Source organism: Perognathus longimembris, chromosome 1, assembly GCF_023159225.1.
Source record: "Perognathus longimembris pacificus isolate PPM17 chromosome 1, ASM2315922v1, whole genome shotgun sequence".
NCBI lineage: Eukaryota > Metazoa > Chordata > Mammalia > Rodentia > Heteromyidae > Perognathus > Perognathus longimembris.
In genome coordinates this window covers 104,742,380-104,795,903 of record NC_063161.1, presented here as the reverse complement: position 1 = coordinate 104,795,903, position 53,524 = coordinate 104,742,380, and the positions used below count along the sequence as shown (strand labels likewise).

At 44.6% G+C, this 53,524-nt stretch overlaps 1 pseudogene; it reads left to right on the top strand.

Annotated features, from left to right (window-relative positions):
* Positions 1 to 33,585: 33,585 nt before the first annotated feature.
* LOC125352548 lies at positions 33,586 to 53,158 on the top strand (annotated as a pseudogene).
* The last annotated feature ends 366 nt before the right edge of the window (positions 53,159 to 53,524 follow it).

Here is a 53,524-nt window from a genome sequence, read left to right as displayed (position 1 = left end):
ACTTTCATTGTTTTGAAGATGCCAACATCTTCCCAAGGCTTTTATCTTTCAGCTAATGCCATTGAATGGAGTGCCAAGGACTCAATTTTAAGTATATGTGGAGAATATGAAGAAAATTTGGAGAGGAAAAGCTGCAGTTCCCTTTCTAGTCCTCTGGCCTAGATGCACCTCAGGACCATTGTCATAGGCACACACATTGACATCTGGACACTAAGGGTATGGGTGATTCACAAGAACTCAGTTTTAGTGTGGGAAGACAGAGGGAGTAGGTCTGTTTCCCTGACCGTGTGGTACCTTAGCCCTGTAGGGGGACAGCCTGATCCAGAATGCTGCCAACAGCCACCTGGACATAACGTTTTCCTCTCAAGGCCTGGACACATCTTGATGGGAAAAAAATGGCTCACCTCCAAAACAAGACTTAAGATGGAGTCTTATTAATAAAAAGAAACTTTAATCAAATTTAGAGGTCAGAATTAGGTGGAAAACCTCTAGAGAAGTCAGAACAGAGAAGCAGCTTCTATACCCAGCTGCATTCCACTTAGTGTACCAATTGACTATGATTTCAGTCCTGAGACCGTATCCAAGTTACTTGGAAAGTTAAGAAAACTGACTGTGTCTTGGAAAGGCTGAAAGAAGACTGTTCTTTCCTCCCCAAATCTTCATCTATCACTGCCACTCCCTTAAATGGCCAGGCTAGGAGAAAATACAGAAACTTCCACCATGGCTAACAAATTTAGGGAAAGAGAAGCTCCAGACTAACATGCTTCCTGTACATTATGAGACCCAACATCCATCTGGCCTTCCAGTTTCTGTCACTGGAGGATGGATAAGGACTTCTCTCAGCTTCCCAGTTTCTCTACAAAATCACAAGCTCTTATGACCATGAAAAGCATTTCAAGGTATGTTACAAAAGGCAGTCTCACAGGGTAAAAGTTTTAGCAAGGAGGCTAGGAATATAGCCTAGGAGGGGTAGAGTGCTTGCCTAGCATGCATGAAGCTCTGGGTTTGATTCCTCAGCACCACATATATAGAAAAAGCTGGAAGTGGTGCTGTGGCTCAAGAAGCAGAGTGCTAGCCTTGAGCAAAAGAAAACGGGGGACAGTGCTCAGGTCCTGAGTTCAAGCCCTAAGACTGGCAACAACAACAAAAGTTTTAGCAAGGATTTAGGAGAAAGTAGAAGGACATGGGGAAAGGAAAGAAACATTGCTTAATCGCCATAGAGAAAATGGGAGCTAAAGACTCATCAAGGTGGGTTTTCATCTGTAGCTTTTATCCTTTCTGAGGTGGGGGAATACACACGGTTGTATGATTCAGCAACCGGCTGGTAGACGTTGGTTCTAGATGATTGGTACAACTTATTATTCTACAATATGGAGATATTTCTGGGCCTATCCAAAACATAGGGTCATGAGGTAAGTCTTAGGACCTACTTTTCCCAGATATGCTTCTCATTTTTCTATCTCGATCCACTCATGAAGAGTTGGCAGGGTTTTTACCATTTCAGAGGAGAGGGCAGATTTAGACAGTCTCTCTTAAGCCTCCCAGTTCTAATAACTTACCATCTAAAAGAAAGTAGTATGGTGAGAGGAAGAATCTTAGCTGATTTTATAGCTTATTTCCTGGTTTTAACTTCCAAGTCTGGCCTTTCTGATATATGTTAAATATAATGCAATTTCTCCGCCTCCTTAGCTACCTATTCTGCCACAAGAAGACCAGAGTAGATAAATTGAATCAAGCAAATCATGAAAAGTAGTGAAATAATAGCCAAACTTATTAAAACTGGTAAGAGTTACATGGAAAGGCATTTTCAGAGGTGAAAATGTGTTGTCTCAGAAACAGAGGAACTTGGTGTATCAAGTTACTCTGCAAGACAGGCCTACAGGGTGATTGACATGGAAGTGGGAAAGAATCACATGTCTCAATGGTTACTCTATATGCTTAGTTACCAATGACCACCTAAGAAAACTCCCAGAGGAGAAAAGCTGAAAACACAAATGAGATTATAATAACAAAGTAATTAGCGAATTCACCACTGGTCAGAGTAGCCCATCTCTACCTGATTAGACCAGAAGCTATATATTACTTGAAACCAGGTGACACAGTAATGACTAACATTCCAGAGCAAAGTTAATCTTGAGGAAGATCTTTCTGCACCAAGCCTCCTCCTTATCAGTCCACATCAGGCCTTCACTCCAGGCATAACCCTACAGCTTGCAGCATGTAGCCAAGCAGGCCTCTCCTGCTGAAAGAGGGAACTCAGCACAAAGGAATACACTGAACTAAGGATTCTGCTTTTCAGGTTCCTCTTGTGTAACCCCATGGCTCATGCTTAACTGCTTCCTGTCATGCTTATGAAGGGAAACCAACACCTTGCTTTTAGACAGAAAAGTGAAGCTCAGAGAGCCCTGTGTCTGCTGGCTCTCACTTGGCTTCAGCCCACACTGAAAGCAGCCTCACGCCAAAGCAGCCTACCTGCTATGGCATACACAGCTCCCACCCTCTGCTCTCACATGGAGGAAGAGACCAGATGCCAAAGAATGTAGGTGGCCTGGAGAAGATGCAACAGAAAAAAGAAGGTATTTGTACATGTACCAAGAGGTACATGGCTAACTCCTGGGTCTTAGTCCTCTACCAAAGTCGTACATTCTACATAGTACACTTGTATTGCTTGAAGTAACTAAGTTTGTTTCTTATAGCTGCCCTGGGAAATCAGTGCTTCTCACTAAGACCTAACCCTGCAAAAGGAACACCATTGCCAGCAGTAAGATATGAAATCTGGTGCAAAGTCTATTGTGCACCAGTCATGTTCAGATCACAGTATATGTACAAGTCTCCTGGAGGTCTTGGCATGAATATACCTATATGCACTACTGCTGAGGGCCAAGGTAGTCTTTGTGTGGCACTGTGTGTACTGCAATGTATGACCTAGACAAAGAGCAGCTGAGGAGAGCTGGGAATCCCTTAACCAGTAAAGAATGGGGCGGGGGTAAGGACAGGGGACTGTGGGGACATGCATGTTTAGGGGTATTAATGGGAGAGGCAGGGTCCAGGGAGATTTATAGTATCTGATCCATTATGGGTGACCCCTGTGTGGGGGTAGGTATGGTCAAATATGGCTAAGACAGGACCTCAGTGAAGTGGCCTCCAACCTGACATCCTATCTACTTAGGAGACGGGAAGGAGGGTCACCTGAGCACCTGAGGAGTTTATGGCAAGCCTGGGCAACATAAGAATCAATTTCCCCTCCTCTCTGAACTGGTAGGCCACAGTGGTCAGATGAAGAAGGACCTCAGGCAGAGTTTGTCTCCACCTTTGTCCAGCACCATCTATTCTCAAGGTCTGTCTGGGGCATGCACTGAGCATGGTTGTCTGTGCTTCCAGGGTCAGGCAAGCAGACATATAGGTTTTGCCTATAGAGAATGGTGAGGTCAGCATGAATAGAAAATAAGAGAAAACCTTTACCTAGAGCTGTGTTGGGCTTTTCCATGAGGTAGAGGAAGACAGTGAATGTTTCCCCAATCCAATGTATCCACAACCTGGCCATTTGTTAATGCTGGGGGACTGGAGCATTTCAAGTGCAGCATACTTTAGGTGCTATGGCTTGGTACTGGTAGACACAGGCAGGAGTGATATTTCCTTGGGCCTCTTTTAAAGACCTGTAAGAGAAAGGAGACCAAATCCTGTCTGTCTTCATCCACTTGCATGAACATTTCCTGTTTGCTGAAACTTAGATCCTGGGAACTGATGCTGAGACCCAAAAGATCACTGTTTTGCCACTTGGCTGCTGTTGCAATTGCTTGCTACCGTCGGCCTATCACACCCCAGAACCTCAGGGAAACAGCCTCATCCATCTCTTATGCCTCTTCGAATCCTCTACAAACGACATAACCAGTGCTCAATCCCTTGTCCTAGTACACAAGGAATCCAAGTCCACCCCCTCTGTGTTTCTAGAAGGCCACAGAATAGAGGAGCAGCATGAGTTTTGGCTGCAGCAGATTTGCTCTCTCTGTGGAGGCAGAAGGTCTCCATGAATGGCTTCAGCTTGTGTGAGACACTTCCTGGAACCACAATGCTGTGTGCTGGATACTGTCCTTGAATCTGGGACCTAGGTTTCCACACAGTCAGTCTGTGGTGGGATCCTGCTGTGCACACAGGGAGGGGAGGGCTAATGGAAGAACAAGCCTGAAGAAGAGTGATTGGTGCTATGAAGAAGCCATTGGCCATGGCTATGCTGAGCATTTGCCCTGCCTGCAGCCATGAAGGCCACCAAGGCTGGGCTACTTTCTACACCACATGGTCAGAACCATGTCCAGAAGTTGCCCTAGGGTGGTCCATGTGCTCATCCCTCTGTATATGACAGCACCCATGTGCATGCATGCACATGGACACATTTTTGTTCGCCCTCTTCAGGAATCTGTGGCAGTACATAGGCATTGGCGGTTGATGTGTCCTGGTACAAAGAATCAGTGTTGGTGGGTGCTGGTGGCTTATGCCTGTAATCCTAGCTACATAGGAGGCTGAGATCTGAGGAATGCACTTTGAAGCCAGCTCAGGCAGGAAAGTCAGTGAGACTTATCTCCAATTAATCACAGGGAAAAAAAAACGGAAGTGGAGCTGTGGTTCAACTGGTAAAGCACTAGCCTTGAGCAAAAGGAGTTCAGGAATAGCCACCCAGACCCAGAGCTTGAGCTTCAGGATGGGAGAAAAAAAAAGAGATGACCAACACCCTTCCTCAATATCCTTTTTCCCAGGAGTTTTGTCCTGGACTATATCTGTCCTCCATTCACTTCTTTCCTATTTTTTTTTAAAACTAGGATCAGACTGTTTGGGTCTAGAACCAAGAGGCCACAATACCTGGCTGGTTCTGGGTGATCTTGGTCTTCTTTCCTGCTGCCTGCTCTGGCAACAGACTGATTCTGAAGCATGAGCACAAGTAGACAAGTTAGATCCATGGCCACAGACAATCCCATCATCACCATGATCTGAGCTCACCATCCCATAATTATGTACTTCCCATGGTGCTGGGCCCCATGAAAGGGTGGACAGAATGGTCAGGCCCATGGGAAGGTAGGAGCTTTCATGAATATAGAATGTTGTATTTAAATTATTAATTGTATTTAAATTGCCCCATGGCCTATGGGGCGCTGTGTCTATTCTCCAGATCTCCTGTGCCCTGGGCTTCATCTGGAGATTGAGAGGATGGCCATATTCCCAAACTTGCACTGTCATACAACAAGTCTCACCATGACCCCTGTGGGGAAGGCCTCCAGGAAGCCCTACAGGCACAGGACAAGTCTCCTCACAGGTAGGACTGTGAGTCACATCCTGGAGAAAAAAAGTGGCTGCCCCTGGTAAGGTGAGTCTCAGGGCAGGCAGAGGTTATGCAAGTGAGGGTTGGGTAGGGTAGGGTAGGGTAGAGTAGGGAAGGCTGCTGGCTGTGCAGTATAATCCTTGTGGGCACTGTATGACACAATGGCTCCAGACCCCAGGCAGAAGCTCTGTGCTTTACAACCAGAGTATTGGGTCCCATGTTTTCTCAGTGGGAATGGGAGAGAAGAACTGAATGAGGGCTACAGCCCTGTGGAATCTATTGCTGATGCTTTCCCAGGCTGGATGCAGTGGTGAGCCCACCAGAGCATCCCCTTCCCTCTCCTCTCCTCTCCCCTCATTCCTCCCTCCCTTCCCTTTCCCTCCTCTCTTGTCCTGTACTCTCCTCTCGCCTCCTTTTCTGTTCCCTCTTCTTTTCCCTCTTCTCTTGCTATCTGAAGGTATGCTAGATTATTGCACTTGGTTATAGGTATTTTGTGTCTATTTTTTGTCTATCAAGCTTTAGACTAAGTTTTGTTTGCCCATGAAATTTCAGAAAACAATTGACTAATTATTACTATTGATTCTCATTTTTTTGAGCTCATGTTTTATGGATACCTAGGTCTTGGCATGCCTAAACTAAAACTGTGTATGTGTTTGTGCATGTGTATGAACATCTTTAGGAAGGTCCTTAAACAAGTGCATGAAAGTTAATATGTAAAAACTGTGCTACTCTTGAAAAAGAATGGTTATCTTTTTGCAGACCTTCAGGAATTAACTCAGGCCTAAGCCAAAGGAAAAAGGGACCATTTTAAACACAAATGGCAAATGGAATCTTGGTATTTGGTTACTTGGACAAATGATTGTAATCTGTTTTGAAGTCAAGTCTCTTTTATAACAAATAAACCTATTATCAAATGTGCTTCTTAAATTACTGTTGCATAGTAAGACAGTATAGTATTTCTTTTTTTCCTGGATAGTAAGATATAATTTTATTGTTATTATAAGGTGCTGTACAGAGGGGTTACCATTTTATAAATCAGGCAATGAGTGTATATATATATATATGTATACACACACACACACACACACACATATATATGACAATGTCAACCTGTCAAGATCTTTTGAATGGCCACATTACATAAGCCTCCAAGATACAAAGGTAAGGAAAACATACTACCAAGCAGGTGTTCTTTCAATTAATTAATTAATTAATTAGATTGCCCTTTGCAGATTTTGATGTTATAAATCATAATTACTATCCTAAAATTCTATATGCAATGGAAATAGGCTGTTCAACTGATTGCTGTTTCAAACTTTTAACCATGGTTTATCCTGTCTTTTGCCACTGTGGATTTGGAGTCATGCCCATTGGATATGACTCTTTTTGCAAAAGGGAGTTAGCAAAAACTTAATGGGTTCCAGGTAAGCCCTACTTGGGAGCTATTGCTCCTAATGTCTTTGTTGATTGAATTTGGCCAAAAAGGGCTTTTCTGTCTATTGCTGTCCCTTTTACAATGGAGGATCCAACTAATGGGGACCATCTGATCTTGGCAACCAAGACAGACTGACTGGGACAAAGCTTATCTCAATGAGGAGGGATCATACAGAAACTAACAGTTTGGAGAAAACTATTTAGCATGCATGAATATTATAAAAATCCACATGGAGGCAGTTGTGCCAAACTTTCCAAAGTAACTAAAGCTGAAAAGTTGAGGAGAAATGGTTCATTACCATGGTTACCAGATGCCCACTGAGCAAGAATTTGTACCCTTGTCTTTCTATAACCCACTATTTCTATACCTCCAGGAGAAAATACAGATGTTCCTCCTTGTTATTGGATTTGTATTATTTTTATTTTTATTTTTTTTGGCCAGTCCTGGGCCTTGGACTCAGGGCCTGAGCACTGTCCCTGGCTTCTTCCCGCTCAAGACTAGCACTCTGCCACTTGAGCCACAGCGCCGCTTCTGGCCGTTTTCTGTGTATGTGGTGCTGGGGAATCGAACCTAGGGCCTCGTGTATCCGAGGCAGGCACTCTTGCCACTAGGGTATATCCCCAGCCCCGAGGATTTGTATTATTAATGTTTTAACCAAGCTTGTTTCCTTTCATCTCAGGCCAAAAATTTATAAATGATAAAGCTCAAGGGGTAACTCTACTTAAGTCTGAGATATAGATGACAAGACAAGCAATTCTTTGAAACTGGATGGCCCTTGATATGCTAATCACAGCACAGAGTAACACACATGCTCTGATTAAGATTAAATGCTGTGTTTATTTTCCAGGCAATTCAGCTAATATAGCTGAGCTCAAATCAGTGCAATGGCTGACTCTGCCATGAACTTGGGAGTTTCCTGTCTTTGTTTCCTGGATTCACATAATAATAACAACACAAACACAATAATATTTTACTGTTGCTCCCAGTTATAGTCATCTATGAGGGAATTTTACTCTGTTTATTATTGTATCTTACTGGCCCTAATCTGTTGCTCTCTATGTCTCTGTAGCATGGCTCCCTGTCCTTAAGCACAGCTACTATTGATTATGATCATCAAAGGATGTACCCCATTCTACAGGGGTCCTCTGGGTTATCCATGACCTGGGATCCCAGGGTCCCAGCTGTTTTTATCAGCAGAGTAGCCAGAGACTGACTTTGAATTCATGTTCCCTAAAAGATTTCAGGGTTTCAAGACCTCAACTGAGGTCTTGCAAGACCTCAAGTGAGGGGAATAATAGGTAGCAGTTTGTCACGAGTGATAGGAAATGCAAAGACAACACAAAATACAGTAAAACTCAGCTGGTGCTGGTAAGTAACACCTATAATCTTAGCTACTCAGGAGACTGAGATCTGAGGATTGAGGTTCAAAGCCAGCCAGTGAAGAAAAATTCATGAGACTCTTATCTTCAGCTAACTACCAGAAAACCAGAAGTGGAGCTGTGGCTCAAAGTGGTACGATGCTAGCCTTGCTCAAAAGAGCTCAAGGACAGCGCCCAGGTCCTGAGTTCAAACCCATGACAAAAAACAAACAAACAACCCAAAACAAAAACAAAAATGAAAAACAAAACTTTACACTCTCAGGTAATAACAGCCCTGGGCCGAGGGATAGATATTTCTCCCAGGCAATCTCAGTAAGTATACAAATCCCAAAGGCTTGTGCTATTCGCCCAGGAGCTTGGCCCTCCTGTGCTTTGTAGGTACTGGCCTGGGTGTGTGTAAGCTAGTGCTTCTTTGACCTAAGACTGACTCTGAGTCTTTTCCTAGGTTGTAAGTAATTCAGTCCACTGACACATATCCCAGTACATGTGGATATTAGGCAGCTGGCTTTATTCCTTTATTATTTGAATTCATTTGTCTCTTTCCTGCTCTGCATGTGTGATGAGTCAGGAAGAGGCAGTGGGCCTAAGGGCCTAGCCTTCCATCTGTGGTCAGGGACCTGGCATGGGTTTGTCCAGATCAGAAAGCCCTGAGGCATGGTGTAGGGCTAATGAAATCTGTGGGACGTGCAACTAGGGAGTTGCACGATCTTGTTGTGGGGATGGGGGGTGGGGGGCTGTTGTGCAGGGGGTGCGGGGGGCAGGAGGGCAACCAGAAACAAGCCAGAAAGGGCAAGGCTTGCTCTGGAGACTGGTGGACAGAAATCCCAGGGCCCTTGGGAAAGCTAGAAGCTGGAGGCATGAAAAATTTATATAGAAATGGTGTGTCTAAATGGGAATCAGATTTGTATCAGAATAATACAAAATGGGGGTTAGATTTGTATCAGAATGACTCTTCAATCAGGATTCCCTAGTAATATGTGAATCCTTATAATTTCCCAGTACTCTCTGGGTGCTATGGTGACTGCCTAGGAACAATACTTCCAGGATGGACCCATCGCCCCTTCTCCCAGGACCCTCAGGAAATGTGGCTGTGTAAAAACAGTGCTCATTACTGGGCACCCAATCCTCTGAGAGCCAAGGGGTCTATGAGCACTTAGGAGACCAACTCAGACTGGTTTGGTTGTAAAAATTAGCCTATCCTTAGCCCGGCCCTAGTGGCTCATGTCTGTAATCCTAGCTATGCAGAAGGCTAAGATCTGAGAGGATCTTAGCTAGAAATCCAGAAGTAAAGCTGTGGCTCAAGAGGTAGAGTGTTAGCACCTAGACCCTAGGATCAGCAATAAACAAAACAAATGAACAAATTGACCTAGCCTTTACTTCCCAGCATGAAGTACCTCAATTCTAGTTTTTGGGTGTTTTTTTTTTTTTTTTAAATCATGGAGCTTGAACTTAGAGCATGATGCTGTCCCTGAACATTTTTCTTTTTAAAAAAAAATGTTGTTATAAAAATGATATACAGAGGGGTTACAGTTACATATTGGGTACATTCCTTTTTTGGACAATGCCACTCTTTCCCTTGCTTTCTCCATTTTCCCCTCCCATCCTCATATCCCTGAACTGTTGTGCTCAAGGCTACTTAGTGCTGTACCACCTGAACCACAGCTCTACTTTTGGCTTTTTGGTGTTTAATTGGAGATAAGAGTGTCATGTACTTTCTTATCCGAGCTGGCCTTGAACCATGATTGTCAGAATTCAGCCTCCTAAGTAGCTAGGATTACAGGTATGAGCCACCTACACCCAGCTTCTGGTGCTTTTTTTTTTTTTTTGAAACAAAAATCAGGTGTTGTGCCCATACTAGGCACATTTCCTATGGCTAGAGAGGCTGCAGAGAAGTGACTGGACAAAGAAAAGGGTGGAAAATTGTGTGAGGTAACTAGGAAACATGCCCGATGCGTGTTATTTAGGAGAGTTTATGCACTGACTCACATAGAAGCCATCTCCAGTCTTCCTGATGTATGAACAGGGAAATTGATGCCACATGTGTTACCAGAAGATCAGCGCAAACTGGAAGAGATCCAGGGAGGGGATGACATTGTCCAAAAAGAAATGTACTATTTAACTGACTTTAACTATAACCTCTCTGTACATCACCTTTATAATAACAGTAAAAAAAGAGCAATACAGCCATCTTCATTCTTGTTTCCTGTAAGAGATGAGTTCAGACAAGATTGGGAAACATAGTGGGAACATCAAAGTTTATTAAGAATAGAAGGTTTATTAGAAAAGAAAGGAGCTTTTCAGAGGCGAAAGTGGGTTGTCTGAGAAAGAGATTGATAATAACTATTATGTCTACCCTGGCACAGGCTGTTATTGAAGTCTATGGGCATCGAATGTCAAGTCCCTCCACAGGACCAGCCTACAGGGAGTGAATGACATGTGCCATGGAAAGAATTATGACACAACTCAGGAATCGCTCTGCACATGTGATTATCCATGGCCACGTAAGGAAAACACCAGGGGAGAAAAGTGAACAATATAATGAGGTTATAATGACATTTTAATGGGCAAAGGTATCTCTGCTCATTAGATAAGAACTTGTTGGGTTTTTTTTTCACTTGGAACCAGGTACAGAACATAATGAGAATCAACATTCCAGAGAAAAGTTCCCATAGTTCCCTCCTTTCAGTCCAAATAAATATGGCCTATAGCATAGAGGAGGAGAGGAGAGGAAAGGAAGAGGGAAAGAGAAAATGGGACTCTCATCATATCCTGGCTCTCATCTAACTCCTATCACTTTTATTTATTTTTATTTTTTTTAGTATGCATATATTTTAAATTTATTGGAGCACATTTGAACTGTGGAGAGCCTACAATATATATTTTAAGATTGGGCTTATCTTTTCAAACCAGTTATCTCTCATACACACACACACACTTATACAACACGAATATTACTATTATGCTCATAAGGCCATCACAGAAATGCTGATTATATACTCTAGGGTTACTTCAGCCTGAAAATTTTCCAATCAGTACTCAGATAAGATCAGATCCATACCCTTAAAAAACTTTTTGAGTTGTATTAAGATGCACAAACCTGCTGTGTGAACAAATGGAAGGAAGACATTCTCTATTTAAAATCCACACCTTACAGACTGTTTCTGATGCTAGCATTCTGTTGCATTGGAAGTTAGGAACAAGATACCTCCTCTGGGTGAGTCCTCCCCTGCCTACAAGCAACCCCTCCTGAAGAACTGTATCAACCCACAGTGACCCCTCCGTTCCTCCTCAGTCTCATCTCTGGCCTTTCCAAGGGTCTCCATTTTGTTTCTCAACAGCCTAACTCCTATGAATGAAAAGGCAACAGCTAGCCTCACGGTTAGGGAAAACCAGCAGTTGTCAAGCTCCTGGGGGAGCCAGGCCCATTCTTTTCTCACGGGGTAGAATGAGCTGACACTGTCAGGCAAAGAGTCAGTGGGTCTGTTAATTTATTAATTTATTATTTATTAATTTATTAACATTCAGTTCGAGAATGTAGACAGCTGGGTTGTCTTAGAAGTCACATAGGTGTGCAGTGTAATACGAGCATATCCCTAAGTCATTTTGACAAATGCCCAGTGTCCTTTAGCTGGAGATGGGCTTGGCAGAGGTATTGTCCATCCTTGCATCACTGGCGCCATTTCCATTCATTAGACTCAAATGAAGGGTTCTCTGACCTTAGTGAAGCCGAAGTTCTGAGTGTCTCATTGGGCCATCATGCACATATTCACACATAATATGGAAATTGGCGCACACTCCTTTGCTGTAGTAAACCAGTGATAAACTTCTGCCGCTATTTACCTTTATATTTTTTTTGTTTTTTTTTTTATCATTTATTAATTAATTAAACAAATTTTTTTGACAAGGTGTTGTGCAAAAGGGGTACAGTTACATAGTAGGGCAGTATGTACATTTCTTGTGCTATCTTACACCCTGTTTTTCTTTCCCTTCCCTAGGTCAGGTAGACATATATACAATACACAATGTACCAAGGACATATACAGTAGCCACGTGGCCTACGCCAAAGAAAATTTGCCTAGGGCTTTAAATGTAATGTCTACAATAGACAACATGTCGACAATAGTCTTATATGAACATACATACATAGCTTTTGAGCTATTGTGATCCACTGAGAGGTCAATTTTTGACCTTTATATGTTGAGTACTTGTTTGGTTTTAGTTACATAATGTAGGGTCGCTGACCCAAACCTGTGGGAAATACCATTTGACAAGAGGGTTTTGGTTTCACAGACATGGTCTCTACTGTCTCCCCCTCCCCCCACCTTAACAGTCATATATCAGGGAGATCATGCCCCTTTGTTTTCTGTGTTCTAGGCTTGTCTCGCTCAACATTATTTGTTCAAGTTCTGACCATTTCCCTGCGAATAACAATATTTCACCATTTCTAATCTAATGTAGTATTCCATTGTGTATAAGTACCATATTTTTTGGATCCATTCATCTGTGGAGGAGAATCTGGGTTGTTTCCATATTTTGGCTATTGTGAATTGTGCAGCGATAAACATGGAAGTGCAGATGTCTTTTTGCTATCTTGGGACCTGTTGTTCAAGATAGATGCCTAGGAGTGGTATGGCTGGGTAGGGTAGGTCTATGTTGAGCTTTTTGAGGAACCTCCATACTGTTCTCCAAAGTGGTTGTACTAATTTGCACTCCCACCAACAATGGAGGAGGGTTCCTCTTTCCTCGCACCCCCTCCAGCATTTGTTGTTGCCTGAGTTCAGAGTATAGGCCATTCTAACTGGAGTGAGGTGGTATCTCAGGGTTGTTTTTATTTGCATTTCTCTTACTGCCAGGTATGTTGATCATTTCCTCATATGTTTCTTTGCCATTTTTATCTCTTCTCTTGTGAAGTCTCTGTTTAGCTCCTTTGCCCATTTCCTAATTGGTTTACTGGGCTTGGGGGGGTGGGCTTAGTTTTTTGAGTTCTCTATAGATGACAGATATGAGGCCTTTGTCTGTTGCTGTGCTGGTAAAGATCCTTTCCCATATGGTTGGCTGTCTTTTTAGTTTGGTGGCTATGTCCTTAGCTGTGCAGAAACTTTTTAATTTGTAGTAGTCCCATTTGTCGAGTCTCTCCCCTATCTGTTGTGCCCCTGGGACTGTATTCAGGAAGTTCCTTCCTGTGCCTATAAGTTCTAGCATCTTTCCTACTCTGTCCTTTAGTAGTTTCAAGGATTCGGGTCTGATGTTGAGATCCTTGATCCATTTTGAGTTGATCTTGGTGCATGGTGATAGGCTTGGGTCTACTTTGAGTTTTCTGCATATGGCTGCCCAGTTTTCTTAACACCAGTAGTTGAAGAGGCTCTGCTTATTCCATTGTATGTCTTTAGCTCCTTTGTCAAATATCACTTGACTGTAAGAGTGCGATTTTATTTCTGGATCTTCAATTCTAATCCATTGGTCTTCAGGTCTGTTTTTATGCCAATAACAGGCTGTTTTTGTTATGATGGCTCTATAGTAGAGCTTGAAGTCTGGCATTGTGACACCTCTTGCACTGCTTTTTTTGCCTAGAATTGCTTTGGCTATTCTAGGTCTTTTGCTGTTTCATATGAATTTATGGGTTGCTTTCTCTATTTCAGTGAAAAATGTAGCTGGGATTTTGATGGGGATTGCATTGAATTTGTATAACAATTTGGGCAATATGGCCATTTTCACTATATTGATTCTGCCTACCCATGAGCATGGGAGGTCTTTCCATCTCCTTGTGTCTTCTTTGATTTCCCTTATTAGATTTTTATAGTTCTCATTAAATAGGTCATTCACGTCTTTAGTTAGCTTGATCCCTAGATACTTTATTCTTTTTTGGCTACTGTAAATTGAATTATTTCCATAATTTCCTTTTCTGCTTGAACATTACTGGTGTACAGAAAAGCTGCTGACTTTTGTGGATTGATTTTGTATCCCGCTACTTTGCCAAAATGGTTTATTAGGTGTAGGAGTTTGGGGACTGAGCTTTTTGGGTCCTTCAGATATAAGATCATGTCATCTGCGAATAGGGATATTTTGATTTCTTCTTTGCCAATGTGGATCCCTTTGATGTCCTCCTCTTGCCTTATTGCTATGGCTAGGGATTCCAGCACTATGTTGAAAAGAAGTGGGGAGAGTGGGCATCCTTGTCTTGTTCCTGAGTTTAGGGGGAATGATTTTAGTTTCTCCCCATTTAATATGATATTAGCAGTTGTTCTGTTTTATATGGCTTTTATTGTTTTGAGGAATGTTCCATCTAGTCCTGTTCTCTCCAGAGCTTTTTTTTTTTTTTTTTTTTGGCCAGTCCTGGGGCTTGGACTCAGGTCCTGAGCACTTCCCTGGCTTCTTTTTGCTCAAGGTTAGCACTCTGCCACTTGAGCCACAGCGCCACTTCTGGCCATTTTCTGTATATGTGGTGCTGGGGAATTGAACCCAGGGCCTCAGGTATACGAGGCAAGCACTCTTGCCACTAGACCATATCCCCAGCCCTCTCCAGAGCTTTTGATAAGTATGGATGTTGTATTTTGTCAAAGGCTTTTTGGGCATTGACTGAGATAACAATGTGATTCTTGATTTTAGTTCTGTTGATGTGGTGAATTATACTGATTGATTTACTGATGTTGAACCATCCTTGTGTCTGTGGGATGAAGCCTACTTGGTCATGATGTATAATTTTCTTGATCAGTTTCTGGATCCTGTTAGCTAATATTTTATTGAGGAGCTTTGCCTCTGTGTTCATTAGTGATATTGGTCTGTAGTTCTCTTTTTTTGTTGGGTCTTTGCCTGGTTTGGGGATGAGTATAATATTAGCTTCATAGAATGAGTTTGGGATTTCTCCCTCTGTTTCTATTTCGTGGAAGAGTTTGAGGAGTATTGGAATTAGCTCCTCACTAAAGGTTTTATAGAATTCGTTGGTGAATCCATCTGGGCCTGGGCTTTTCTTTGTTGGGAGGCTCTTGATTACCCCCTGTATCTCTCTGTAAGTGACTGGTTTATTTAGTTGATTTATTTCTTCTTGGTTCAGTTTGGGCAGTTTATACTTCTCTAGGAATTGATCCATTTCTGTAAAATTATTGTTTTTTAGTGAGTAGAGGTTCTGGAAATAGTTCCTTATGATTGTTTGAATATCGTGTGTATTTGTTGTAATTTTTCTAGTGGAGTCCCTGATTCTACGTATGAGTCTCTTCTCTTCTTTTTTTTGTAAGTCTTGCGAGGGGTCTGTCAATTTTATTTATTTTCTTGAAGAACCAGCTTTTAGTCTTATTTATTTGTGGAATGGTCTTTCTATTTTCAATCAGATTTATCTCTTCTTTGATCTTTGTGATCTCTCTCCTCCTAGTCATTTTAGATTCTATCGTTTCTTGTCTCTCCAGTTGTTTTAGTTTCATTGTGAGGTTATTCACCTGCTCTGATTCCTTTCTTTTAATGTGAGTGCTGAGGGCAATGATCTTGCACCTCAGTACTGCCTTAGCTGTATCCCATAGGTTTCTTTGTGATGTATTTTCATTGTCATTGTGGCTTATGAATTCATTGATTTAATCTTTAATTTGGTCTGTGGTCCACGTGTTAGATAACAGTGAGGAGTTTAACCTCCAAGAGTGTGTATAGCCTCTGTGGTAACCATTGTTATTGAGGGTTACCTTTATTCCACTGTGGTCAGATATAATACATGGAATGATGTCAATACTTTTGTATTTGCTGAGGTTCTTCGTGTGGGCTATGACATGGTCTCTTTTGGAGTATGATCCATGGGATGCTGAGAAGAAGGTGTATTGGGTCTCTGTAGGGTGAAAGAGTCTGTATAGATCTGTCATATCCATTTGGGATATGGTATTACTTAGGTCCTCAGCTCCCTTGCTAATCCTCTGGGTGTTGGATCTGTCTCTTGGAGAGAGTGGGGTATTAAAGTCACCCACTATGATTGTGTTTGGGTCTATCTTGTTCTGTAGTTCTGTGAGAATTTGCTTGACATATGTAGGGCCTCTTTTGTTCGGTGAGTATACATTTATCACCATGATGTCTTGATTCTGGGTTTTTCCTTATATTAAAATGTAGTGTCCTTCTTTGTCTTTTTGAGTTTATTTTAATGAGAAGTCCAGCTTGTCTGAGATCAGGATGGCTACTCCTGCCGTTTTGGTAGGTGCATTTGCTTGGAAGATCTTGCTCCATCCTTTCATTCGGAGCCTGTTTTTATCCCTTGCTGTAAGGTGGGTCTCTTGTAGACAACAGATGGCAACTTTCTGTTTGCGGATCCACTCTGCCAGTCTGCTCCTCTTTATCGGAGAGTTTATACCGTTTATATTCAAAGAGATCAAGGATAAGAGTGTTTTTTCCCTTTCCATTTTCCTGTTAGGCTGTTTTTCCTCTTTTTTTTTTTCTTGTCTTTAATGAGCTGCTCTTTCTGTTGGGCTCTGGCTATTATAGTTTCTTTCTGTTTCTGTCTCTGTGTCCTGCACGATTTCTGTTGGGTTGGATTCCCCTCTTAGAATTCGCTATAAGGCTGTTTTTTTATTCACATACTCCTTTAGATCCTTTTTGCTGTGGAAAGATCTGGTTTTTCCCTCGAATATCAACTCTAGCTTCGCTGGGTATCTGATTCTAGGTTGGCAATTGTTGGCCTGTAGGACTTGGGATTGTGTTCTTCCATTCTCTTCACTCGTGGTAGGTTTGTGTGGAGAGGTCTGCTGTTATTCGAATCCTTTTCCCGTCGTAAAATCTCTTTCTTCGCTTTGGCTGCATTCAAAATTTGCTGTTTATTCTTAAGATCTGAAGTCTTGATTATTATATGCCTGGGCGAGGATTTTGTAGGGTCTGGTTTGCCAGGCGTCCTATAGGCTTCAGTTACCTGGGTGAGGTCCCTTGTGAGACTGGGGAAATTTTCTGCAATAATTTTATTGAAAATATGTTGAAGCCCTCTGCTCTGGTATTCGGCTCCTTCTTCTATTCCAATTATGCGCAGATTATATCTCTTGTCTTTGTCCACTAGCTCCTGGATTAGTTTTCCCTGGAGCTTTACCATTTCTTGGAGTGTGGTAATTTTCTGGTCCTTATTGGCTGCATCATCGTCCAAGAGAGAGATTCGGGATTCAACATGGTCAATTCTTTGTGCTGTGGATTCAAGTGCGGAGTTTATGGATGTCAGAGAGCTATTTATGGTTGGCAGATCAGCTCTGATCGTGGAAATTTCTTCCTTTAAAGAGTTGTATTTTAAATCTATTTTTTCATGCATTTCGCTTCTCAGGATGTTAAGGTCTTCTTTAACAGAGGTTTGCCCTGTATCCATTTTTGCTTCCATTTCTTTCTTGATTTCCTGGAGGTCCTTTGAGAATTCCATTCTAAACTCCTGGAATTGTTCTCTGAATTCGTTCCTGAGGCTTTCCATCATTTCTGCTATCATAGCCTCATTTGTGTTTTTATTCTCCATCTCCTCTTCGGTCGTACTGCTTTTTGGAGCTGGCGAGTTGGCTTGCCCTTTGATGTAATTTGTAATATTTCTTTGTGATTTGGACATCTGGAGATCTTCCTCAGGTTGGCTTTGTGCTGGTTCCCACTCATCCATCAGTGGGAGACTTGTTTGTGACCTGGCTCTGGGTTTGAGTTGGCTGTTGAATCTTACTGCCCAATAGGTGAGCGTGACCGTCTCGGTTGTGGCCGAGTTGGTCCCCCTCCCTGCGCTTGGGGGTCGGTTTGTTCTGTGTCTTTCTCTGCAGGATAGTGACTTGCTGCTGTGTGTGCTGACCCTAGAGTGCCCCTGGTGGGGGTTTGCAGGTTGCTGATTCAGCGTGGTGTGTAGGGTTTTCTCTTCTTTGGTTCTTTTTTCCACTCAGTACCTTGGTCAGAGGACCTCACCTCTCAGATTGAGATTTACCTCTGAGAGGCGGCTTGCCCCCCCTGTGCAGAGTGCGCCTACCGTAGGCGCTGCCGCTGGGGGGGCCCTGCCCAACTGTGCGGCCCGCGCCTATCAGAGCAGGTGCTGCCGTTGAGGGGCCCTGCCAACCTGTGTGGGGTACACCTATCAGAGTGGGTGTTGCAGCTTGTCTGCTTGTGCGCTCCCACAGGGGGTTGGGTAGACGATCCTCCTGCTGGAGGACTAGCACGCTGGCCCACGCTGGCCCTCTGGGGGCACGTGTGTGTGCACTGTAGTGCTTCCTTTGGGGACGTGTTGTCCTTAGTTGTTGGAGAGTGCTTGTGCCCTCTCGCGAGTTTGCTGTGGGGGGCAGTATAGGTGGGCCCCGGTAGGATCAAGTTTCCAGGCGTGGGTTGGTGCCCACAGACTCGGTGCCTCCGCTGTGAGGGGGGCGTGTGATCGGGCCCAGGTGTCCCTGCTGGGCTGGTATTGTACACCCGGAGCCTGTGACTGTTGTTCAAAAAGACCGCGAGACAAGGGTAAATTAAGAGAAACAACAACAAAAGCAATACTTGCAAAACTGTATGGTGTAAGCGAACTAAACACCTCGGGGGGGTAAGGGGGAGGTGGGAGGGGGTATGAGGGACAAGGTAACAAACAGTACAATAAATGTATCCAATGCGTAATGTATGAAACTGTAACCTCTCTGTACATCAGTTTTACAATAAAAACTTAATAAAAAAAAAAGAAAGGCTACAAATCAAAGAAAGGTTGGACAAATGGGACTGCATCAAACTGCAGAGCTTCTGCAGGGCAAAGGACATAGCTCGCAAGATAAACAGAAAGCCCATAGACTGGGAGAAGATCTTTACCGGCCATTCAATGGACAAAGGCCTCATATCTCAAATATATGCAGATCTAAAAAAATTACCTTCCTCCAAAACAAAACCACAAAGAACCAATAGCCCCCTCATCAAGTGGGCTAAAGACTTAAAAAGAGACTTCTCTGATGAGGAAATGAGAATGGCCAAGAGACATATAAAAAAGTGCTCTACATCACTGGCCATAAAAGAAATGAAAATCAAAACAACATTGAGATTCCATCTCACCCCAGTAAGAATGTCACATATCAAGAAAACTAACAATAACAATTGTTGGAGGGGATGTGGTCAAAAGGGAACCCTATTTCTTTGTTGGTGGGAATGTAAACTGGTTCAGTCACTCTGGCAAGCAGTATGGAGATTCCTCAAAGGCTAAACATAGAACTCCCCTATGACCCAGCAACACCACTTTTGGGTATCTATCCAAAAGACCACAAACAAAATCACACTAAAGCCACCAGCACAACAATGTTCATCGCAGCACAATTTGTCATAGCTAGAATATGGAACCAACCCAGATGCCCCTCAGTAGACAAATGGCTCAGAAAAATGTGGTACATATACACAATGGAATTTTATGCCTCTATCAGAAAGAATGACATTGCCCCATTTGTAAGGAAATGGAAGGACTTGGAAAAAATTATACTAAGTGAAGTGAGCCAGACCCAAAGAAACATGGACTCTATGGTCTCCCTTATTGGAAATAATTAGCACAGGTTTAGGCAAGTCACAGCAGAGGATCACAAGAGCCCAATAGCTATACCCTTATGAACACATAAGATGATGCTAAGTGAAATGAACTCCATGTTATGGAAACGATTGTTATATCACAGTTGTAACTACTTTCAACATCCCATGTGTATCTGTAGCTTCTACTATTGATGATGTTCTTGTATCACCTTCCTGTGGTTGTATCTACACTATCTCTGTAATCTTATCTGAGTATATTGGAAACCGTGTATACTGGTATTAGAACTAGGAAATTGAAAGGGAATACCAAAATCGAGAGACACAGGGTAAAAAAAGAGAAACAACTACAAAAGCAATATTTGCAAAACTGTTTGGTGTAAGTGAACTGAACACCTCATTGGGGGAAATGGAAAGGGGGAGGGGGAGGGGGGAATGAGGGAGGAGGTAACAAACAGTACAAGAAATGTATCCAATGCCTAAAGTATGAAACTGTAACCTCTCTGTACATCAGTTTGATAAAAAAAAAAAAAAAAAAAAAAAGACCGCGAGGACCAGGCGCCTCAGGTGGGGCTTCCAATGCCTACCAGACCCCGGGCCCCTGCTGGGGAGGGGGTGGGACTGGTGCAGCCAGGTTCTGGCTCCTCTGCTGGGGGTTTGGAGGGGTGGGATGCCTTGGCGCTGCTCCTTAGTTCCCTCGGGGTAGGGAGGGGGAGGGAGGGAGCTCTAGCTTCTTTGTAGGTTTTGGGTCTTTGCTAGAGCTGGTCTTCCGTTGGGCGGGGGGTAATGGGGAACTTACTGGTCCTGGATTGTGTGTGTGCCCGCGTTGCTGTGGGCTTTTCGGAGCTGGGTGCTGGGGTGTGGCGATCGGTCGTTTGGTGGTGGCGGTCCCAGCTCTCCCCATCTGCGCTGCCAGGTTCCGGGCCTCTTGGTCCCGCGCCGCTGCCCGGGAGTTCGGTCCCGCGCCGCTGTCTGTCTGGGTTGGTCTGCGCTCCATCTGGGGTCCATGGAACTCCGGTTGTCTAGGCTCTGCTCTCCTGGCATGACTTTTCGGCTGTTGATTCTCTGGTGGCTGAAGGTCTGTGGCCCCGCTTTCCGGGGCTGGGTCCCCTCTCCCAGCCTGGCCCTGTTCAGGCCAGGGTCGGTGGGGGAGGGGTACCCTGCAGATTTTCTGGTTCCGTGCAGGTTATAGGCTCTTCTTCTTCTTCTTTTTTTCTTCATTTCCTGTGTTTCTCTGTTGCTTCTGGTTGCTGGTTTTGCTGGGTTCTTGATGGGGTATTGGGTGCTGGAGTTCCCAGCTTGCTATTCAGTTGGAGCGAGTTGGGGTACCTCCCTACTGTGGCGGCGCCATCTTCCCTCTGTCCTATCACTTTTATAAGGGCAAACTTAGACCTTGTTTTTAGGCAGAAAGGAGGTGCACAGAAAAATTGTCTTCTGTCACTTGTCTCAGCTCTTAGTTGTCCTACCTGGTATGGCATATTCAGATCTCATCCTTTTCTGTGAAGATGGATGAAGGGACAAAGTGCTAAGGAGTGCAGGTAGTCTGGAGAAGCAAGGGAATATGTTCTCCTCCTCTAGCCTCCTGGAGGCACATGTCTGAAACCCAAGAGTTTTAAACCATGCTTGCCAAGGGCTGACCACCAACTGTGAAATACATAAAGCATTTATATTGAAGCCACTAAGTGTGTGTGTGTGTGTGTGTGTGTGTGTGTGTGTGTGTGTGTGCTTTTAAAAACTTTTCTAGGAAGTCAGATGCTGCTTCCTAAGACTTCATCTTGGTTCTAAGGAAGCTTCTTGGCCAACTAGAGAGACAAGGTCAATTGTATCACTACTGAGCAGCAAGGTATAAAATCTGGTGCAAAACTGAACAACACAGGAAGACTTTGCATCTGCCTCCTTCCCCAGATGTTAGGCCACACTGGCCATATGAAGAAAGGCCACAGACAGATTGTCTTCCTCCCCTCTTTGCAGCACCCTTTCTACCCCTAGCACCTGTCGAGAGTTATGCAGGAGGGATATAAGTTGTCTGTTTTTCTAAGGCCAAGAAAAAAAGCCACAGTTCCTGGGCCTGTAAGTATGGTGAGGTCAGGATGAACAGAGTGTAAGAAGGAACACTTTCCTTATTCCAAACTGAGTGCCGAGACACTCCATACTCCCTCAACAGTGCTCTCTAGGTGGTAGCCATTTTGAGGAAGGCTAGCTATAGGGAAATAATGCTGAAACTGACCCCTTGCCCCACACTCCTAGTCATGTTCTAGGAGACACCCTTAAGTCCTATCTCTTCCCTAGTACCTCCCATACCACTCCTCCTTTGGGGGTAATTACTGATTTGCTGTGAGGACTTCTCCCTAGCTTAGAAGAACCCCAGGCCAGTTCTAACAAAACTGAGGCACCCGCACAGTGAAACTCCTTGAGCCCTTAGCCCCATCTTTGCACAACATACTCCTATTTTTCATGCATATGGATTGCATCACAAACATATACTTAAAATTACAGCATGGCAGCCTTGCACATACATAGTTCCCTACCAAAAACTTGTTAAGATATGACTCTCACTTTCCTAATATCTGCCCACTCTAATTACCATGAGCTCCCCCTATACTCTCCAAATCCTAGGAAACTGAGATTTTTGTTCTTGAGTCACCCATCAGGAGACCACCGTTTCTCTTAATGATGTACTTTTTCCCTCTCTTAAATTCCTTGTGTTGTCACTTTAGTTTTGTGTGCATATGTCTTCATTCAAGTCTTTGTTGGAGTTGCCAAAAATCCAGGATCTTCACTTCCATGACCACCTACCAGTGACAGTGTTAGGTGAAGAGTGTCAAGTGCTGTGGTATGGCACTGGTGGACACAGTGATTTGTAAAGAATTGTAGGAGAAAGGGGACTGAGGGCTGTCTTCACCTACTTACATAAGCATATCCTGACTTCTGTGGCTCAGATCTGGGAACCAGTGTCCAGGCCCAAGGGGTCACTGGTGTTGCCATTGTCGTGCAGATGCAATTACTTCCCACCCTCCCCCAATCCCAGACCCTGAGGCTTCACTACAGCTCAGCCTCTCCTACTTCAGCTATCTCTGTGCCAGTCCTCAACAGGGCTGGTAGTCAGCCACTTGTTCCAGTACACAGGGGGTACTCCTATATATCTCCTATATATCCTATATAGCTCCTATATAGCTCCTATATATCTTTTCCTGATCTGTGCCTCCAGGAGGCTCAGCATTGTGGCTGATGAGTAGAACACATTTCAGCTATAGTAGACTTGCACCTATGCTGAGGCAGCAGGTCTTCTCCTGTCAGTGGTGGGATCAGACTCTGAACTCAGAGAGGAAATGACCAGCTTGAGGAAAATGGATTCCTGAGATGCTGTTGGTATTGTCCAGAAGACTGCCTGATGAACAGCACAACAATGCTGAGATCTGCTCTGAGGGTAAGTAACTAGAGCCAAGTCTCCTCCATCAACATAAGGGCCTCCAGTCAGACTCATGTCCAGCTCCTACCCCTGGGGTCTCCACATCTTCACCACCCTATGCCTTTTGACAACACATGTTTGTGCATACTTTTTCCTTTCCTTTCCTTTTCTTTACTCAGTCATGGGGCTTGAACTCAGGGCCTAGGCACTGTCCTTGAGCTCTTTTGTTCAAGGCTAGCACTCTACCACTTTGAGCCAGAGCACCACTTCCAATTTTTGAGTAGTTAATTGGAAATAAGAGTCTCATGAGGACTTTTCTGCCCAGGCTGGCTTCAAACTGCAATCCTCAGACCTCAGCTTCCTGAGTAGTTAGGACCACAGGCATGAGCCATCAGCCTCCAGCTCACAGTTTTCTTTACTACCCTCACCCCAGGGCTCGGTTTCAGTCAGCATGGAGTTCCTGTCTGATATATACTGACCAGAAGTAAGTCTTTGCCCAGGAAGTGACCAATGTTATTCTGATAATGACCTTCCTTTTAGAAGTTTCTGACACTTTAGCTTGGCAAGGATCCTGATTGTTTCTTTCCATCATTTCCAGCATGTTTGCTGGACTACAGTGAGTTAGTGCCACAAGTCCTTGGCTAGCTCTGGGTGATCTATAACCTTTTCTCCACTACCTTGGCTGAGGATGGATGATATGAGATCTGAGTTCCCGTTGCTCCACAAAATCCCATCCCTATAGGCACTTCTGTGTACTCTGTCTGGTCCTATACTCTTCTGTGAAGCAAGCCAAACCTACCTTGGGTTTTGTGGCTGTCCACAAAATGGGGCCTCTCCAGTCCACCATTGTGCTGTGTGTCCATGCTGAGGCATACCATGGAGCTCTACCCATTGTGGTGTGAGTGGAGCAGAGTCATCTGGCTGTGTTGGCATCCCCCCTGAAGAGCATTTAGAAATTCAGTTCGTACTAGGCCTGTGCTCCAGCTTGTGTGTGATGGGACAAGGTCTCTGTGTCTCCCTGTTGAGACTTAACCTTGTGGCGCTCTAGTTTCTGTCTGCTCTGTACTCTGCATTCTGGGTGATCTCAGTAACATAAGATCATGTATGGCCACATGCATGAGGGTTGTGAGAGATGACTATGTCTGGCCAGACTGCCATCCTGTCTTAGACATGCTCCCCAGGAACCAGAAGAGCAGAGAATGGGGTAGTAGCTCTAATGAGACTGCAAATGACCACTAGCTGGGCAGTAGTCATAATGGCCTCTGACTGCTAGAGACCCTTCTCCACTAACAAGTCCCCTATCTCGTATGTGCCGAGATGCTACAGTGTCTGATGGCTATCTTGTTCCTCCCAGGCTTTGGGGCCTCAGATGGCCCCAAATATACAGGCAGATAGAGACCAGATGCTACGGTGCATGAGGCATGCAAGTGTCTCTGAATCCTGAAAAGATTTGCAGGTAACTATAGTAAATGTGTTTAGTTTTTCCTGTCCATTCAGTGCCTAGCCAGGCTTGAGGCTGGTATAAACTTGGGTGTGGTCTGAACTCTGAACTTTTGCTCAGATGCCTACCATTTAGGTGTGTTGTAGATCATTGGTGGACACAGTAATTTCCCTGGGCCATTTTGCAAAGAAATGCTGGAGAAAGGAGAGTGAAGACTTTCTGTTTCTCTTATTCACCTGTCTTGACAAGGCATATATTGGCCTGTTGTGGCTTGAATTCTGGGATCAGTGCCCATGCCCAAGTAATGGCTCTTGGTGATAGTTCTGTTTCTTTCCCTTTTGCAAACCTCGAATGGCTTGATCTTAAATTCTGAATAATCCAGATGATAACTATAGCCAAGACTGGAAAGGGTTTCTTCCTTTTATAAGAGACAGAGCCTTACTGTGTTGCTCAAGTCAACCTTGAACTCCTAGAGTCAAGCCATCCCCTGCTTCAGTCCATAAGTCATCTGGGACTTGAGGTAGAAGCTACCATGATGTCTGGATATAGCCTTCTGTCTTGATATTTTCTAAGAGCAATCACACTGACAACCAGTGCTGTCTCATCTCAGGTACTAAATATTAAGTGACTACAAACTGAGTGCAGCTGTTTTGGGCAGTCAGTAGTTGAGAGATACTTCTGAGAGGTGACAGTGGGTGGTGACTTTGCTAGGTAGCTGGAAGTGCTGAATGGAATTAGTGTGCAGTTCCCTAGGGCACCCATGTGGGTACTTAGGAAATCTCACTTGCTCTTGAGATGGGCACATGGGCCTTCATAGCTGCCTCACCTTCCACAGGCCAGGTCAGTGACCTCCTTGTTTTCCCTACTCTCTGTCTCTCTGTCTCTGTCTCTCTCTCTCTCTCTGTCTCTGTCTCTGTCTCTCTCTCTCTCTCTCTCTGATTTGGAATGTACACTTAGACTTTTCAGAGAATGGTTCCATAGTAGGGTGGTCTGGAAGAGTCAGAGCTTGGTGATTGAGGTCAGGTACTACCTTGTAGAACAAGGGAGGAGGGTCAAGATGAGGCTGGAGCCACCAGGAAGATCATATCATAAACTTGGATTTCCTTAGATCTCCAACAGATGGCAAAAGGTCTCTCATCAGTTTCACTGGGGGAGCTAAGTCATTGTAGAAAGAGTAAAACAACCATTTTGTAATACTATCTGCCATTGCACAGGGCCTTGTGCTTGTTAGGTAGGCACTACCACTTCAAGCCATGACTTCAAGGTGTTTTTACTTTAGTTTTTTTTTCAGATAAGGTATTGATTTTTTTCTTTGTCAGTAGTGAGGCATGAACTCAGGGCCTGGATGCGGTCCCTCAGCTTTTCTGATCAAGGCTAGTGCTCTACCACTTGAACCACAGCTTCCTTTCTGGCATTTTGCTGGTTGTCTGAAGATATAAGTCCATGGATTTTCTTGCCCAGGCTGGGCTTGAACTGTGATCTTCAGATCTTAGCCTACTGAGTATCTAGGGGTACAGGTGTGAGCCACCAGTGCCCAGCTCATCTTTCATTTTTACCCAAGCTGGATTGGACCACAGGCTTCCTACTCATAAATCCTCTGTAGCTGGGATGATAGGAATTACACTAGGGTAATTTGTTGAGATCAGGTCTTTTAACGTTTTCCCTGAGGCTGATCTTAAACTGTGATCCTCCAGATAGATCTTTGCCTACTGAGTAGCTAACATAACAGGCCTGAGCCATTGTGCTTACCCATGAATATTGGATTTTAAATGGTTACTTGTAGAAGAGCTAGACATTCCAGTCAAAGGCTAATAAAAACGTAGTAGATAATTCTTGATATTTTGTGATGGCAAATTTTAATGATGTTATTACAGTCAGTCAACTTGGAACATGAGCTCTTTCTTAGAGACAAAAACCAAGCTGGCCCTGGTTGTAGCTGGTACAGATGAGCTGAGTATGTATGAACTCAGGTGCTGCGTTCTTTGACATTTGCGGGGGAGTGACAGACAGGCAGAACTTGCCAGAGCAGAGCAGCAAAACTGTGCAGGTGAGTGGACAAGCCTCAAAGAGGAATCCAAGCTCACACTGGGGTTTTGAGGGTACAGATCCTGGTCTGAGTGATGGCAGTGGTGGTAGTGGTATACACATGACTCTAGGGAAGCAGGAATACCCACTGGGAATTCAAGAACTGGGGAAGGGAGAGGGAATACCAAAATCGAGAGACAAAGAACAAAAAGACAAAACATTCAAAAAGCAACACTTAGAAACCATTTGGTGTAAACCAACTGCACAACTCTTGGGGGGAGAGGGGAAAGGGGAGGGGGAGGGGTGAAAATGAGGGAGGAAGTAACAAGTAGAACAAGAAATGTACTCAATCACTGCCTTTCATATGAATCTGTAACCCCTCTGTATCACACTTCAACAATAAAGAAAACAAAGTCTATAAATGTTTAGTACAGACCCAATTTTAAAAAATATTTCCCATCTCTTGTTGGTTGAATCTACAGATTCTACTGTCCCTTCATCAGTGTATGAGGGTTTTATACTGCCCTTCTGGTATTGTCCCTTCATCAGTGTATGAGGCTTTTATACTGCCCCTCTGGTACCGTTTCATCTGGAAAGGAACCTGGGCATACACGCTGTGAGGGATTTAGTCCCCATTCAGGGAAAAGCACTGTCTTGATGGTAGAGGGGTGGAGATCTGAGCCACTGTGAACTTGAGCAGGCTCCGTGTCTCTCTCCATTGGCTCCTGGCTGTTTTCATTAGATTAGATTCTTGTGAATTATGAGACTTGGCTTGATTTGACTTGAAGAATACCTCTGCTTTGTCTACGCCATTCCTGTCCCACCTTCACCAGTAAATGAATCTCCTTCATGGCCTGGAGGAGACAGAGCACTGACCAGGTTTCCTTGAGGATGGGGTGGGGCCTGAGAGATGACTGCGTTGGTGTCCAATGACAGTGACTCATTATGAACCACCAGGAAGGTGATGCAAAAGTCAGGAAAAAGCAGAGCTATATCCATTGTGGCATTGCAGACCTACTGGAGGGAGAGTGCTTACTGTGGGCCAGCAGGCTACTGGCACAACTTCATCCCGCAGAGATCCAAGTCAAGTACTATCTTGAAGGATCAGAGTTTCCAGCACAGGTAGGATCTGGTTAGTGGTTCAGCGAGACCAAGGTGGAGTGTTTCCTGTTTGATGCATGTTGGACTGGGGTGACCGTGATTACATCAGTGGGTGATTCATGGCTCCTTTTGACACAGATAAGCAGAGTTTATACTTTCTGCTGTCTCAGGGGTGTACATGCATTTCTCATGAGACATCTGTCTGGATGACACCTTTCTTCCAGCATTGGCAGCAGTTCAGTGTTGGACTCCAGCACCTCTCTAGGTTGTGATGTGACATAGTATCTTAATTTGTCTCTTAGCTGTCATAACTCCTTGTCCTGAGGTTGAGAAGAAAGACCACCTTTGTGGTGTGCAGGGAGCCTGAAGAGCATGGGTGGATCAGAGGACTGGTTATACTTTGTAGGATTGCAGTGTACTGGCCTTGAATCCAATTTTGAGTCTGTGATATTTTGCTAGGTAGTCATTTGGCTTTTCGGAAACTAGAAACTGGTAGGAAATCAAGCTCATGCATGGCAACTGTTGTAGAGAAATTGCCTTCGGAGCAAAGGAAATAGTGCTCTCCTCTGGGGAAAGACTTAAGCCTTCGGGGGACAGGTGTGGCCTCAGTGTTGCTCACATCTCAGCTAGGTGAGAGGTTGTCACATTGTCAGTTTTTTTTTTTTAATGTCTTGGTGATGTTGGTTCATTCATCTGTAGCTGTGTGATACACTATTAATGAAATGTGGGTGAGTTTGGTCCCATTTTGTGTGTCTATTGTCTCAGCTTCTTAGAAGGCTGAGGTAGGAGAATCACCTGGACTTGGATCTAGGAGGCCAGTCTGGGCAACATAAAGGAACCCTGACTAACAAAACCAGACAAAACAAAATACAAAATTAAGGCAGTCAAGCTGGGCACAGGTAGCTCATGCCGATAATCCTAGCTACTCAAGAGGCTGTGATCTGAGGATTAAGGTTTGAAGCCAGCCCAGGCAGGAAAGTCTGTGAAACTTTTATCTCCAATAAACTACTTAGAAAAAGTTGGAAGTAGCATTGTGGCTCAAGTGGTAGAACACTAGCCTTGAACACAGTGAGGCTCAGAAACAGAGCCCAGGCCCTGAGTTCAAGCCCCAGGTCTGACAAAAGAAAAAAGCATTCAAATATGGTATCATGTTGAAGCTGCTTATCAAATCCTGATGACCAAAGTTCAGTTTCCAGGTCTATAGCAGGGGGCAGGGGTTTGTGAATTGAGAGTGTATGAAAAACAGTGGGAGTTGAATTGATAGCTAGAAGTAGGGGAATTTGGAGGATTAACAGTCCCGATGATGAATGTTCTTTTTCCTGCCAGGAGTGAGATGAACCAGTCTTTCACAGAGCATTTTCTTTCACAGAGCAACAACTTTTCATGTCCTAGAGAGAGGTTCCCAAGGCAGAATCACTGCTTGGCTTGGGACCCTTGCCTGCTAAATCTTGGTTATCACCTGTGGTCAAACTAGTCTTTATTTCCAAGGACTTGCTAATGATGAAAGTATTTTGTGATCCTGAGACTTTCAAAAAAACCAAGCCTCCCACTTGGGCCTCTATATGTCCCCTCTGATGGAGTCTGTGCCCACTGCCTGGCAGCTTTCTTATCAACTGTACAGTTGGAGAATCTGGTGAGTGTGGAGATGGTAGGGCAGGAGGACCCCAGCCTGGAGGAAGGGCTGATGCCCTGACAAAATGGCATGGTCTTTCTCCCATTGTTACATACAAGGGAACAGGAGCCCCACAGGATGTAGGGGGCCACATTAGGCAGCTGGAGTATCCTTGCAGGAGAAAATTAGAGCCTCTAGCTCTAGGGAAATTGTCCCATATATCCTTGAGATAGAGGGCTAAGGTGACTCAGCCTATCCTGAGGTTTTCAGAAATCAACTGGAGGCTGGCTTGGCTCTTCTGATAGGCTACTTACCGGTCCTTTGCTCATTTTTCCTAAAGGTTATTGTCCTTCTTATATTTTCCTCAAGATAGTATGTGAAGACAGCTAGCTGACCGGAAGTTCATTTTTCAAGAGGGAAAGATCTTTTGTTAGGTCTGTGATGGCTCTGGTTTGAGAGCTGAGCCACAGGTGCCTGGGATTTCAGTAGATTTCCTGGGTGGAGGGCAGAGGCATGTTCAGAGGAGGGAAGGCAGTGGTCTTTGGGGTCCAGGGAGGCTCTTAGACCTACCTGCCCATTACATGGATCATGCAGAAGAAGGATGAAAAGCTAATCCCTGGTAAATTGTAGATCAAACTTCAAGGACACCAGATTAGAGGCTAGGCCGATCTTCTATAAGCCTTGAGAGTTGTAAAAAAGTTAGAAGCACATAATAATGTGATGTCATCTGCCCTTAAGAAGGGTGAAACAGATGGGGAGGATTATTGGTGGTCTTGAAAGTCATGCTCATTACCTAATCAGATAGTTGAAGCCAGATGGAGCCCACACACAAAGGGGCAGGATGTGGCATGAGGAATCTGGAATAAGTGTGGGGTCAGGACTGGGGGAGTACATGTGTGATCAGGACCAGTCAGGACCCCAGGGAAGAAGATGTAGGAGGACCAGCATAAGATCGCCATCCAGTCACAGGGGACGCTTTGACTCTTGCCACCCTAGTGTCTCAGGCATGGGTAGCCTAGCAGTACCCAATGTGCATGGTAACTGACCTTCTGAATTCTGGGAGAGTTTGGAGTGCTGATGACAGTCAGCGTGCCAGAGGAGAAGGCTGAGGTCAGTCCAGTACAGGCGAGTAGTTAAGGGGAAATTGGGCCAAAGGCTTGGGACAATGTGAAACCCAGGGACATTGTTTTTAAGACTCTCTGTATTGAAGGAGGTGCGAAAAGCTCATGCAGCAATTATCAGTTTGGGAAGAAACATTTGATCAGCATAAACCACAGAGTTTAAAGCCAAGAAGGATATTGGGTCAGGCCTGGGAACCCCTAGCCTTGGTCATGACTAGGTGTGGATGTTGGGCTGGTCAGACTTTCCCTAAGTTGTATGTGTCCTACATGTGTCTTCTGTAGTACATCTACGAGCTTTACACAAGGTGGACACGGATCATATCCTCTCTCCCAGGGAGAAGCTGTGGGACTGAAGGTGCTGAAAGAGAAATTGAGGTGGAGGATTAACTGAGGGAAGCAGGAGGAGGAGGGGGCATGGCCCACTCTAAATCACATGGGGGAGGTATAAGCTCAACAGTCTAAAGTAGGGCAGGCTGGCCTCTGCAGCCACACTATGCTACCTTCCCAAATAGAAGAAAAAAGAGCATTTAACGTGCTTATTTATTGGGGGGGGGCAGGGTGGCCCTGGGGCTTGAACTCTGGGCCTGGGTGCTGTCCCTGAGCTTCTTTTGCTCAAGGCTGGCATTCAACCACTTGAGCTACAACAACATTTCTGTTTTGTTTTGTTTTGGTTTTTTTTTTGGTAATTTATTGGAGATAAGAGTTTCTTGAACTTTCCTGCCAGGCTGGCCTCAAACCATGATCCTTAGAGCTCAGCCTCCTGAATAGCTAGATTTACAGGCATGTGCCACCATCACCTGGCTAAAATGCTTAACTTAAAAAAATATTTTTATTAGCGAGGTGCTAGGAGTTAAAATGCTAGGAGGTGCCAGGAGCTTACATTTGAACCCCTAGCTAGTCAGGAGGCTGCTTTAGGGAATCTCAGTTCAAAACTAGCCCAGGCAGGATAGTCCATGATACTCTTATCTCCAAACCACCCAAAAAGGTGGAACTAGAGCTGTGGTAGAGTGCTATCTTTGAGTACAAAGGCTCAGAACAGTTCTCAGGCCCTGAATTCAAGTCCCAGGACTGGTACAAAAATATTTTTATTATTTTAAGTGGTCATACAGAAGACTTGCTATTCAACAAAGCACTTTATGAATACAATGTGTCTTATCAATGACACTCCTTCCAATGTTTTTGCTACAAAGAAGTCTAGCTGACTGACACTGGAAACCTAAAACATGTACTGTTGCAAGTTTTGACTCAACTAACTGGAAAATTTCAGAGGAAAGCTAGAATTGTGACAAAAATAGCACATGCGATGTCAGAACCCAGAGATGCAAGTAGTCTGTGACTTTCACTAAGTCCGTGGAAAAAGGGGGACAAAGTGAAGAACCCACACACTGCTGTTAACAGTAAACTGTATGGAGGCTGGCAGAAAAGTACTTGGTCGGGGGTACTAGCTCAGGGCAGTCACAGGGTGACCTAGACTGCAGCAAGCTCTCGATTGAGCCAGCTGAGTCCCCAGAACCTCTAGGCTTCCTCTACCTCCAGGGCTTCTTTTATAGCCCAAGTTTCCTGTACACGTTTGCAAGGCTCTATCTGGAGAGGAGTCATAGTTCTTGCCTTTCAGTCTGCTGGAAAAGTGCACATGCTTCCCATATGTTGTGGTGTCTCATTCCTCATGTGTGGCATGTTTTGCTATTGGTTCACAGACAGGTGGACACTGGCATTTGTAGTGGCAATAGTGCTATTCTTGCCCCTTTGTTGCCTTACAGTGCCTTGCCCTGAGGCCCATGTCTGTCTCACATGTCTCAGGGTATGCCTGCCGGTGAGTTTTAAGGAACATTCCTGAATTATATTGTGGGAGAGCTGGAAAGGGTTAGAGACTATGCCCACATGTGTACACACAGCCTGGACTACTGTCCTTGTAGCTCAGACTGGCACAATATATGTTAGTTTTCCTTCTTTGTTCCTCTACTCTTCTAGATAGTCACAGAAAGAAAAGGCTGAATTTAGATATTGCTTCACAAATTTATTCCTTGACCTTGCTTTGTTGGATGGTAATACGTTAGATCCACATGGAAACAGATGTTGAGAGCTTCGTGCCCTTCCCTAAACTACTTCAATGACCATTGTCCCTGGCAGATGTCAGGGGTCTTGTGAGAGGGACTGAGACTCTGTCATACTGTGTGTTGTGTGAATAGCCAAGGTCTGTACCGTGGTGTGTTGCCTGAGAGCAGTCTTACCGCCGGAATATGGGCCATTTGGTCAACAGTAGGGATGGTCAGTATTGGAAGAGCCCCTGGTTCAAGAGACTTCCCCAGTATCCCCCAGGCCTCATTTCCTCAGCCTGATACATTTCAAATAGCATGGATCTATTCTTGAAATAAATAGCAGGGACTGGGTTGTGTTCAGTCAGAGTTGAGCACCTCTGTTTCTGTAGCAAGGCTAAAGATTAGCAGGTATCACCCATGCCAGCTGTGTCCCCCACAAGAGGTCAGCCTCTCCTACATGGTATGGCTCTGCATGTGTGTGAATGCCATGTGTATGAGTAACTACCATTTGTATGTATGGCGCACATGAATGCATGTGTGTATGGATTATGTGTCTTTAGGTGTGTACATATGCACTTGATCTCACCAGCTCTCTGGTCTCACTGACCATTTTTTTTGGTTGGCCTTATAGGAATGGGAAGCCAGGATCTCTGAGGGAAACAAACTTAGACTCTGTGTTCTTCAGATGTGTCTGTTTACCAGTAGCACGCAGACACCATAGGAAGGAATCTGATCCTTGGCCAGCTGTTCCTGTCTGCCTTGCATCCCCGCAGTCTGCACCAGGTACACCTGTGAGTCTGGACCATGCTGTGGGTTGGCCAGGTGGGGATGAAAATGTGGCAATGAGTTCCTGTGGCTCTGGCAATGTCCTCTGTCAACATGTTGCTATTCCCAGGAGCTCCTGTCAAAGGCTTATTAATTCTCAGCAGACGGACTGAGGAGGATGGATTGAGAGAGGTGGTGGAGGAGAGTTGGTGGTGGTGGGGACTGAGGAGCAGAAACAGCAGGTGGCCTCAGCTCCTGAAGTGTGACTTTGCTTTTCCCTCTTCCTTTGTAGGCCATAAGGAAGCACCACTGGCCTCTGATTCCCTGGGGGAGAGAGTGGCAACTTCTCACCTGGACAAGGATATTTGGGTTCTTGGGGATCCAACTGCTTTCCAGCTCTGAGCAAAGCTGCTTAGTCCCATGCCTCTGAACTCACACACACGGTAGCCTCCTGCTGCCCACAAGCCTGCTTTGTTGAAGGCCATTCACACAAGGTTCCTACCCCATGAGGATGCATGGCCCCATTAGAGGGCTTCTCACAGCCCTGATGGTGGCATGTGGGACTGTAGTATCATTTGCACCTATTCCCCGCATCACCTGGGAGCTGGGAGGTGAGAGCCAAGGTTGTGCACATGATGATAGTATGGGAAGGGAATGGACCAGCTGGGGCACTAGGGTAGATACTGGGCACTCAGCCTTTGACCATTTGATGTTATTGTGTGACCACTGAGGGTGCATGCAGCTTTTTAGTGGGACATGTTGGTGGCTGGAAATGGTCCGTGAGGCCCCTTACCTGATATCTGAACTGGAGATCACTAAAGGGAACTTCCTTCCTAGTAGTCCACAATGGATGAGGCACTGCCTGCCACAATTAAGTGCCTGCACCACACACTTGTGGAGAAGAGTGAGGTGATGGCAGTTTGGGAATGAGTGCTGCCTGCTTGTGGGTCTCAGCTATGGTTATTTTCTCTCCCAGGACTTGTGTCTTAGCCACTAGGTCTCTGACTTAGGGGATTGTGAGCATTGGGTACTGAGCAATTGAAATGCATCCATGGAAGGTCCCGAGCATCTCAGGCATGTCCAGGCCATTGGACCACATAGAGTTGGGACTTGCACCCTCTGTGCTCCTCCCTCTGCTTTGGAAAAGTAGAGAGCTTTGCTCTAATTAGCATCTGACTCTGCCTGTTTGGTGTTGGTTTTCATTTTGATAAGTTCTTGGACACCTGTTCTGGGCACTGTGATAGGTACTGGAGAATTTCATTCAAGAGCTATTTATGCTCTAAGAGCCTCATAATTTGAGAACAACTATATAATGAGCCATTGAGCTACATCAAGACACCAGCTCTGTTGAAATTAGTCATAGCTTTGAGGAGCTGGGTCTGGATTCTAGGATGAGTGTGACACAGGTCTCCTGTGGCATTGCAGGCAGAGAGAACAGAAGGTGAGAGAGGTAACAAGCTTGGAGCTTGGCAGAGACAAGAAGAGCAGTCAGATGTACAACTTTGGGTCACACACCTGCTGCAGAGCCTCGCTCTACCTCTCTCATGCACTTGGTGGCAGCATTGCAGTCTGCTCCGCACAGGCTTCCTGAGCAGATAAAGCCTACATGCTTAGGCCTCACAGGCCTGCACATCATTAAGCTTGCTGTAACAGAATGGGACTCTCAGGGTCTAACTTAGTGTTAACAATGACTCCTTGGCTCTGATGGTTCCCCTTGCCTCCCACAGAGGTAGATTTGGCATGGTTTCATGAGCCAGGCATCCTCAACTACTCGACCTTGCTTCTGAGTGAGCATGAGGACACGTTGTACGTGGGTGCCCGGGAGGCCATCTTTGCACTGAATGCACTCAACATCTCTCAGAAGCAGCATGAGGTGAGTCGTGAGCTACACTCCCCAGAGACTATATATCCTTGAAGGAATGGGAGACTTCTTGTTCCCAGAACATGTTTCTCCCATCTTAGTGTCCAGAAGTTTACTTAGCATGCCCCTTCCCCACCTCCATTTTCACCCTTTTATATTCTTTTCTTTCATTGGTGTATATTAGTTATATGGAGGAGGTTCATTGTTATATTATCCCTTTTATCATATTCCCTGTCCTTTTAGCTTTTAATTATGGATGGATGTTCATTGTGCAGTGTCTATGAACAAGAATTATAGTGTTGTCAAGCTTACACTCCTGTGATTTCTGTAGGCCAGGCTTGCCTCCTGTCTGCAAGTTCTCTGACTTTGGTAGCCTGGAGGCAAATCCTAGTCTCACCTTTATCTCTGCAGTTTTTAAGGGTGAAGATTCATTTTTGTCTGAATAAACAAACAAACAAACAAATGCACCCAGCAAATCCATCTTCAACCTGCTCATGGATGTTCCTGTTTATTCACACAATTAGTTTGGATCCCAGTGACAGAAGTCTGGTCTTATCATTTCAGCTTGAAGTTTGTTTTGTACAGCCCATCTCACATCTTAGTCTTGACATTCCCTCTGCATGCTGAAAGTGTCTAACCTGGACCTCTCTTCTCACCCCCTCCTCTGGGGTTGGATTGGGTGTGGAGCTTACCATGAGCAGGGACAAGAAGAATTGGTCCCTCCTTTCTGTGTCTCCTTCCGTCTGAACTGTGTGCCCTGGTCACTTTGGGGCTTTGCCAGGTGGAAGTTCTTGGTGTAAACCCTGGGAATGTGACCTAGGCTCAGTCCCATTTATGTTCCATGGCTTAGTGGTTTCACATCAATAGATGCTTTCTAGATTTGGAGTTTTGAAGTTGCCAGTTAGGATCTTATTCCGTTCTTGTGTGTCCTAAGGGCTGTGTTGCCATCATATATGAGTTTGGCTGGCACAAGAACAATTGGTAGAAACTCACAGCATTAGTTTTGAACAACCCTTCACCTGGGCTTACCCCCTACCACGCAGCTTGTGTGCTTTCTGATTGCTGAGCCTCACTGTATACATCTCAGAGTGGCCAGAAATGTCCCAAGGGTTATGAGAGGGTGATGGTTGTTTAGGGAAGAGCATAGGAGGAGCCGAGGGCCCTCCGGTTCCCCTCTATCTTGTGCTGCTTTCTGTCCTGTGGTGGCCTTGAAAGGTGAGCCACAACCTAATAGCCGCTCAGTTTAGGGAGGTGTACTAACATGGATCCTTCAGCAAATGGTGCTGAGCTGACAATGTGGTGAACACTGTCACCATCAAATTGTGCCAACACATTTGTAAGGAATTCTTCCATCAGAGTCAACTCTAAGGCTGCTTTTTAAAAAGTGAATTTCAAACTTACTTTTATTGTTAGCCTATATGACTATGCATGTTAATTTTTTCTTGTTTAGAAAACAAATTTTAGTCTTTCTTAAAATATAATTTTATTGTTGTTACTAGGGTATTACGCAGAGGGGTTACAAAGGGGTTATTCAATTTCCAATGCATGCATACAGTGTGCACATCAAGTCCCGCCACATCCTATAGAAATCACAGACTTATTTTCAGGTTGCCTATTGTTAGCTTCCACACATGATAGATAACATGTAGTCCTGATCTTGCTATGTCTGGCTGTTTCACTTAACATGATCCAGTTCCGTGCGTTTTCTTCAACATGACAGGAGTTTATTATTCTTGATGGGTGAATAATATACCATTGTATAGATATATCACATGTTCTGACCCATTCTGATAGGAACCTAGACTGATACTATATCTTAGTCCATGGTCAGTCAGTAGTGCTACATAAGTCAGTCAACTTCTGTGTGTGTGTGTGTGTGTGTGTGTGTGTGTATGTGTGCATGCACATGCATACATGCCAGTATCAGGACTGGAACTCAAGTCCTTGCACTCTTGCTTGGCATTTTTGCTTAAGTCTGGAACTCTACCACTTGATCCATGCTTCTTCTTCCAAACAAGTCACTTTAAAAAATATTTAAAAACCCTACTCCAGTGTTTTATATTTTTAACAAAAGTAATTTTTCCCACTTTGAATACGTTAGCTTTTGCTGTTCTTCTGTAGTGAACAAGAGTGCTATGAGTCTTCTTGATTTCAAGTGATAATCACAGAAAGTTCAAGAAGGCCTCTGCTGGCCCTCCTTCTCAATGATATTTGACTCCAATTTAGAAGCTGCTGGGCTCTGAACTCTATCATGTATTTTTAAGCTGTACATCTGATCCCACTTTTTACTTACCATTTATTCCTTTCCAACAGGTGTACTGGAATGTCTCTGAAAAACAAAACCTATTATGTGCAAAAAAGGGAAAGTCAAAAGAGGTAAGTGATTTTGCTAGTTCCAAAACCCTGCATGTGTTCCTTAGTTGTTTCATCTCACAAGTCCTGCATCTTCTGTGTGCAGCTGGATGTGGTGTGCGAATGAGTGAGTGGTCCTGATGAGCTGTTGGGTCACAGAGCCTGGGGGAGTTCATTCCGTCTGCTTCTAAGTGAGGGTGGACATTCACAGCTGGTGCCAGCCATAGAAGGCACTCAAGAAATAGAAGTGGAAATGTTCTACTCCCCATGAATTGGGTTTATTCAAGCACTGGAGATGTTGACTGCAGGAAACTATTTTTTGATGCCCACCAACATGTGGTGTAACATTTTGGACTGATTGGTTCTCTCTGCAGACAGAGGTATGGGTACATTTCCTGGATTTGGAGATTCTGGACAGAGGCCCATCCCACATAGGCCCTTTAGCATGCTCTCTATCCAGGGAGCTCTGTGAGTCTCTCCCTTCTCTTAAGGAACCTGGATCACCCTCGACCCACTGTGCCACTGTGTCTCATATGTCTGGCATATGTTCAGGTTCTCAGACTGTGAGTGCCCAATTGACTCTGACCATTGCTCATGACAGCCGAGTTAGGGCAAACTTTATCAGTTATTTGCTAGTTTTGAAAGAATTAAAATGTATTTTCCCCCCAAAATTTTAAAGTGCTAAACACATTTACTAAACCATTGGTCTCTAAATCCAATTCCCCGAGGAAGTGTGTGGACAGCAGGCACTGATGGCATCACATGGACCACAAGGGCTTTAAAAACCAAGTGAACCGGCTCTTGGCACTGCCAACTCAGTGTGGATGCCAGACATGGCCTGAAGCCCTCCCCTGCAATGTGGAGAGGGGGTGATTATGAATTTCATTCTGCCAGTTATAGCAAAAGGAATGGCCTGATTCAGGATAATTTCAGACTATAGCCCATAGAATCCAAGTAGTGTTCATCCCTAGCTATCATGGAGGCTCCTAAGTGGTGCCCTTGTTTTCCTCTTGGGGCCTTTATGAAGCACAGCTGGCAACACCACCTCTTGGCTAGCCTTTTGCGTTGGGTGGGGCTGGGTGGTGAGAAAGCTATTTCTAGTTTTGTGTGCACATGTAGAGAGTGAGGCCTTGGAAGGCAGTGGGCTTCTATGCCATATAGTCTTTGGCCAATAATAATATAGTAATGTCTCTAGTATAAGTTTGAGGTCAACTCAGTGCTCCCCTGGTCTTTGTTGAATGTCAGTTAGGGACAACTGAAATTACCCTTGTGAATGTATAACCTGTGGACACAGCAGAGATAAAATTATACTCGTCAGCTTATGGTTTAGGTATATCCAGGTGCCTGAAATGTTAGAACCCATTCTATGGAACAAAAGGCCATTGTGAGAAGGAAAGGGAGAAGAGGAAAGGGAGAGAAGCTCAGAACAGGCTTTACACTATCTTTTTGTTTTTTGGTTTTTTTGCCAGTCCAGGGGCTTGGGACTCAGGGCCTGAGCACCATCCCTGGGTTCTTTTTGCTCAAGGCTAGCACTCTGCCACTCGAGCCACAGCACCACTCCTGGCCATTTTCTGCATATGAGGTGCTGGGGAATTGAATCCAGGGCTTCATGTGTAAGAGGCAAGCACTCTTGCCACTAGGCCATATCCCCAGCCAGAATGGACCTTACAGTTTGGATATTGATAGTGCTTTAGTTGCCAGTTGGTTTTTTATCTCTCTGCAGACAGAATGCTTCAACTACATTCAGGTGCTTCAACCGCTCAATGCCAGCTCCCTCTATGTGTGTGGTACCCATGCATTCCAGCCCACTTGTGACTACCTGGTAAGAATATGGACTTTCCCTATGGGTCAGTTGTAATCACTGCAGCCTGAGCAATGATGAAAGAAGAATGGAGGACTCTAAGGAGGCATATGATAATGTGTACACCCAAAACATGAGGGTATTCTCAGCCATGTGAGAGATGTGGTAGTGAAACTTCCCTGTAAAACTTTACCAGACTGTGGAAAGAATGCACAGCCCACATGGCTCCTCTATTTCTTGTTGTCCACAGCCAAAGTGTGGCTCGAGGCAGGGCTCAGATGGTTCTTTGCACTGGATAAATACTAGAAAATGAACTGCTGACAGATGCATTCATGTGCTTGGACTCCAGCAGCCTGGCCATGATGAAAATTTAGATTATTAGCATGCCTTTGCTTTTATACAATTGTAGAACTTAACATCCTTTGAGTTTCTGGGAAGAAATGAAGATGGCAAAGGCACGTGTCCGTATGATCCTGCACACAGCCACACATCCATCATGGTTGGTGAGTCCTTCTCCTCAGGCTTTCTCCTCCCTCAATGTTATGGCCAGGTCCTCTTGTTCCAGGTCCTCTTTCTTCCCTGGTCTTGTTTCGTGTGTGTGTGTGTGTGTGTGTGTGTGTGTGTGTTTTTCTAGTCCTGGGGCTTGAACTCACAGCACGGGCACTATCATTGAGCTTTATTGCTCAAGACTAGTACTCTACCACTTGAGCTGGAGCTCTACTTATGGCTTTTTGATGGCTAATTGGAAGTTTGAACCATAATCCTCAGATCTCAGCCTCCCAAGCAGCTAGAATTACAAGTGCAAGCCACCTGTGCTGGGCCCTTGATCTCATTTTGTGTGTGTGTGTGTGTGTGTGTGTGTGTGTGTGTGTGTACTTGGGCTTAAACTCAAGGCCTGAGCACTGTCCATGAGCTACTTTTGCTCAGAGATATTGCTGAACTACTTCAGCTACAGCTCCACTTCTGTATTTCTTGTTGTTGTTGTTGAGTAGCTTATTGGTGATAACAATCTCAAGGACTTTCTTGCCTGGGCAGTCTTTGAACTGTGATCCTCAAATCTCAGCCTCCTGAGTAGCTAGAATTACAGGTACAAGCCACTGGTGTCCGGCCCTGGTCTCATTTTAGCATCAGCTACAATGAGAGTAGGTATTAATCCTTTGGCACAGACTCTTTAAGAAGAATTTTGAATTCATTATTCAAAGGATAGCCACCACTGAGGTAGCACACCACTTTGCATCCCTCTTTGGTGATCACGATTCAGACATTACTCTTTGGGAGAGAGGTTAGCCCCAGAAACTTGAGCTGCCTGCAGAGATCTCACATCTTAGCAGTGGCCTGACAGTCTTATGAATATTTACTACTGTACAGTCTCCAGCTTATAATAATTCCATTTACAATTTTTCCACTCTATGATGATGTAACGTACACTGTATGGCTATTCAATCTTCACCTTTAGTGCAGTGTGTTCAGTACATTACACCAGATTCTCAGCACCTGATTTCAAAACAGACCTTGAGTGAGGTGAAACAGCTTTCCTATAAGCTATATAAGTGTTCTGAGCACATTTATGGTAGGCAAGGTAAGCTATGTTGTTTGCAATAAAGGGGAAATATCTAAGTGTATGTCAAGTGACAGTGTTTTCAACTTGGGATGGTTTTGTCAGGTGTAACCTATGGTATACAGCAAGGAGCATTTGTCATCCTCTTATTGGATATGAGAAGTTGTTGCTTACATTCAGTCATTACTTTTAATTCCAATGGTGCAACTGAATGTGGCATCTACAATTATTCCAAAGAAAAGATATCACTGTAGGAACTAGAAGGGCATCCCAGAAGTTGGGAAGCTTAGTAATTGATCATGTTGCCACAGAGGAGGGGTTGTTCTGATTTTTTTTTATTTCTCCCCTCCCTGTTCCTGGGGTACTGAAGATGGAGAGCTTTATTCTGGAGCAGAATATAATTTTTTAGGAACCCAGCACCACATTTCTCGAAATCCTTCTCAGAGTCTTTTGCGAACAGAGCACGGCACCCAATGGCTGTATGGTAAGATGCTCTGTAATGGTAAGATGGTAAGATGCACACTGGGTGGGCACTGGTTCACTTCTTTTCTTATGTTCCCTGGGCTCCTAGCATCTGGAATTATTAGCACCTAATGGACACTGGAACTTTTCAGGGACCCTTCTAGAAACCAGGGCATCCTGTTGGTTTATTCTATGCCAACAGAGCACCATTTTAAGGTTGCATTAAGCTCCTTCTTTGAGAAAAGACTAGAGAGACTTTTGTTTTTTTGGCCAGTCCTGGAGCTTAGACTCAGGGCCTGAGCACTGTCCCTGGCTTTTTTTTGCTCAAGGCTAGCACTCTGCCACTTGAGCCACAGCACCACTTCTGGCCGTTTTCTGTATATGTGGTGCTGGGGAATTGAACCCACGGCTTCATGTATATGAGGCAAGCACTCTTGCCCCTAGGCCATATTCCCAGCCCTAGAGAGACTTCCGTAAGTGACATTTGATGGTAACTGGTGAACTCATTGGGATGTGGAGTTATTTTGGCATGACATCAGAAGTCCACCTCTCCAGGACTTGCTACCTCTGGGTGATAGCTGGCTTTGGGACTATACCTGACTTTGGGAGCAGGGGTAAGAAGCTGCTGATTGGCTTTTACCTGCGAGTGGTGGCCAGATTGATTCTTGGCCTCTTCTGGGGGTGGAGACTGTGGCCTGATATGCAGAGGCAGCTAGCTTCTCTTCAGAGTGAGCCAGAGTCTTGGAGCAACTTCTTCTTTTGGCTAGGGTTCATTAGTTTGGGTCCCTTGTATAGAGCAGAAGAGGCTCTGCATACCAGCAGGCAGATCGTCTGGCAGGACCAGCCTCAGGGGCTGTGTTTCTGAGCTTGAGGATGGTGAGACAGGCATGATGAGCATGGCACTGTCATCATTCCTGACTCTGGTGTTTGTTTCCAACATTGTGCACACACTCCAGATGTCCTTGTAGGGAAGTCCCCAGCCCCAAGGCTGTGCTGATGTCCTGTGACACCATAGTGCCACACGGCAGTGACATTGTGTGTAAGGACAATCCAGTGTCTTGTCTATGCAGATCCTAGCTTTGTCTTTGCTGATGTGATCCGAGAACGCACCAACAGTTCTGAGGGTGATGATGATAAGATCTACTTCTTCTTTACGGAAGTGTCTGTGGAATATGACTTTGTTTCCAAGTTAAAGATCCCCCGCATCGCAAGAGTGTGCAAGGTGAGTGTTGCCCTGCTAGCCTATTCTTCCTGTCCTGTGGGAGCAAGCCTGTAAATGCACCTTTTCCTGCCATCTAATCCCTTCCTGCCACAGCATTCACAGTTGAGAGGCCAGACAGGTGCTATGTATTTGTTATCAGAACTGTTCCCCCTTGCTAATAGTGTTGTTCACAGGGACTAGGGTAATAATAGCACCCAGCCTACACTCCTTAGCACTGTCCTTAGACATCCCCAGCCTGTAGAAAAATGTTAGGTTTTATTTAATGGGCTCAACAGATTCTCTGGGAATTAGAATCTCACTATTGGGAGCTCTTAGTCAACTCAAGAATGAACTATGAGTCAATACCTAAAGGCTGAGAAGTGGGAATTTCACTTAAATGTTTGTCAGGCTCCAAGCTTGAAGTTTATGTGTGGAGAGATTTCAGGCAAGGATGTTCTTTAAAAGCCATGGGTAGAGTTAGCAAACCTTAAGGTAGCTTAGCTGGCACTTTAGGAAAGGCAGGGTGCCATCTTAGATACAACATCAGGACCCACAAAAGACAATTAGCTTCAGTGGTCAGACATTTAATCTCCATGGAAGTTATTTGATTCCTAGTTGCCAAGTGGCTTTTCAGTGTGGTGATCATTATTGGAGTCTCTCCTCACAGTAACTAATATCTCATGCCACTGATACATGGAATAGGGGGCTTAGGGTGCAGCTCCCTTAAAAGCCCATCATAAGACACAGAAAGTGGATACTGTGAGTACCTGAGTTGTTTGCCTAGATATGTAGCCAGGGCCCACTCAGTCCCCAAGTTGCTCTTAACCCATGGCTGTCTCACTCCTCATCTTGCAGAGCTGTGTACCACCAGTGTTCAGGCCAGGCTGGTGCATGGCATGGTGGGTGGTTACTGCAAGCCTAGGACTCCCAGCAGGTATCTGAGACATTCTGACAGCAGCCCAACCTGAGGGTATCAGTGCTCTCATTTTCCACCAAAGCTGCAATTCCATAACTGTCAGCATACAGAAGGTGGACCTACTTTTGCCGATCTTGACACCTAGCCCTGGGGTAAGGGTTTGCATAGCATCCATGAATAAGATCCTGCAATACATCCCACCAAATTCATGCTATGAGGTTTAGTCTGAGGGCTTCTGTGTCCCCTCAGAATCTTTTTCTTCTCTTGCACATTTTCTCACTGGATTAGGGCCAGAATGAACACAGCTCCCCATCTATGCTACCCTGTGCACACAGACCCCAGAAGCCCATGAGACAAATGGCCACAGACATGCTGGAAATGTCCTCTGCTAAAACATCAGAAGGAAAAATAAGGACTTCTTACACACCTCATCATTTGTCTTCCTGTGATTATATGGTAGAGATGAGAATGGCATGGGTTTTCTTTGTGTCTAAAACAAACAAAGACTCTTTCATTTCATGGTCTTTGGCATGCTCATTTCCTATTTTCAGTTCACTGGTTTCCATGACCCATGGAACATTTATCCTAAGAATTCCCAGTGGAGGCCTAAAACCACAGACAATACTGAATCTGTATTGCTGTTTTCCTATACATATATATTTGTATATGTCAACAGGTAGAATGGATGTAGAAGCATGGATCTCTCAAAAAGGAACATTCACACATTCACCCAAGATAGGTTTTAGGTTTAGAGGCTGCCTGCCGCCAACCAGGCACTTATGATTCACTTATAGGTTTTGTTTGGAGATTCACAGGAGCCAAGAATCAGTCTTGTTGAGCCAGAGTTCAGTGGCATTCAGAGTGCTGTGAAGTAGTTGTTTCACTTGTCATTAGACGAGTTTGAAGGGAGAGGATTTTTATCTGTTTTGTTTTGTTTTGATCCAGAAAGTCTGATCTGAGCTAGCATGGAAGTGTCTGCCTTCCTTCCACTGAGCAAGGCTTGTCCAGGTCATACTATAAGCTATGGAGGATGGGTATTGCACCCTGTATGCAGACCAACTGCTTATGGGCCATCTAATCTCCTTTACCATGTCCTGTCCCTGGGATTTCAGGGGGACCAAGGTGGTCAGAGGGTCTTGCAGAAGAAGTGGACCTCTTTCCTGAAGGCCAAGCTGAGCTGCTCCCAGAAAGATATAGATCTGACCTTCAACATATTACAAGATGCCTTTGTACTGAGGGGCCCAGACCTCAAGGAGCCTGTTTTCTATGCGCTCTTCACTCCACAGCTGTAAGTGCTGCCCTCAGCAAATGGGATGTGTGCTCTCCCTGGTTCCGTGCTTCACTTCATGCACTCACATGGCCTCTCCTTTGCAGGAACAATGTGGGGCTGTCAGCGGTCTGTACCTACACACTGTCCACGGTGGAGGAAGTCTTCTCTCATGGAATTTTCATGCAGAAAATCACAGTGGATCAGTCCCCCTTCAAGTGGGTTCCCTACTATGGTCCACTGCCCACTCCACGGCCTGGAGCGGTAAGCAGTGCAGGGGCTCTAGGGAAAGATTGTTCTCCCTGTTCTAGGGTCTAGGCTCTGAGGATAACATGTCACAATTGCCACGAGTCTGTACCATGCCAGGCATCCACAGGGCCCGAGAGCTGAGAAGGCAGCCTGACCCTTTTCTGTGTATTGTGTAACAGGTCTCAGAACAATCTTCCCAAAGGAATGTGCTACTATCTATTTTGTGGACTGAATTTGCACAATACAGTTCAGTTTCCTACAGAGAAAGTACACAATTTCTCTACCAGTGATTTTCACTGTCATGAACTATTCTGTCCCCTAGTCAACAGGAGTCACTTTTATTCTCCTAAAAATGGTCAATTTTAGACAAAACGAATAAAAAGTTTGAGGCTGATGTGGGTACCCTCTCATTGTTTATCATGTAGTAAGTGGGCTCTGACCTGTTCCACACCCGACCCCCACCCTGGGCCAGCTCTGGATTTCTGAACCTGACCAGACATCATGAGTTTTTCTTTTGTGCACACTGCGTTCAATAAAAATTAGTTGCTTGTACTCATGAACTTTTGAAAGGCCCCAAATTTTAGGAAGCTGGCACCAATTTTTTCCTTGCTCTATCATCGTGATTGGGAATGTCCAGTCTAGGGGTCATGTACAACTCGAGAAATTACTTGGTACATGATGGGACAGCCATGAATGCTTCCGGTCAGCTCTCATTGGTTGCCTCTAGCCTGCCTGCCTATTATTGATAATATTATATGGCTGGAGAATTATGTCCTGAATACCCAAATGGCCTCTAGAAGAAAAAAGTTCCTTACCCTTATTTAGAATTAGGCTGTATTTTATCAGTGATTGTCAGAATCCTCATCTTTATGGGAAAGCTATTGTGATAAGTGTCTTTAATTTCCAAAGCTTGGAAATTTGTTCATTGAGAGATAATTCTTCCCCTGATTATGTGCCAAGATCAGTCACATTCTGTGGATGTGATTTAAAATTGTATCCTCTGGCTCTTGGGAAGGGTCCCCTTCATGTATCCTCTGTCACTCTTCTTTGGAGGCATTCAGTGTGGGTCCCTTAGTGCTACAGCTGATGAGATTCCAGATGCTGTGCTTGCTCAGTGATGGGGATGCATGGTAACCAGGAGAAATTTTGCCCTCACAGTGCATCAACAACAAGGCACGCGCAGCCACCTACACCAGCTCTTTGGAATTACCAGACAAAACTCTTCAGTTCGTCAAAGAACATCCTTTGATGGATGACTCAGTAACTCCAATAGATAACATGCCCAAATTAATTAAAAAAGATGTGAACTATACCCAGATTGTAGTGGACAGGACCCAGGCCCTGGATGGGACCAGCTATGATGTCATGTTTATCAGCACAGGTGGGTTCTGAGGGCTTCATGGTCACAGTGTGTGTGTATGTGTGTGTGTGTGTGTGTGTGTGTGTGTGTGTGTCCCCGGTAAGAGATTGGAAGTGCACTTAAAATCCTTTGTGGGTAGATCAGGCATCTCTCTACAGGTAAGCCCAGTGGTTGTGAAAGCATGAAAGAATTTTGGCACCTGGGCTTCAGGTCTTTATGACCATCAACCACCTAGAGAGCTTTTTTGAACATTCAAGTCTTGGCCTGTATGTGGGAAGGGCTTCTGCAAAGAAGTCCCTGTTGTGGAAACAGAGTGATACCCTTGCGTGTAGTGGTTGTGAGTACTGAACATATTGGGATTTCCTAAGCGCTGTCAGGAGGCCTTTACCTACCACTGGGAGGAGCCAGGCTGAGATGAGTCCTGACTTGTGGAGGGGGGTGGGGGACACCTCCTCTCTACATTGCACTCTAGGACCAGTACTCCTGCCACATCAGCTGACATGGCATCAAGCCCACCCTGAGAGCTTCCCAGCTTACTTGTATGCCCTGAGGCTCTGTTGAGTTGAGTCCCTAGAGAGCCAGTGTAGCCCAGAAGCCACCTGACATGGAATCTGCCTTCTATTGTCTCAGTGTGAACTTTGTTGATATGGGTTGTTTGGATCAATCATGAACCAAAGGCTTATGCTTCATAAAAATATCAGAATAATCTGTAACCTGAGTTTTTAATATATTGTTTGTCAAAGGCTTTCCCTTTTATTTCTTATGCAATACTGTCCTCTTAATCTAAAGCATCTCATTGATATAGTAATTTGGGAGTGCAGAGGGGGAGCATTTGACTCTGTGTGACCTTGGGGATCTTGATTTGGTGAACAAGGTGTGTCCCTCTGGGGCTGCCTCACTGACCTATGGTTTTGGCCTTGCAGACCAGGGCACCCTACACAAAGCTGTCAGCCTAAAGAATGGCATACATATCATTGAGGAGACATGGCTTTTTCAGAACTCTGAACGGGTTAAAACTCTACTGCTGTCTTCGAAAAAGGTAAAGGGGACCAGGCAGTAGGTCTGGCAGACATCTTGCTGGGTGGCTTTGCAGGTCTGTGATATGATACTGGTCAAGCTAGTCTTGGCCACCCTGTTCTTCCTGGCCCAGATGGGCTGGCCTTTGGATCCAACCCACCCACAAAGCTATTCTATGAACATGAGATCTGAAGTTTGGAATGGAGGTAGGCAGAGCTAGGAAGACAGAACTTTGATGAGTCCTTAGTGCAGAAGGCCAGTATTAAGGTGAGATAGACCTTGCATCATGAAAATGAATGTTCTTGTTTCCTGAACAGGTGAGATCAGACTGTGTTTGCTAGATGTCAAGTCATACAAAGACTTGTCAATGTTTGAACTCCTAAGAGAAACAATAGGATACTCAGCAGCTGCTCTGTTGACATTCTGCTTCATCCTGAACCAGGGACTGCACATGTTTTCTGTTAAGAAATTGACAGTGGATCCTGGAAGTTTAGAGGCTGGAAGCCTGGCCAGTTCCTTAACTCAGCCTGTAGCTCCGTTTATCTTGGAGAAGACACAGAGGAGCAAGCCTTGTGTTTAGCACTCTGTTTAGCCTAAACTCGTGTTTAGACTTTGAGTTTAGCATGGCATAAACATTTTATGCCTCATAAAATAAGTTTGTTTTTAGTTTAACCTATAAATAGTGCAGGTCCGGGCACTGGTGGCTCATGCCTGCAATCTTAGCTCCCCAGGAGGCTGAGATCTGAGGATCATGGTTCAAAGCCAGCTCAGGCAGGGAAGTTCATGAGACTCTATCTCCAATTAGCTACCTAAAAACTGGAAGTGGAACTGTGGCTCAAAGTGGTAGAACACTAGCCTTGAGCAAAACCATTCTCAGAGACAGTGCCCAGGCCCTGAGTTCAAGCCCACCAACAATAGCAAAAAGCATACCTAAATCCTTTACCTCGAGAGTTGAATAGGAACATCTTAGGTTGGCAGTGCTGGCACATGTCTACCTGGCTGTGGAAAGTGTTACTACCTTATTTTACAGCTGAAATGGAGCAGTGAGAAGCAGAATGTAGGTAAGCCCATTTTCTAAGGTCTGTGTGTTGGCCCCGTTACCCTGGACAGCCAGCCACATGCTCTGTGCCTCAGATTCTTCACTGTACACTGGAGGGAACAGCACCTCCTCACTGGGTTACTCTGAGTGTTACATAAGTCTTGTGGAACACCACATCCACAGTGAGAACCTGTGAGCTGTGCCTACACCTGTCCTACCAGAAGATGGCACAGGGCAAGGGACTTGCCACAGTTCTTGTCTGACTACACTGCACATACCATGCATTTATCACATCACACCACACCTACTATACACTCACTACTTACACCACAGACATGCCATGCACTTACCACATCATATCATACTCAATATCCAGGACCCCACCAAATACCATACAATCAGATTAAACCCACACAGACACCAATGGTCATACCACACACGTTACACTTACCACATACAACTCACACACTGTACTACACATATCAAACACCATGCATAACAAAACCCACACACAATACATATAGCACACGTTCTCCAAGAACATCATATTCAATATTATGCACAACTACATATATATGTTAATAGATATATATGTATCAGTCACATGTAGTATATATATAATACATATATTCACACTGCAAGAATTATACTACACATTTAACCACATATACCACATTACACATATTGCATTACACAACATCCACATTTGCCACACACTGTACGCTCTCCACCCATGTTGTCTGCCTCTGAATCCCATGACTCAATAAGACATTGTGTATCTTCCCCTCTGTTTATCCCTGCCCCCTGAGACCTGCATAGGCCCTTTGTGATATGCCTGGTGTATTCCTTCACAGTCCTGAGGTCATAGACTGGGGAGAATGAAATACAAGGGGGACTTTTGAGCATATGTCTCCTAGACAGGGCTTTCAGCCATGGTTTCCATATGTTTTTTCCCTGCCTCATGGATCAATATGTCTGGCCCACAGACGGTGGCAGGGAGTTCAGGCCTCACCTCCTAGGGGAGGCATGTCAGAGAATGTATGTATGTTAAACCCACTTTCATTCATTTAGGGGATGGAGCTTGATTGAAACTAGTAAATACAGTGGGAATCTGGGATTCCATATCTGTGGTTCCACATTTGCAATTTTGCAAACCTTAGGAAGAAAATAATCACAAAAATATTGAGTCTGAACTGAACATACATAGACTCCTTCTCATCATCTGCTAAAACAGTATGGTGTAAGTGACTTATTCAGTGCTTAGATTGCATGGGATGTTATAAATCATCTAGGGAGGATTTCATATCGAGGGGAGAGTGTGAATAGGCAAATACTACCCCAATTTATGTAAGGCACTGAGCATTTATAGATTTGGTATGGAAAGGGAAGTTTCTAAAAATCAACCCCTGTTCTTTCATCTAATGTTAGCATCTCCTAGGGCACCTGGTATGGTCCATTGTGGTATGGAAGGTTGTTTCTCCCTCCCTTCACACTTGCTTACTAGCCTCTGTAAGATGTGTCTCAACTGTCACATGTTGGTTTCATTGGAACTCCAGCCCTGCTCCATCAGGGATAAACAGACTGTGAAGCCCTTTGGGATGGCCCCTCCCTTCCTACAGGCCAGCTTTCCTCCACAGCCACCCATATGCATCTCATTCAGCAGATATTGGGTGAGGTTCCTTTCAGCCTGCCCAGTGCTATGGGCTCTGGTCTGTAAGAGTGTCCATACTACCTCACAGGTGATCAAGCTTGGTCTTTCCCCCAAGAAGTTTTTCTGCTCTAACATAGTAATGAGATTCTTCAAATTGACCCAGGGAAAGCTAGGGATACATCTACCCAAGAATGCCCCAACAGGGTGTCTGATACTGGGTCAGACCCTGCCTCCTGTTGCTGTCATCCTGGGAGGCTCCCTTTCTCCATTTGTACAGCACAAAGACATGCTGTCCTTGTGTCTGCTGGAGAGGCTACATGCCCATCATCCATGACATCCACCTTATATCTATTCTGTCTGTCTCTGTCTCCCACACACAGGGCAGAAAGTTTGTCTACGCCAGCTCCAACTCAGGAGTGGTCCAGGTGCCCCTGGCCTTCTGCAAGAAGCACAGCAGCTGTGAAGACTGTGTGCTGGCACGGGACCCATACTGTGCCTGGAGTCCATCTGAGGATGCCTGTGTGGCATTTTACAAGGACGAGGGATCCAACAGGTATGGGTGGGACACCTTGAGCATGCACCCCTATAAGTGCACAGTGTGTGATGGGAATCCCTTTGTGTTGCAGGACTTGGATTCAGGAGATGAGTGGCAATGTTTCCACATGCCCTGGTAAGTGATTCCACACTGCATGATCCCCCTGGCTGTCCAGCCGTCTCACAAGGCTTCACTTCTGTTGTGTTTTTTGTGCTTTCTTTTTGTTTCCTCTACTCTGAGCAGAGGTCGTGGGACATGTCCCACAGCTGTGACATTTCCCTTTTTTATTGCAGAAAAAGTGCTTAAAAGCACGCGCGCATGCGCACACACACACACACACACACACACACACACACACACACACACACATGTTCAGTGGAAAGAATTTGCTGTCTCCGCCTTGTGCTCTTTTGTATTCTGTTTAACTGGAGCTCCTTAAGCAAAACTATGAATTGTTTAGAATAGAAGGAAAGGAATACTTGAGTACAGGTTGACTAGTTATAATCCAAAACCTTCACATCTGAAACATTTTGAGTGCCAAATGCTACCTCACAAATGGAAAATGACACAGTGAAAAACTGTTTCACCCAGGAAATTAAAAATATTGTATACATTTACCTTCCAGCTATGTATCTAATATGTATTTGAAACATAAATGAATTGGATGGTTAAACTCTAGTTTCCTTCCCGAGAGATATAGATTTAGGTATAGATAAACAATATAGATATAGATATACATAGATAGACCCCCTTCTCAAGATATATATGCATATGTACTTTCACATTTGTAAATATTGAAAAATCTAAACACATTTGAAATAGAAAGTACTTCTAGTCCCAAACACCTCAGACTGTAACTCATTCTGATGGTATTCACCCTCCAAAATCTCACTGCCTGCAGTTGGCCATTGAGAATGTGTTGTGGCTAGAGGCAAGTGTGGAACCGTGTCAGGTCAGGATGCTCCAGCTCCAGTCCTCCTCCCTCTCAGAGTAGACTGCCATCTTTGTGTATGCTAAGAGTAAAAGAAAGAAAAAGTAAGACTAGCACCAACAGCCAGCCTTCCTTGCAGCTACCAGCAAAAAAGTATTGCCATTTAACTCAGGATGCCATCACTGGATACCCAACTGACCGATACTCAGCCTCCCTAGCTGATGTGTTTTCTCCAGGGATATGGGATTTTAAAAAAAATTTTCTCTTTCTAGATTTCTTTTTTTAGATGTACAGAGGGATTACCGTTGCATAAGTCAGGTAATGAGTACATTCATTTTGAACAGTGTCACCTCTTCCCTCCCAGTTTTTCCCTCCGGACTCCCATCTCCCTCAAGATGTATAGCTCATTTTCAACATAGTGTCTAATAGAGTATCACTGATGCAGTTGTTCACCCTTTGTCCTGACATTTCTGGGCTCCCCCTTACCCTCAAAGGAGAACAAAAAAGCACAAAAAGAAAAATAACAAGAAAACCTATTGTTTCCATATCTTGGAGTTTACTTCAATAAACATCATTTTATATGATCATATCACATAACTATTGAGCCTTTGTGACCCTTTCCTAAGGATATCCTCCTTTGGTCTCATTGTGTGACTGTCTAGATTCTTCTTCTATTATCCAGTGTGTTTACCTGTAGATTTACATTTTATTTACAACAAATGAGAGAAAGCATGTTTCTTTAGGCCTCAGTTCACTTAAAATAATTTTAAGAAATAGGATTTCTGTTACTCAGAGCTATGTAGTTTTCTCGTCCCTGAGAGCTGCTAGCTGAGTCTTGTCTTGCTTTTCTGTCATGCATTTTATCCCCTCAGTTGTTCTGAACATTCCTATTGCTCCAGTAGGTGAGACTCCTGTGCCATCTATAAGAATTGGCCAATTTCTGAAAGCAGTTGAGGATTTTTATTATTGTGAACATTTATCTTGCTGTTCCAGGTAAAAGTGAAAGAAGCTACCAGCGTCATCATTTGGTTAGACGTGGCGGTATGGTGGCACTTAGGTGCTACCTAAAGTCCAACCTGGCTCAGGTGGTTTGGAAGTTCCAGAATCAAACATTGAAAGCCAGGAGACTTAAGTATGGTCTTGTGGATGGGAAAAACTTGCTCATCTTCAATCTATCAGAGGAAGACAATGGCACATACCAGTGTCTGTCAGAGGAGAGGATCAACAACAGTACAGTTTCACAGCTGCTAGCCAGCTATGTCCTAGAGATTCAGACATTTCCTAGGTTTCGAGTTCATAAGCTACATAGAAAGAAGATAATAATGTAACCTTCAAAGTGTCATCAGCATGTCCCCATGGGTCTTTTCCCTCAGCTCCTGGTAGTATACCGGATACCTCCTTAGGGCCATCCTCTTACCTCCTAAATTTGCGCTGCCAGAAATTCCTGCCAACAAAAGATTATCATCAACACAGTTCCCCAGCCCTGCTCAGAGAAAACATTATAACAACTGCCTTCTTGTGTCCCTCCTCCTCTTTATATTCTTGGCCCACAACTGTCACAAGTGTGACCTACTCGGACAGTGCTTGAAATTCTGCTCAGTTCTGCTTCTTACAAAGAAGAAGCCCAAGTCAGATTTTTCTGATCTAGAGCAGAGTCTAAAGGAGACACTGGTGGAGCCTAGGGGCTTCTGCCATCAGAATGGAATTTGGCCCAAGCCAGCCCTGGTGTTGGACAGGGATAGTATGACACCATCACCAGCAAAGCTCCCCAACAGGGAGGAGTTACAGATTACTGACAAGTTCTCCACAAAGAGAAGCCTGAATCCTTCCCCAGCAGACTCACAGATGGCTTCAACCAAACAAGGGAATAGAAAATAAATCCCAGATGGGGCTAAATGTTTTTCAAGGGAGTTTTCCAAGAAGGCCAGCAGAAGGTTATCCCTCCAGATTCGGCTACTACCCACATACTGTACTTCTGGACATAGGTGTAAGCCCACAGCTGCAATTCTCAAGCTCTGGCCAGTAGTAGCCTGGCATGTCTGGCTGGGAGAGCCTGACAGAGACAGGAAAGTCTGAGAACTATTGGTTTGGCCAGTTGTGGACCCTCCAGGTATGGGGAGAACAGTATGGCCAGCAGAGGAGGCCCCAGGGCCCCAGGCCCTGGCTTCAGATGCAAAGTGAGACCAAGTGCTTGTTGTTTTTTGGTGTGTTTTTTTTGTTTTGTTTTGTTTTTGCTTTACTCCT